The 72,089-nt window shown below is 33.5% G+C and overlaps 2 protein-coding genes and 1 long non-coding RNA gene across 5 annotated transcripts; 1 reads left to right on the top strand and 2 right to left on the bottom strand.

The window, feature by feature from the left end:
* The first annotated feature begins 19,514 nt into the window (after positions 1-19,514).
* On the top strand, positions 19,515-28,270 carry LOC128296387 (uncharacterized). Its single transcript, XR_008287003.1, has 3 exons — positions 19,515-19,602; positions 20,405-20,420; positions 28,060-28,270. It is a non-coding gene; the product is annotated as an uncharacterized LOC128296387 (long non-coding RNA).
* Positions 28,271-39,556: 11,286 nt separating this feature from the next.
* LOC108469782 (ETO1-like protein 1) lies at positions 39,557-44,063 on the bottom strand. The gene is made up of 5 exons (XM_017770818.2): positions 43,003-44,063; positions 41,202-42,911; positions 40,768-41,059; positions 40,181-40,490; positions 39,557-40,087 (listed from the first exon to the last, which is right to left on the bottom strand). Exons 1-5 carry the CDS (start codon positions 43,134-43,136, stop codon positions 39,867-39,869), a joined length of 2,667 nt encoding a protein of 888 aa, XP_017626307.1. The 5' UTR covers positions 43,137-44,063; the 3' UTR covers positions 39,557-39,866.
* Positions 44,064-64,538: 20,475 nt separating this feature from the next.
* On the bottom strand, positions 64,539-70,058 carry LOC108470245 (protein TIFY 4B-like). 3 transcript variants are annotated; one of them, XM_017771531.2, is made up of 9 exons: positions 69,678-70,056; positions 69,420-69,562; positions 69,110-69,279; positions 68,207-68,297; positions 67,957-68,119; positions 67,567-67,632; positions 65,795-65,852; positions 65,487-65,698; positions 64,539-64,934 (listed from the first exon to the last, which is right to left on the bottom strand). In XM_017771531.2, exons 1-9 carry the CDS (start codon positions 69,793-69,795, stop codon positions 64,918-64,920), a joined length of 1,038 nt encoding a protein of 345 aa, XP_017627020.1. In that variant the 5' UTR covers positions 69,796-70,056; the 3' UTR covers positions 64,539-64,917. The 3 variants fall into 3 exon arrangements, with proteins under 3 accessions (XP_017627020.1, XP_052887826.1, XP_052887825.1); XM_053031866.1 differs by having other exon boundaries at positions 65,795-65,849; XM_053031865.1 differs by having other exon boundaries at positions 64,905-65,698; positions 69,678-70,058.
* Positions 70,059-72,089: the final 2,031 nt, after the last annotated feature.

Raw genomic sequence — 72,089 nt, 5'->3', positions numbered from 1 at the left:
AATGTTGGGGATCGATTTGAGTAAGCAACGGATAAGTAAAAATAGCATAAGAAATTGAGAAATTGAACGCACAAATTTAACGTGAAAAAATCCCTCCAAAGAGGATGAAAAATCACGGGCAAAGATAATTAATTTTACTATAATGGAAAAAGAACAAAGAGTACAAAATATGAAGATAAAACTAAACCCCAAAATCCAAAAATAAAGAACCCTCAAAACATAAACACAAAATTCTTCTTCAAATAGGTGTGTATTTTAAGGTTGTAAAAGAGTCTATTTATAGGCTAAATTCGTAAGTCAAATAAATTAATTTAATAAATGTTAAATATATTATACTAATAAATACTAAATATTCTAGAAAGAAAATATATTTTGTTTAACTTAACTTGCAAATAATCTCTTATTTAAATTGATGATGTAGATTGCTAGTCTGATTCTTTAAACGTCAATAAATTATTATCTACTCAATTTTAGATAATGTTTTCAATTTTAAATATTTTAGGGTTTAAACTCAACCTAGCTCTTGTACGGATCTTTTTGTCCACCAATTAATGTTATTTCGCATTCAACTCTATCTTTCTTTTTTGGAGGAATAATGGATTTCAGTTGGGCCCTATTATTCTGTGAAAACTATGGCCTTGCATTCATATGTTGTGTTACAATAATTGCTCTATAAATATTGCTAAATTTAGGGGTGGCTAGTTACCTCTTCAAAATATTAAAATGGGAAGACCACATCTCGCTCTAAATGTTCTTGATGATAACACTATAATCTACTTATCGAGAAGTAAAATTCAGAAGGTTTTAAATTGCAATCTTACATGCAAATTATCATTATGAGTTAAATCATTTTTGATGAGATAGAAGGGGAGGGGTTTTATTAGGGAAAGTTAAGGTGGATCATTATTAGGACTTTTACTTACATTTCCTACACCAAAAACAAAGTTTGACTTGTAACATGTATATTATAGCATTAAAAGATATTTTGTTTAAATTTTAGATACAATACATTTTAGTTAATATCTAATTATGTATGTACAGATAGGATATATTAGAGCTCAAGGGACCTATTTGTAGGTTTAAGAAACCTATTTGCATTTAAACACATTTTTATTTTATTAATTTTGTAAACACTTTGAAATATTTTAATTATTGTTGTATGTCAATTTTATTATTTCTATGAATTATATTTTATTAATATAAAACTTTAGTTTCCTTTAATATGATCATAAATAATTTTTAGATATATGTTTTAATATTTACAATTACTGTAACAACTCATTTTCAATGAAATTGGAACAGTGGTTTCGGGACCACAAATCCGATTCAGAAAGAAAATTTATTTTAATATTATTTCATGCTCCGTATTATGATAGAAATGTTATATGAAAATTCTGATGAGAAAATTTTAACAATTATGTGTTTAATTATGGAAAGGACCAAATTGCATAAAATGCAAAAGTTGAGTTCTAATAGCTAAAAGGATCAATTAACTATGGAATTCAAAATAAGAGGTCCTTATATGGTAATTAGACCATTAAAGAAAAGTTAGTAGATATTTTTGGTGATTCATCCATGGAAAATTAGAAAAAGGCAAGGACTAAATTGAAAACTAAAATAATTAAAAGATGATAAATAAATTAAAAAGAAATACTATCATTTTGTATCATCTTCTTTCCCAAAATGTACAAGGAAACCCTAGGAAAGAGAAAGCAAGCTTTCTTGGCTTAATTGGGTAAGTATTCTTGTCCTATTTTTAGTAATTTTTATATTTTTGAGATCGGAATAGCTTAATTTATCTAATTTGGGGATTAAATTGTAAAGATATCAAAGTATAGAAATTTTTCCATGGATGAATATGCTGAAAATTCAAAATTTATGATAGAAAATGAAAGGTTGTTGATAGATAAACAACTTTTACAAAGAGAATTTTGATGAAATCATTATTTAGGGACTAAATTGAAAAGTGGTAAAGCCCATGGAAAAATTCTGAATTTTCTGAAATACAAGTGCTATAAATGTTATATGAAAATTTCGGTTAGGCTTGGAATAAGGACTAAATTGCATGAGTTTCATTTTTCGAGCCTAAGGACGAAATTAGAATTTATGAAAAGTATGGGGGCAAAATGATAATTTTTCCTAGAGTGTAAATTGAATCCAATTGAATATGAATTGTATTCTATTGATGATTAAATTCATTTATATAAATTCGGAAAGACCAAATACAAAATTGGATCGAGGAAAACAAAAAGTGTCGGATTAGTAGATTTTCTTATACAAACGAATATCAAGGTAAGCTCATGTAACTAAATTGTGTTTATTTTATGTTTGATTTGAATGTGGTATGTGATTATATAAATTGTATAAATGTTATAGATATATGAAATAATCATGTCTGATCCCGTCCGGAAAATATTAAGTTTTGTTTAAATGATGAATTTTAATGGAGTCAAGTTCCATTTGAATGATGAATTTTGATAGATATATGTGATTTCCCGTATTGAATATGGTCATGCATATGTTGTGGATTGAATATAGCTCAACGATCAATCCTGTTATAGCCCTCTCGAGCATCTTGTTATATAGTTCCCGCAAGCATCCTAATTGGTAGTGATTTTGCATGTGTTGCACACTATCACAGCTCTTTGTGAGTGTCTTGTTACATGATTCGATCAGTTGTGATCCAACATATATTGCAAACACAAACGTAGCTCTACATGAGCATCCTGATATAGGCTCTTATGAGCTTCCTGACATGGTTTGCTTGAACTCCCTGTTACCTTATCCGGTGCTTCCTGATAATAACTCTTCGGAGTTACCTGATAAGCTCAATGAGCTCCCTGATTAAAACTCTTATGAGTTTTATGTTTAGCCCGGATAAGTGTCTTGTTACATGGCTCATCTGAGCATCCTGATATATGGCTCGAGAGTGTGCTCCCTGATTAAATGCCCTAATAGGTACCTCTGATTATGAGTTGACGATTTACAGTTTTGTACACCTTGTGTGTACTACCTGAGAATCCATCGATATTTCAATAATTCAATGGATAAAACTCCTAACATGAGAAATTATGAGATTAAAAGAATTATGTCTCGAATGCTTCTAAAAGTTTATAGCATGATGAGCTCATCCATGCTTATTTGATGTACATGTGAATTATGTGACTAACTTGCTTATTTGAGTGTATGTAATTAGGCAAATTTGCTAAATTATTAGGAAGCATGTTATTGTATGCTTAATTTAAATGAATACGATTGGTAAGTTTAATTCTTTTTATACGAACTTACTAAGCATTAAATGCTTACTAGTTTTCTTTTCTCTATTTTATAGTGCTCGGAAGCTCGTAAAGGTTGAAGATCGATCGGAGCATCATCACACTATCTATCAGCTCGTCTTGGTATAAATAGTAAACTAATTTTAGTACAATGGCATGTGTAGGCTAACTTTGTCAATGTTGGTATGTAAATGGTTGTTTGTAATCTAGCCATTGGAATAGCTAGTAATGGATTGATTTGGTATATTTATAAGGTATATCATGGTAATCACATATGTGTTTAGTATGGTTTGATTGAATTATGTTAAATATATATGTCTATAAAAGGTAAGATTGTAAACATGATTGCATATGATGATATATCATGTTAGATATTTGAATTTGCTGGTATATGTTTGCAAGTATTGTCATAGGATTGTTGGAAAATTTGGGTGAGAAATAAAGCTAGGAAATGGCTTTATTTTTTCCACACGGGTAGATACACTGGCGTGTGTCTTGACCATGTGTGACACACAGCCTGACACATGGGTATGTGGATTGGTCGTGTGTCCCCTGCATCTTAAAATTGAGAAACAGAATGCTCAGAATTTGGCACACGGGCAGAGACATGGTTGTGTGTGATACACGGTCTAGAACATGGACGTGTGTCTTGGCTGTGTGAAACTTGCACCTAAATTGTGAAAATTAAATTGACCACCACGGCCTAGCGAGCGAGCATGTGGTATGCCGTGTGGCACAAGTCAGAGAGTTACACGGGTTGGAACACGGTCGTGTGGCTCACATCGAATGCCCACATGGCCTGAGACATGGGCATGTCACTTGGAGGTGTGAGCCACATGGCCTACTTATACGGGCATGTGACCCCTGTACATAAGAAAAATTTTAAAATTTTGCGAAAAAATTTTTAAGTCCCCGATTTAGTCCCGACTTGTTTCTAATGCTTGAATTGGGTCTCAAGGGTCCATCTAACAGACGATATGATTAGTTTCAGATATGAATAGTAAATATCTTGAATTACTTATAATTGTTCTGTAAATCCCAGTAATACTCTATAACCCTGTTTCGGTGATGGATACGGGTTAGGGGTGTTACAATGACAACTATAATTTGTGGAAGTTTGAGGGGAAAAAAAACTAAACCAAGCCTACAGTGATGAATACTAGACTGTGAGAGTGTTGATCCTTTACCGACGGACAAGAGTTGTCAGTAAATCACTGCAAAACGATGGGAATAGCATACATCTTATCAGTGTTTTTAGTGATGGGCCAGTCCATCAACATATTCCCAAAGAGGTTTATAGATAGTTTTCTTTTGCTAGTAAAAGGCTATACAGACAAATATTTTTGTGACAAAAAAAAGTTAGTCGAAATATATCTTTTGTCTATTGGTATAGGGTTTGGTGTACAATACCGACGACTTTTCTAGTTTCACTTATGGTTTTCTTACCATCTGTAAAAGAAAATTTTTTGTAGTGACTATAGAATTTGTTTTAACATAGTTAAATATAAAGTAACATAGTACACTTCTTCAATTCTAACTTTATTTACTTTTTCAATATGCACTAGCATTGATTTAGGAAGAGAAAGTTATAAAAGGTCTTGTAACTACTTTGGAGGGTTCTGCACCCAATCCATTGGACAAGCTTTATATAAAGACAATTTAGCAATCCAATTACAAGTCTTATTACCACCCCTAGAAGTGGAATTGAAAGTGACATTAGAAGAGAGAAAAAGTGAAAAAAAAATCAATGATTACAGTTGTTTCCCATGGAACATCATATTTCCTTACAAAGTATTGTTGTAACACCCCTCGCCCAGTCCGATCGCCAGACCTGAGCTATATGATTCTACAATAGTATAACTTGCACTTAGATACTTCACTAACATCTTACACATACACACCATACAAACATAGTTCGCATAAGGTCAAAGATCACACCATGCATAGCTCACACAATGATACAATTAGCACAAAGACACGATTTGCATACTGACACAATTTGCACCATGTCAACTCGCAAAATGAACAACTCAGAAATTGATTCTTCGTAGAGTTGGCTCGCACTTAAGGTGAACAAATAAAATGTGAGTAAATCTTGCAAATAGACACAATGTGAATAGCCTCGCGTAGAAACATCTCGCGAACAATCCAATTGTGATTCGTTTTGCAAACAAAAAATTGCTGACAGTTCACTCTAACAAACAAGCTGTGAATTGTCTCGCGAATAGTCTGACTGTGGACAGTCATGTGAACAGAAAAACTGTAAACTGTCTCGTGAATAGTCCAACTGCAGAAAAATTCAATATCTAAATTGAACCCTAGCACATTCAGACATTTATCAAACATATCAACAACTATAATGCGCCAAAATAGTTATAAACACATTCATAATCGACAACTCATATTACTTCTACATCCAAATGCTAGTTACACCTATTTACCATCTCATTTACATATATGTATAAACTTTCCATTTCAACATATTAACTCCATCTTCACCATTCATATGCTTCAAGCACAGTTTGACAATTTACTACCATATATTCTTTGAAAGCATCATGTAACACCCCCTAACCCCAAACCGTCACCAGAATAGGGTTACGAGGTATTACAGGACTTATACACTAGCATTTATACAAAATGGAGTCGTAAATTTGCATTCCAAATCGAAACTTCTCAAATTTCACTATAAAGTCCCTAATATGGGTCTACGGGGCCTAATACATGCTTTAGAAGTAATTTGGAATTAAACTGACAACTTTGGAAATTTTACCTTGAAGATAGGGGCACACGCCCGTGTGGCCTGGACATAGCCGTGTGGCCAGCCCATGGGGTTCCCATGGCCGTGGGGCCAGGCTGTGGGCAGATCTGACTTGTACACACGACCGTGAGGATAGCACGTGTGACATAAAAAGAGAGCCACACGGCCTGAGCACATGCCCATGTGACTTGGCCGTGTGAAAACATGATTTTTGACCATTTTTAAGCTATTTTCACATGCTAAACACATCCAATTCACGCCCAAACATTTACTAATAGTTCTTAAATCAAATATCATTATTTATGCCATTCAAACTTAGCAAATATTCATTCATTCACTTCAATACCTCTTAAAGATTATGTACCACAATTCATATCGAAATTATACTACATATCATGCTAGTCAAACTCATGTAAATATGCATATTTCATACCATGTTTCAACATCTTTCATGCTCATTCTTACCATTTACAAAATAAAATCTTAACAGCCTAGGTACATGCCATTTTACCAAAAGAAAGGTACTTCACCACTTTAAGTCCTGGATTAGCTTGGATGCTGAGTCCTTAACTTTCTTTCGTACCTAATCCTACGCACGGAAAACAAACCGTACGCTGAGTATACACTCAGTGGTATTTCTATAAACTAATACTTAAAACAATAATAAGCTATGTATATACATTGTAACTTAAACTTTTTACTTTCATAATCTTAATAGCTTCCCCCTTACATTCATTTTACATTTTTTCCCTATAGTTAAGCAATTCATATATATTTATATTTCATGTCTTTCGATCACTTAAACATTCGTAAATCAATCACAGTCACTTAATCGATATCAGACAGTCTTCAGTACTTTCATTTACCCCTATTAACATAACTCGGACCTAAATGGATACGCAGGTTCAGCCCACACACCGGGGATAATATATAGTGTTTCATCGATCGAAACCGAAATACACCGTAGGGTAATAGTAACAGTCATAGCCAGGTACGAAGTACCTCTTCAGAATGAATCCAGAACAATCACAGTAGTCAACACATATAGTGTCTCATCGACACACAATCGGAATATCCCTGAACACTTCCAATCCTATGGCATGCCAATTGTATCCGACTAGCCCGACACTATTAATAGGGTATTCAAATCGTTTCATTTCAATACAGAAGTAGTAACAGTTTCCATCATATCATTCATTATACATTCTAACTGTTAAAAATAACAATTACACTGTATTAAATCATTAAGCATAGTTTATAGAAATACAAACCGAAATTCTCGAGTTTACTCAATATCCTCGTTCACTTTTTCCTTTCCCTTTTTTTGATGACGTTTCCGGTGCTACGTTGGCTACATAAAATTTAACATTTAAAATTATCAATATATGTTATTTAATAACACACTCTTTAATTTCCATGTAACTTTTGCTATATTTCCAATTAGGTCCTACCACCATAATCATTCTTTTTCTTCAAATAACCTTATAAATTTCATTTTATACCTACTTTTAACAAGTTTCAACTCTTAATATTCAATATAAAACATCAATTCTACAATTTAGACAATTTAGTCCCTACTATAACAAAACTTATATCTCTTTTTATTATTTAATCCTTCTCCCACTTCTAACTTGAATTTCTATCATTTTATCTCATAATTCTTCAATTTATACAACTTAATCAATATATAAAGATTCACTATCTTCCTAAATTTCAACATAACTCAAATAGTATTTCTACCTAGGATTCCACAGACACCAAAATTACAAGAAAATGGATTAAATTGACACAAGAAAATGGATTAAATTGACTTACCAATCAAGATTGAAATCTTAAAACCCTAATTTTCCCTTTTCTTTTTCTTTCCCTTTTTCCTTCTTTCTTTCCCTGCTAATCGTGCCTTCTTTCTTTCTTTCTTTCTTTCTTTCTTTCTTTCTTTCTTTCTTTCTTTCTTTTTATGTTTTATTTATTTTATTTTCTTTATTTAATCAATATGTTATAATTATATAATATAATATATTTACTTTATATTACTATTTACTTATATAATAAGTAAATATATATATATACATACATTTGTACCAATTAAAATAATACACATGTATTTATACTTACCACACACTTGTCATATAGGTTTATTTGCTAATTTAGTCCTTTGACTTTTCTATAGTTAATAATTAAACCTTCACACTTTATTCAATTTAGTTCATATACTTAATCAACTCTAATTAAGCTAAATTTACTTAATTAAAATCTAATTAACCTCTCACTTAACTTCGTAAATATTTCTAATAAATATTTACGAATCTAATTTTTAGAATCGAAGACCCAAAAACTCACTTTTCCAATGACCTTAAAATTTGGGTCGTTACATTTCTCCCCTCTTAATAAATTTCGTCCTCGAAATTTACCTGAAAAGAGATGGAGGTACTGTGATCTCATTGTATCTTCCATTTCCCATGTTGCTTCTTCAATATTATGACTTCTCCATAATATTTTTACTAAAGGAACTTGTTTATTACGTAATTCCTTTACTTCACATGTCAGTATCTTAACCGGTTCTTCTTCGTATGACAAATCAGGTCGGATCTCTATATCTTCAATTGAAATCACATGAAAAGGATCAGATATGTATCTTCTTAACATAGAAACATGGAAAACATCATGAATCTTCTGTAATTTAGGAGGTAGAGCTAAGCAATATGCTACCGGTCCAATTCTTTCTAGAACCTCATACGGTCTAATATATCGTGGACTCAACTTACCGTTTCGACCAAATCTCAAAATTTTCTTCCAATGAGAGACTTTAAGAAATACTTTACCTCCAACTGAGTACTCAATGTTTAGTCGTTTCAAATCTGCGTACAATTTCTGCCTACCAAAAGCTGTTTTCAATCTTTCTTGAATATTTTTAACAATGATTTCCGTTTCTTGAATCAATTCTGGACCGACCACTTTTCTTTCATTCAATTCCGTCCAACATATTGGTGATCGACATCTCTGACCATATAGAGCTTCATACGGTGCCATTTGAATACTTGATTGGAAACTATTGTTATATACAAACTCAGCTAACGGTAAATAATGTTCCTAACCCGATTCAAAATCAACGATACAAGCTCGGAGCATGTCTTCTAAAATCTGAATGACTCGTTCTGAATGTCCATCAGTCTGTGGGTAAAAAGCTGTACTAAAATGAAGTCGAGTATCGAGAGACTCATGCAACTGTTTCTAGAACCTTGATGTAAACCGTGGATCCCAGTCAGAAATTATTGATACAGGAATACCATGTAGTCTTACAATTTCCCAGATATAAGTTTCTACCGACTTTTGAAGTGACCAATCCGTTCTTACTGCTATAAAATGAGCTGACTTTGTGAGCCGATCAATAATCACCCAAATAACATTTTTCTTACCAGTTGACATCGGTAACCCGGTTAAAACGTTCTTCGTGATGCAGTCCCATTTCCATTCAGGAATATTAATAGGCTGAAGTGATCCAGTCAGAACATGATGTTTAGCTTTAACTCGCTGACATGTTAAACATTTAGCCACATATTCCACTATATCTCTTTTCATACTTGGCCACCAATACAGTTCCCGTAAATCACGGTACATCTCCGTTCTTCCAAGATGTAATGCAAAAGAACTGTCATGTGCTTCTCGAAGTATTAACTCTTTCAACTCTAAAGAAAGTCAATTCTGATATCTCAAAAAACCATGCTCATCAATGCTAAAATTTTCTATCATATCATTCTGCACCATCTCTTTCTTCTTCATTAGCTTTTCATCTTCTAACTATGCTGTTCTAATTTGATCAAACATTACTGGATTTACTTTCAATTCAGCCAAAAGACTTCCGTCATCAACAATACTGAGTTGTGCAAACATTGCTCTCAATTTAGTTGCAACATTTCTACTCAATGCGTCCGCTACCACATTAGCTTTACCGGGATGATAGTCAATAACACAATCATAATCTTTTAGAAGTTCTAGCCACCGACGCTGTCTCAAATTCAATTCTTTTTGTGACAAAAGAACACTTTTCGCCGTATAAGTAATATCTCCAAATTTTCAAGGCAAATATCACTGCTGCTAATTTTAGATCATGTGTCGGATAATTGCGCTCATGCAGTTTCAATTACCGTAAAGCATAAGCAATTACCTTTCCGTTTTGCATCAGTACACACCTGAGACCATTTAAAGAAGCATCACTGTACACGAAAAAATCTTTTTCCGACTCTGGCAAAGTCAATACTGGTGCCTCTGTCAACATTTGCTTCAACATTTCAAAACTTTTCTAACACTGCTCACTCCAAACAAACGGAACATTCTTTTGCAATAATTTTGTCATCGGTAAAGCTATTTTTGAAAATCCATTCACAAACCTTCAATAATATCCGGCCAACCCAAGGAAACTACGTGCCTCTGACACATTTCTATGAACTTTCCACTGAAGTAAGGCTTCAATCTTCTTTTGATCTATTCTAATCCCATCTACTGATACTACATGACCAAGAAATACAACCTCTGTTAACCAAAACTCGCACTTACTCAATTTTCCATATAATTACTTCTCTCGCAATGTTTGCAAAATAATTCGAATATGCTGTTCATGTTCAGTTTCAGCTTTTGAATATACTAGAATATCATCAATAAAAAACACTACAAATTGATCAAGTATGGCTAAAAAATCCGGTTCATAAGATCCATAAAAGCAGCTGGAGCATTTGTTAACCCAAATGGCATCACTAGAAATTCATAATGCCCATACCGTTTACAGAATGCTGCCTTCGGTACATTGCTCTCATTTACCTTCAACTGATAATATCCCAACTTCAAATCAATTTTTGAAAATACAGAAGCTCCTTTTAGTTGATCAAATAAATCATCAATGCGAGGTAACGGGTATTTATTCTTGATAGTTAGTCGATAATCAATACACAACCGCATCGAACCATCTTTCTTTTTAACAAATAACACTGGAGCTCCCCACGGTGATGTACTAGGTCGTATAAACCCCCGATCCAATAAGTCTTGTAGTTGTACCTTCAGCTCCTTCAACTCAGTAGGTGACATTCGATATGGAAGTATTGAAACTGGATCTGTACCCGGGTATACTTTAATTACAAATTCAACTTCCCGATCAGAAGGTAATCCAGGTAATTCTTTAGGAAACACATCAGCAAATTCACATACAGTTCAGATTTTACTACATTGAATCTCAATTGAATCGGAATTAATAACATATGCTAAAAAGCAGCATATCCTTGATAAAGAAGCTTACTAGCTTTAATTACTGAAATAACACGAACAATCCCACTAGTTCGAATACCATTTACTTCAATCTGATCACCACTTTCATTCTGAATAGTGAATTTCTTTTTATAACAATCCAAAATTACTCCATGTTCTGATAACCAATCCATGCCCAGTATAATATCAAAATCGCCAAATGGCATAATCAACGGATCAACAGAAAATATGTTATCCTGAATCATTAATGGACATCTTCGACATATCTGATTCACTTATATAGTTTGCCCCAATGGACTAGACACTTCTATATTTGCTTTAGACAATTTAGGTTTTAAATTTCCCATCTCAACTAGTTTTGTATTAACATAGGAATGTGACGATCCTGGATCTATTAAAACAAAAACAGGTTCTGAATGTAATAAGAATATACCTGTCACTACATCATGAGCATCCCCCTTATCTTGAGTTCTTACAACGTATGCTCGGGCCGGAGCTCTTACTTCGGATTACTGTGTAGCATTTTCACTAACCTTTCTAATTCCACCTCTAGCAACTGAACCACTTTGGCCTGAACCTCGGCCTCTGGAAATAGATTCAGATCTTTGTGATACTGTTGGTGCTTCCTTACCAATTTTCGGACAGTCCTTTACAAAATGATCAATGGATCCACAACGGAAACAACCCCCAGTTAACTTTCTACATTCTTCCCTATGTCTGTTTCCACAATATTCACATTCGAAAATTTCAAAGTTTTGAGCTGGGCTTCTGATATTGCCAATAGATACAGTAGTTTGTCTCTTTCGACTTTTGTCTCCTCTTTCTGATCTTGAACTGAATCTTCTACTACCACGAGATTCCCTCGATCGTTTGAATTGCGGACTTGAACTAGCAGTTCCAGGACGTTTTCCAGCTGAACGGATAGTTTCAGACTTTTTACTCTTCCCCAGTACCTGCTCAATCATTTTAGCTCTTTCTACTAAATCTGCAAACTCTGTAATCCGTAGAGGCATCAATTGCAGTTGCAATTCATCTCGCAGTCCTCTTAGAAATAGCTTGCATTTGTCAGCTTCAGTCGGTACAAATTCAATTGTATATCTGATCAGTCTCAGAAATTCTCGTTCATAATCCACTACAGACATATCTCTCTATTTCAGCATCAAAAACTCATGTTTCCGGTCTTCCATATATGTCTCTCCCAAATACTTCTTTTGAAATTCCTGTTGAAAGAATTCCCAGTTTACCTGTTCTTCTGAAATATTCTGAATCACTGATTCCCACCATATGTAAGCCTCTTCTTGTAACAGAGAAACAACACATACTAAACTTTTCTGTGGTGTGCAGTCTAATTGCTTCAAAATTCTCTTGGTAGTCTCTAACCAATTTTCAGCTATTGTTGAATCAGTTCCCTTTGATCCCAGAAATTCTGTAGCTCCATACTTTTGCAGTTCCTTAATAGGAGCTCGTCGCGTAGCAGGGGTAGAAATAGTAGCAGGCATACTTCCTACCGCTCTTTGAAGAGCTTCGGCAATCATTCTAAATATTTTTATATTATCCCTTCCAGTATTCGGTGGTTGGTTACCTATCGAGTTTACACTTGAGGTTGAAGATTTGGATTCATTTACATCACGTGATAAATCTCTACTGTACATTTCTTGATCGGTACCCTCGATACTTTTATCAGACATCTTTTACTCACTATAAAACAGAGTTAATTTATCAGTATATATAAATCAGCATCCAATCCCGACTCAAAGTTAACATAAAAATGTCATGTACCTCTAGACTCAATTCCAAGCTCGATTTAGTCCTAGAATCTACTAAACCTAAGTAGCTCTGATTCCACTAAATGTAACACCCCTTAACCCCAAACCGTCACCGAAATAGGGTTACGAGGCATTACTGGACTTATAAACTAGCATTTATACAAAATCATGTCATAAATTTGCATTCCAAATCGAAAATTCTCAAATTTCACTATAAAGTCCCTAATATAGGTCTACGGGGCCCAATACATGCTTTAGAAGTAATTTAGGATTAAATCGGTAACTTTAGAAATTTTACCTTGAAGATAGGGGCACACGCCCGTATGGCCTGGTACATGGCTGTGTGGTCAGCCCGTAGGGTTCCCATGGCCGTGGGTAGATTTGACTTGCAAACACAACCATGGAGATAGTCTGTGTGACATAAATAGCAAGCCACACGGCCTAAGCACACGCCCATGTGACTTGGCCGTGTGAAAACATGATTTTTGACCATTTTTAAGCTATTTTCACATGTTAAACACATCTAATTCACGCCCAAACATTTACTAATAGTTCTTAAATCAAATATCATCCTTTGTGCCATTCAAACTTAGCAAATATTCATTCATTCACTTCAATACCTCTTAAAGATTATGTACCACAATTCATATCGAAATTATACTACAATATCATGCTAGTCAAACTCATGTAAATATGCATATTTCATACCATGTTTCAACATCTTTCATGCTCATTTTTACCATTTACAAAATAAAATCTTAGCAGCCTAGATACATGCCATTTTACCAAAAGAAAAGTACTTCACCACTTTAAGTTCGGGATTGGCTTGGATACTGAGTCCTTAACTTTCTTTCATACCTAATCCTATGTACGAAAAACAAACCGTACGCTGAGTATACACTCAGTGATATTTCTATAAACTAATACTTAAAACAATAATAAGCATTAATACATTGCAACTTAAACTTTTTACTTTCATAATCTTAATAGCTTCATCCCTTACATTCATTTTACATTTCTTCCCTGTAGTAAAGCAATTCATATATATTTATATTTCATGTCTTTCGATAACTTAAACATTCGTAAATCAATCACAGTCACTTAATTGATATCAGACAGTCTTCAGTACTTTCATTTACCCCTATTAACATAACTCGGACCTAAACGGATACGCGGATCCAACCTACACACCGGGGATAATATACAGTGTTTCATCGGCCGAAACCAGAATACACTGTAGGGTAACAGTAACAGTAACAGTCAAAGTACCTCTTCGAAATGAATCTGGAACAGTCACAGTAGTCGACACATATAGTGTCTTATCGACACACAATCGAAATATCCCTGAACACTTCCAATCCTATGGCATGCCAATTGTATCCGACTAGCCCGACACTGTTAATAGGGTATTGAAATCGTTTCATTTCAATACAGAAGTAGTAACAGTTTCCATCATATCATTCATTATATATTTTAACTGTTAAAAATAACAATTACATTGTATTAAATCATTAAGCATAGTTTATAGAAATACAAACCGAAATTCTCGAGTTTACTCGATATCCTCGTTCACTTTCTCCCGGTGCTATGTTGGTTACATAAAATTTAACATTTAAAATTATCAATATATGTTATTTAATAACACACTCTTTAATTTCCATGTAACTTTTACTATATTTCCAATTAGGTCCTACCACCATAACCATTCTTTTCTTCAAATAACCTTATAAATTTCATTTTATACCTACTTTTAACAAGTTTCAACTCTTAATATTCAATATAAAACATCAATTCTACAATTTAGACAATTTAGTCCCTACTATAACAAAACTTATATCTCTTTTATTATTTAATCCTTCTCCCACTTCTAACTTGAATTTCTATCATTTTATCTCGTAATTCTTCAATTTATACAACTTAATCAATATATAAAGATTCACTATTTATACAACTTAATCAATATATAAAGATTCACTATCTTCCTAAATTTCAACATAACTCAAATAGTATTTCTTCCTAGGATTTCATAGACACCAAAATTACAAGAAAATAGATTAAATTGACTTACCAATCAAGCTTGAAATCTTAAAACCCTATTTTTCCCTTTTCTTTTTTTCCTTTTCCCTTCTTTCTTTCCCCGCTAATCGTGCCTTCTTTCTTTCTTTTTTTTATGTTTTATTTCTTTTATTTTCTTTATTTAATCAATATTTTATAATTATATAATATAATATATTTTACTTTATATTACTAGTTACTTATATAATAAGTAAATACATATATATACATACATTTGTACCAATTAAAATAATACACATGTATTTATACTTACCACACACTTGTCATATAGGCTTATTTGCTAATTTAGTCATTTGACTTTTCTATAGTTAATAATTAAACCTTCACACTTTATTCAATTTAGTCCATATACTTAATTAACCCTAATTAAGCTAAATTTACTTAATTAAAATCTAATTAACCTCTCACTTAACTTCGTAAATATTTCTAATAAATATTTACGAATCTAATTTTCAGAACCGAAGACCCAAAAACTCACTTTTCCAATGACCTTAAAATTTGGGTCGTTACACATCATGCTCAAACAACCAAAGTTATAACAATCTCGGATCAAACTTCAGAGCATAAAAAAATTACATATATACCAAACAAGCCCTATTTTCATGCCACATAACTGCATTTAGAATGTTTAAAAGACTTTCGAATAAAAGTTAGATAGTGCGTGTTCCTAGTTGATCCGATCAACGCATTCCGCAAAAAAGAACTACAGAAGCAGAAAACAAGACGGATTAAACATTACAAATGCTTAGTAAGTTCATAGGTGTAAAATAATAAAACTCACCTCAGTTTACATTTTACATAACAACATAGCTAACTATGCACTTTCCTATTACCACAATTCACAATAGTAGGGTGAGTTCATCACATATGAGTCATATAGCATTTCAATTTATACAATTCAATTCTATTCAATACAATTTGTAACATCGTATACCAGTCTGGTCTCCTGACTAGAGTTATAAGGTATTACAGCTATTGAACATCAATATCATTAACCTTTCAACATAAGAAATAAACCATTCTGTAATACCATATAAATTCATTATTTATTAATATTTGATAAATGCTAAACTTTAATTGAGCCTATAAAGTTATTAAAATAACCCGGGAACAAAGCAGGACTAATATGAAACTTTTATAAAAAGATAGGTAAAAAGTGTAAACAGGGGGTCACACGTCTGTATGGCTAGGTCGTGTGACAAGGCTAAGATCGTTTGGTCCTAAGACATGGCCGTGTTGCCTAATCGTGTGACAGACTAATGTTGTGTAATCTTGGGACACATGGTCGTGTTGTCAGGCCATGTAACAAACTGATGCCATATGAACGAATCTGCACCAAAATCAAATAGACCATATGGTCGGGTCATGCAACTGTGTGAGACACAGGACCATGTGGCAGACCGTATCATAGGCTATGTGTGCCCAAAAATGCCTTCTAAAACAAGAAATTTAAACCTAAATCACTTATAGCACAAGCTAAGCAATACACCAACCATTTAACCTATTTAATTGCATTAAAAACCTGCCAAAACACACTATATATCATAAAACCTAAGTGCCTAACCAATATGTCATCATTTGCACCACAATTTAAACATAAAACATTAACCATCCAAGCCTAAAAAAAACTAACATTTCATGCTTATATATTACCAAATTGAGATTATTTACCAATTACATAATCACAATTCAAGTTCACCAAATAACCACATCTGTAAACATCAATCTTTCAAGCAAGGTTAACATTATAGGCACTAGTCAAGCTTATCAACAAAAGTCAGAATCCAAACAACAATCATTATAACTTTCCAAGTTTATACAGTTTGTTCACATACCAAATGGTGCCAAACCTAACCAAAATACATATAAACATTCATTACCAAAACCATATTTACATGCCACTTATAACTAGGCCAAAATAAGTAAATAACTACAAAGCAAGTTGACGGATAGTGTGATCTCCGAAGACAATTCAATCTACAGCTCAAATCTGACAATCTATAAGAAGAAAATGAAACATGGTAAGCTTACTTAAAGCTTAGCAAGTTCATATAATTAAACTTTACATAATTGACATTTAAAGAATAATAATTGAAACTAACATTCAATTTATCAATCCTTCCAAGTTTCAATTCTCCTTACAATGCCAAATGGTTAGCCTTGGATGCATAACATTTTCATGTTCTCAAAATAATACAATTCACAATCCAAATCACTATTAGCAATCACATAACCTTTCATGCTCTTAAATCCCATTTCTAATCATTTCATTAACTGTTTTTCCCAAAGAACTATAGTAAATTAACTTTGGATACGTGGGGAAATAATGCTCATACAAGCTGACGAGAAGTTAAACAAATGCTAGTTTCCAATCATCGGCATGGTATCCACCATCGGTACATAGTATCGGAAATATATCACTAGCACAAAATACCCAGAATTTGTAACACTGGTACATAGCACATGGAAACTGAAATCACCGGTACCTAGTGCCTGGAACACCCTAATTACAGTGCATTTGTATCCTAACTATTCACTGAGTTCACACAAGCCTTAACTTGTATTCCATCATTATTTCATACTTATAACTCTATACCATGATCAACTTGATCACATACATTCCATAGAATACATAATTCAACTCAACCATGTGCATTTGCATTATAATTCAATTCAGTCCCTTATTTCCACTTTCAAGTGTTATGTAATGGCCTAAATTCAAGGTTATCGGAATAATGGTTTCGTAACCATAGATCCAATTTAAAGAGAAATTTATTTCAATATTTTTGCTTGAAAATTGATATGATAGGAAAATCGTATGAAAATATTGATAGGAAAATTTTATCGATTTAGTGATTAGTTAGAAAAAGAAATTATTGAAGAAATTGGGTAAAATAAGGTATCGGGACCTCTATCTCGTAAAACCGAGTCAAAAATAATTTTATAAATATTTATGAAATGTTATTAATGTGGTATTAAAATTTCGTTAGGAAATTTTAATGTTTGGGTAGTCAATTAAATGAAAAGGACTAAATTGTAATAGGTGTAAAAATTGCTAAAATGATTAAATAGCTTAAAAGTCTAATGAGAAAGGATTTAAAAGGCACTTAGACCCAAAATTTATTTGGGCTGGACGGCAAGGGTATGAAATCAGCAGAAAAATTGATAAATTAAGAGTAAAATTGGAATATTGCAAAATTAACAAAATAAAACTAGGACTAAATAGGAAATATCTAGATTTCTCTTCATTTCTCTTCAATTCCAGCAGCTAAAAATGCCATAGGAGGGTTCTCTAAGCTGGTAGTTCATAATTTTTACACCAAGTGAGTTAATCATTGCCTTTTTCTTGTAATTTTTGTGTTTCTAAGACTTTTACAACTAGGTCCTACTATTAAATTTATTAGTTTTTGATTTCATGGATGAAATTGAAAGTCACCATGGTTGAGTTCTGTAAGTTTATGATGAAATAGAATGAAATTAAAGCTTTAATTTGTTTATGAGATGATTTTATAAGGTAATTTCAATAGAAACTGATTTTTAGGACCTAATTGTGAAAATGCTTGGAATTAAAGTCTATTGCTGAAATTCTGATTCCTAAAGGTTGTAAATTAGTTTAAGGTGATAGAATAAAATGTTAATTGAGAAAAATCAGCTCAATTGAGAAGCTAATTGAGTAGGGACGAAATTATCATTTATTAAAAGCTTAGGGGAAAAATGGTAATAAACAGCTTGCACAAAAACAATTTGGACAGCAGCAGTAGACTCACTTTGAAAAATCACCATAAATTGTAGAAATCGAATTAGAAGATTAAAAAAATATGGAATTAAATCGTATTGAGTCTAGTTTCTCATAGAAGAAATAGTGTAAGCAATGGATTTGTAAATTTTGAGATATAATGAATTTTGTGAGACAAGGTCAGAATGAATTTGGGTTCCCCTATTCTGACTTTGAAAAATCATAAAAACTTGAAGAAAAACAATTATGGGCTTAAATTTATATGTCTATAATCCTTAATGAGTCTATTTTTAAGAGAAACAAATGAGAACATTATTTGAATTCTGTATGAAGAGATAATTAATTTTTAGTGAAGAAGGGTCAGAACTGTCGACAGCAGAACAGGGGTGACTTTGAAGAATAAAATGTACTGATTGGCTAAACCAAAAATTCTTAAAATTTTATGGTAAAAATATATATGAGTCTAGTTTCAGGAAAAATTAACGGATCTTAATTTGGATTTCCGTAGCTCAAGTTATAAATAATTTAGTGACTATGACTCAAGTAGATAGCTTTGAATGAACTATAAATAATAGTTGAATTATAAAGAATGTTGCATATGAACATGAAATGTATTAAATTGATAATTAAATTTATTTATTTAGATCCAGAAGATTCAAATACGAAGCTAGATCGAGGAAAGGAAAAAGTTCGGGATTAGTAGATTTTTACTGTTTACAAACAAGTATCAAGGTAAGTTCGTGTAACTTGAATTATATTCTTAAATGCTTGAGATTGTATGTTATTGATGTGAATATGATTTTCCTTTCATTGTATGAAAATTAATGAAACATTGATATATTTGATAAAATGGGAAGAAATCCCGGTTGAATGAAAGGAAAATTCGATGGATCTCTGAAAAGGAATTGACGGTAAAAGGATCTAGCCAGACGGGTGATCCTATCCCGATATAGCCCTCCAAGAATATGTGTAAAATGGATTTAGCCCGGACAGTAATCCGAATTACGGTCTCAATTTAGCCTGGATCGGTAATTCAGATCCAAGCTCATTAGAGTAATTGTCGCTTGCAGGATTTAGCTCGGACTGGTAATCCCGACAATACTCTATGAGTTTATATTGCGATTTAGCTCGATCGGTAATCCCGCCGCAAGGTTGAGGTTCATGAGTGTGCTCTCTGAAATGGAAATGTGCGCACATAAATATAAATTGACGGACCCGGAATTGTACACTAAAAGTGTACCTCTGAAAATCCATCGAAATTTTGATAAATTCAACGGGATAAATATGGAAAAATAGCAAGGAAATGGAAATCATGGTATTGACGACTCATCAATCATGGTATATATTATTGGTACATGGAAATTATTGTACTAACTTGAATGTTGAGTTTGTGCTTATTAGGGTAATAATGCATTGAATGGATATATGGATGTTTATTGTATTGTATTGAAAATATTAGGTAAGTATAATTCTTGTTACATGAGCTTACTAAGCACAAAGTGCTTACCCCGTTTCCTTTTTCCCTGCTTTGTAGTGTTAAGAGCTCTGAGGTCGATTTGGTGGAGACACATCACAATCGTCAACCTCGTGATTTCGGTATATAAAGAAACTTTATTTTGGAAATCAATGGCATGTATAAGCTAACAAAGTAAATGTTAACGTGAAATGAATGTAAAGTTAGTCATTAGTATGGTTAACAAACCTGGTTATAGATATGTGATAACGTTATCTTATATAAATGCATGAATCTATCATGAAAATATGTTGAATTGATTTGGTTGATGTGGATTGGTCTCGATTTAATATTACAGGGAAGGTTAGATATTTATAAAAGAGCTATATTGAATATAAAAAAAAATTTAATTTGTAAACTCTGGTAATGCCTCGTACCCTATTCCGGCAATGAATACGGGTAGGGGTATTACCTTTATTGGTATCAGAGCTACGGTTTAGCCGATTCTAGGACCGATGTAGCAAATACGAAATTAGGTATACATGCCATTTAAATTATTATTGATAGTGTGATATCTCCTGACAATTTAAAATGTGTTTTTCTTATAGTAATGTCATCCGACAGAGCTTAATCTGAGGAAACTGGGAGTCATGCTCTGGCTTCAGTACAAAGAGAAGAAACTAGAAGTAGAAGGCCCGAGACAGAGGGTCGAGGGGAGGAGGCAAAAACAGCCTTCTTTCAAATGATGAATGAATGGTTTAATCAATATTTAAGAACTAACCCTGTAGTGCAGCAAGTTCAAGCTCCCCCTCCTGCTCCTTCACCGGTTCCCGAGATCCCACAGGGTGCAGGTATTGAATCTGTCAGAAAAGGAAAAGCTCCAGTAGATAAAATTCAAAAATATGGGGCCGAAGAATTTCGAGCAGCAGTTGATGATGATTCTGAACGGGCTGAATTCTGGTTAGAAAACACTACTCGGGTTCTGGAAGAATTATCTTGTACACCAGAAGAATGTCTAAAATGTGTCGTCCCACTGCTAAAAGATACAGCTTACCATTGGTGGAATACTAAAGCTTCAGTTGTTCCGAAAGAAGAAATTACATGGGAATTCTTTTAGACCGAGTTCAGAAAAAAATATATCAGCCAGAGGTTCCTAGACCAGAAAAGAAAAGAATTTCTTGAGTTGAAACAGGGTAACAGATCAGTATCTGAATATGAAAGAGAATTTGTTCGATTGAGTAAATATGCTCGAGAATGGGTACAGTCAGAAGCTGAAATGTGCAAACGATTCGAAGAAGAGTTAAATGAAGACATTAAACTACTGATCGGAATTCTTGAAATTCGAGAGTTTGCTACATTGGCAGAGAGAGCTTATAAAGCAGAAGAATTGAGCAAAGAAAAGAAACAGACTGAGAGGGAAGCTCGAATTTTTAGTAAAAGACCGATGGGAAAATCCCAGTTTTTTGTTTCAAAGAAATTGAAGAAGTATCAGGATCGTTCTACTTCAGCCATTGGGTATTCGGGCAGAGAGCGAGGTTCTCAACGCACTAATCTAAGACCTTCTACTCCATCAGTGACCAGTGTTGGTAATGTTGGCACTCCTAAGCCGAGATGCCAGTACTGTAATAAAGCTCATTTTGGTGAATGTCGATTAAAGAGCGGGGCTTGTTACCGATGTGGTTATTTTGACCATTTCCTCAGAGATTGTCCAGAAAGAGGTGAAAAAGAAGTTGAACAGATATCGAAGCCGAGTAATCCAGTTTCGAGAGGTAGACCACCTCGACCATCTGGTAATGTCAATGGTAGCCGAGGAGCTACGAAAGATATTGCAGGCAGGTCTGAAGCACGAGCACCTGCTAAGACATATGCCATTCGTGCCAGAGAAGATGCCTCAAAGACCGATATTATTATCGGTACATTTTCTTTACTTGATAATCGATATTATCGCATTAATTGATCCCGGTTCTACGATTCATATATATGTGTTAAACTTGCAATTGTTAAAATTTACCGTTGAACCCATCAATTTGTGGTTAAAGTCTCGAACCCCCTGGGCCAGTCTGTGTTAGTGGATAAAATTTGTAAAAATTGTCCACTGATGGTAAAAGGTTATTGTTTCCCAGCTGATTTGATGTTACTGTCATTTGATGAATTTGCCGTGATATTGGGCATGGATTGGTTAACCCAGCATGATGCGATAGTAAATTGTAGACAAAAATATATTGTGCTAAAATGTCAGAATGGTGAGTTGCTCCGGGTTAAATCTGATCAGACAGAGGGGTTATCTGATGTGATTTCAGTAATGGCAGCACAAAGGTATGTCAAAAAAAGGTATGATGCTTACTTGGCTTATGTACTCGACACCAAGGTATCTGAGCCAAAGATACAGGCAGTTCCAGTGGTATGTGAATTTTCTGATGTGTTTCCAGAGGAATTACCAGGATTGCCACCAGAAAGAGAAGTAGAATTTTCTATAGATTTGATTCCGGGAACTACTCCGATCTCCATAGCTCCATATCATATGGCTCCTATAGAATTAAAAGAGTTAAAGACACAGTTGCAAGAGCTTGTTGACAGGGGTTTTGTCCGACCGAGTCATTCACCTTGGGGTGCTCCGGTTCTGTTTGTGAAAAAGAAATATGGGTCTTTGAGATTGTGTATCGACTACCAGTATCTTAATAAAGTAATCATAAAGAATAAGTACCCGTTACCCCGAATTGATGATTTATTTGATCAGCTGAAATGTGCTACTGTGTTTTCAAAGATTGATCTTCGATCAGGTTATTATCAGTTACGGGTAAAGGAGTCAGACGTGCCAAAAACAACGGGCATTATGAGTTTCTAGTTATGTCGTTTGGGCTAACTAATGCACCTCAGTATTCATGGATTTGATGAACCGGATATTCAGACCGTACGTAGACAGATTTGTAGTAGTATTCATTGATGATATTTTGGTTTATTCTCGGGATGAAGAAGAACATGCAGAACATTTGAGAATTGTGTTGCAAATTCTACGAGAGAAGCGATTGTATGCTAAATTCAAGAATGTGAATTTTGGCTTCGAGAAGTGGGTTTTCTTGGACACATTATATCTGACGAAGGCATCAGGGTAGATCCAAGTAAAATCTCAGCTATTGTCAATTGGAGTCCACCGAAGAATGTATCTGAAGTTAGAAGTTTCTTGGGTTTAGCTAGTTATTATCGGAGATTTGTACAGGGATTCTCTATGATAGCTTCTCCAATGACTCGATTATTGCGTAAAGATGTAAAGTTCGAGTGGATGATGAATGTCAACAAAGTTTCAACCGATTGAAAGACCTATTAACGAAAGCACCTGTATTAGTGCAACTGAACCGTAAGGAATTTGTTATTTACAAGTGATGCCTCATTAAATGGTTTAGGTTGTGTTTTGATGCAATAAGGTAAAGTAATAGCCTATGCTTCAAGACAACTTAAACCACATGAAAGAAATTACCCAAGACATGATCTTGAATTAATCGCTATTGTATTTATTACCAAGATATGGCGGCATTACTTGTACGGTGAGAAATGTCATATTTATATTGATCATAAAAGCTTGAAATATTTGATGACACAGAAAGATTTGAATTTGAGACAGCGCAGGTGGCTTGAACTGATAAAGGACTATGATTTGATTATTGATTACCATCCGGGTAAGGCTAATGTTGTAGCTGATGCTTTGAGCCGGAAATCTTTGTTTGCTTTACGAGCTATGAATACCCGGTTATCATTGAATGATGATGGTTTAATCCTAGCAGAATTAAGAGCTAAACTGACATTTTTACAGCAAATATGTGAAGCTCAGAAGAATGATGAGAAGTTACAAGTTAAACGGGCACAGTGTGAGTCAGGTAATGATTCTGAATTTCAGATTGGTTCTGATGGTTGTTTATTATTCGAGGTAGGGTATGTGTTCCTCGAATTGAGCTCATACGTAAGATTCTACGCGAGGCTCACAAGAAGATTATGTCTCGTACATCCGGGAGTAATAAAATGTATAATGATCTGAAAAAGATGTACCGGTGGTCGGAATGAAACATGATATCTCTAAGTTTGTATCAAGGTGTTTAATATGTCGCAAGTTAAAGTGAACATCGGTACCTTCGTGGTTACTTCACCAATTACTATAATTTGGAATGGAAATGGGAAAGAATCACTATGGATTTTGTATCGGGTTACCTTTGTCTCCGAGGAAAAAGATACTATTTGGGTGATTGTAGACCGATTGACAAAGTCAGCTCACTTTATTCCGGTACGTATGGATTATTCTTTAGATAAACTAGCTGAACTGTACATATCTGAGATTGTCAGGTTACATGGAGTGCCTGTCTCCATTATATCAAATAGAGATTCTCGATTTACGTCTCGTTTCTGGGACAAATTGCAAGAAGCCTTGGGTACCCAGTTGTATTTCAGCACTGCATTTCATCCTCAGATAGATGGTCAATCTGAGCATGTAATTCAAGTATTGGAAGATATGCTCCGATGTTGTATACTAGAGTTTGAAGGTAATTGGGAGAGGTATCTACCTTTGATTGAATTTGCTTACAATAACAGTTATTAGTCCAGTATTAAAATGGCTCCTTATGAAGCTTTGTATGGTAGAAAATGCAGAACACCGTTATATTGGACAGAGCTTAGTGAAAAGAAGATATATGGGATTGATTTGATCCAGGAAACAGAAGAAAAAGTAAAGGTTATTCAAGATAGTCTAAAAGCAGCTTCTGATCGTCAAAAATCATATGCCGACCTTAAACGAAAAGAGATTGAATTTCAAGTCGGTGACAAGGTATTCCTGAAAGTGTCTCCTTGGAAGAAAGTCCTCCGATTTGGTCGAAAGGGTAAACTGAGTCCAAGATTTATCGGGCCATATGAAATCATAGAAAGAATTGGACCGGTCGCTTATCGATTGGCATTATCACCGGAACTTGATAGAATCCATAATGTTTTTCATGTATCTATGTTACGACGATATGGATCAGATCCTTCACATGTTATTTCTCTGATAGAAGTAGAGATTAAACCGGATATGACTTACAGTGAAGAACCGGCCAAGATATTGGCACGGGAGACAAAAGAGCTTAGAAATAAAAAGATAAATTTGGTGAAAGTATTGTGGCAAAAGCACGAGATTGAGGAAGCAACATGGGAACCGGAGGAGGCAATGAGGAAACAATACCCAAACCTCTTTACTGGTAAGATTTTCAAGGACGAAAATTCTTAAAAGGGGGGGAGTTGTAATGGCCTAAATTCAAGGTTATCGGAACAATGGTTTCGTAACCATAGATCCGATTTAAAGAGAAATTTATTTCAATATTTTTGCTTGAAAATTGATATGATAGGAAAATCTATGAAAATATTGATAGGAAAATTTTATCGATTTAGTGATTAGTTAAAAAAAGAAATTATTGAAGAAATTGGGTAAAATAAGGTATCGGGACCTCTATCTCGTAAAAACGAGTCGAAAATAATTTTATAAATATTTATGAAATGTTATTAATGTGGTATTAAAATTTCGTTAGGAAATTTTAATGTTTGGGTAGTCAATTAAATGAAAAGGACTAAATTGTAATAGGTGTAAAAATTGCTAGAATGATTAAATAGCTTAAAAGTCTAATGAGAAAGGATTTAAAAGGCACTTAGACCCAAAAGTTATTTGGGCTGGACGGAAAGGGTATGAAATCAGCAGAAAAATTGATAAATTAAGAGTAAAATTGGAATATTGTAAAATTAACTAAATAAAACTAGGACTAAATAGGAAATATCTAGATTTCTCTTCATTTCTCTTCAATTCCAGCAGCTAAAAATGCCATAGGAGGGTTCTCTAAGCTGGTATTTCATAATTTTTGCACCAAGTGAGTTAATCCTTGCCTTTTTCTTGTAATTTTTGTGTTTCTAAGACTTTTACAACTAGGTCCTACTATTAAATTTATTAGTTTTTGATTTCATGGATGAAATTGAAAGTCACCATGGTTGAGTGCTGTAAGTTTATGATGAAATAGAATGAAATTAAAGCTTTAATTTGTTTATGAGATGATTTTATAAGGTAATTTCAATAGAAACTGATTTTTAGGACCTAATTGTGAAAATGCTTGGAATTAAAGTCTATTGCTGAAATTCTGATTCCTAAAGGTTGTAAATTAGTTTAAGGTGATAGGATAAAATGTTAATTGAGAAAAATCAGCTCAATTGAGAGGCTAATTGAGTAGGGACGAAATTATCATTTATTAAAAGCTTAGGGGAAAAATGGTAATAAACAGCTTGCACAAAAACAGTTTGGACAGCAGCAGTAGACTCACTTTGAAAAATCACCATAAATTGTAGAAATCGAATTAGAAGATTAAAAAAATATGGAATTAAATCTTATTGAGTCTAGTTTCTCATAGAAGAAATAGTGTAAGCAATGGATTTGTAAATTTTGAGATATAATGAATTTTGTGAGACAAGGTCAGAATGAATTGGGTTCCCTATTCGACTTTGAAAAATCATAAAACATTGAAGAAAAACAATTATGGGCTTAAATTTATATGTCTATAATCCTTAATGAGTCTATTTTAAGAGAAACAAATGAGAACATTATTTGAATTCTGTATGAAGATATAATTAATTTTATAGTAAAAATATATATGAGTCTAGTTTTAGGGAAAATTAACGGATCTTAATTTGGAGTTCAGAGCTCAAGTTATAAATAATTTAGTGACTATGACTCAAGTAGACAGCTTTGAATGAACTATAAATAATAGTTGAATTATAAAGAATGTTGCATATGAACATGAAATGTATTAAATTGATAATTAAATTTATTTATTTAGATCCGTAAGATTCAAATACAAAGCTAGATCGAGGAAAGGAAAAGTTCGGGATTAGTAGATTTTTACTGCTTTACAAACAAGTATCAAGGTAAGTTCGTGTAACTTGAATTATATTCTTAAATGCTTGAGATTTTATGTTATTGATGTGAATATGATTTTCCTTTCATTGTATGAAAATTAATGAAACATTGATATATTTGATAAAATAGGAAGAAATCCGGTTGAATGAAAGGAAAATTGATGGATCTCTAAAAGGAATTGACGGTAAAAGGATCTAGCCGGATGGGTGATCCTATCCTGATATAGCCCTCCGAAGAATATGTGTAAAATGGATTTAGCCGGACGGTAATCCGAATTAGGTCTCAATTTAGCTTTGGACTGTAATTCAGATCCAAGCTCATTAGAGTAATTGTCGTTGCGAGGATTTAGCTCGACCGGTAATCCCGACAATACTCTATGAGTTTATATTGCGAGATTTAGCTCGACCGGTAATCCCGCCGCAAGGTTGAGGTTCATGAGTGTGCTCTCTCGAAATGGAAATGTCGCACATGAATATGAATTGACGGACCCGGAATTGTACACTAAAAGCGTACCTCTAAAAATCCATCGAAATTCTGATAAATTCAACGGGATAAATATGGAAAAATAGCAAGGAAATGGAAATCATGGTATTGACGACTCATCAATCATGGTATATATTATTGGTACATGGAAATTGTTGTACTAACTTGAATGTTGAGTTTGTGCATATTAGGGTAATAATGCATTGAATGGATATATGGATGTTTATTTTATTGTATTGAAAATATTAGGTAAGTATAATTCTTGTTACATGAGCTTACTAAGCACAAAGTGCTTACCCCGTTTCCTTTTTCCATGTTTTGTAGTTTTAAGAGCTCGGAGGTCGGATTTGGTCGGAGACACATCACACTGTCAACCTCAGGATTTCGGTATATAAAGAAACTTTATTTTGGAAATCAATGGCATGTATAAGCTAACAAAGTAAATGTTAACGTGAAATGAATGTAAAGTTAGTCATTAGTATGGTTAACAAACCTGGTTATAAATATGTGATGACGTTATCTTATATAAATGCATGAATCTATCATGAAAATATGTTGAATTGATTTGGTTGATATGGATTGGTCTCGATTTAATATTATAGGGAAGGTTAGATATTTATTAAAGAGCTATATTGAATATAAAAAAAAATTTAATTCGTAAACTCCGGTAATGCCTCGTACCCTATTCCGGCAATGAATACGGGTAAGGGTATTACATGTTACTTCAAGTAACCATGTTAATTATACAATCACACAAATACACATATGAAATTTAAATTTAAAACCATCAATAAACATAATAACCCTAACATAAACTTAACTAAATAAAATAGCTACTAAAACCACACTGAGGAATAGTCGACGATTTTTCTTCCTGCGGTTATCGGCTGGTTGATCCATTTCTTGATCTAAATATAATGATTGAACTCCATTAACCAATTAAAATACTTTAAAATATTTAAATTCATGTATTTGAACCTTTATCAACATTTTACATTTTTACCATGAACTTTTACCTTTTATTCAATTTAGTCCTTAAAATTCACCATGTGGAATGGCCCAGCCCATGTGGCTCCTAAAACTTGTTCCAATTTTCTGTTTTTTTGCTCATTTTTCACTTCTTTTGCTCCTAAATGCTCTTTTAAGTATAGAAATATGAATTTGAAGGATTATGAGTATAAAATTCACCATTTTAAATAGAATAAACATCCAAAAACATATTAAGAATAAGGCTAACACATGTTACTTTTTGCATTTATCAATGAGCTACACATTAAGGACAATGTGTCAACTAAAGTGTGGGGGGTAACATAGAAAACTTGTTTATTTGTTTCTACATTTTTCTTTGATTTTTCTTGTCTTTGTGTGCTTGAGCTTGTAGAAATACAAGTGATTAGTTAAGAGCATGTACATAGGTTACTTGTGTTTACAAATAAATTTGGCATGATGGTAGGTGATTTTAAATTTTGTATTATTAGACTACTAAGTTTTACATGGTACACTGTAAATAGGTATTAAGCAATCAATTGTACCAAATAATATGGAAAATACAAGGAAACGAGCATACTAGTTTGAATGATAAATGGTTGAATTTGAGTTTGTTTGGTTTATTAAATTTGTCCATATTGAGATATTCAGGGATGACCTAAGACATTGTTTAAAACACATCCAGAGCCAAAAAGCTTACCTATTTATATTTCACCTTTAGTACCAATTTTAGAGTCTGTTGACACTTCTTAATAAACCTTTTTACAAGCCCCAAATTTGAAAACGTTAATTTGTATTTGCCCTTATTTCTTTGGTCCTGCACTACATGACTATAGACTTCTGGCCATACGTATTGAGGGTTAAGTAGATACATTATGATGAATTTTGTAAAAATAAAGTGAAATAGGAAAGATTGGTGTGATATATGAACTATAAGTTAGCCTAATGTGTGAAACAAAAAGAAAAAATCCAAAAAGAAAATTAGTACGAGTAAAAAAGGTTCTAAACCAGCAAAAAAACATTTATGAGTGAGATGTATTAAAAAAGAGAAAAGTCACAAAGTCACATAAGAAAGAAAAACTCGTAAGGCTAGCCATAGTTACTATGTCATGCTATAACTTCCTATATATGAAGAGACAAGGAAGGTAAGAGAATGAGAAATAAGACGGTGAGCGGGTAAGGGTTACTAAGGGGGAATAATAGGGATTAATGAGATGTGCCAAACTATTTTCACATTTGTAACCCTCTTAATGCTTTCTATCTTTGAACTCTATACATATCCTAAGCCTCAGAACGTTATAAACGAAAAGTCCTATGTGACCTAAATATCCTTGTACACGAATGGACATCATACTAAACATATGCATAAACGACTATTTGTATTCTGCTCGGATAATCAAAGTACTTGTATAATTTATTAATGGATCCTTGCAAGTGAGACCTTTAATACTTGTATATTTTGTAACATATTGAACTTAGATGTTTGTGATCAAAAGTGGTAAGTCAATTACTCATCATGTTAAAGTTGTTAGTAAGCATAAAATGCCTAAGTCATATGCTCCGAAGTCAATACTTGTATGATATTTTCTCAAGGGTCGTCACTTTTATTTCTTATTTTTGTTTATGTTACTTGAGGACAAGCAATGACTTAAGTGTGGGGGAGTTTGATCTGTCGCAATTCGGTGTACGAAATGAAACTAGTTTTCGCATTTACGGAGCTTGAATACAAGCATTTTCGTTATGGTTTAGTTAAGTTTTCTTAGTTTTATTATATTCAATAAAATGTGCAAATTGAATCTTTTATTGACCTTAGGGGTTGAATAGCCTAAGAATGAACTAACACACTTTGTGAGTGTGTAGAAGACCTTTAAAAGGCATATTAAATTGAACTGGTCGCTACGTCGCAACACAGGATGATTGATGTCACAGCATAGGAAGCAGAATGGAGAAACCTCAAGACTACCTTCAATGTTGCAACACATTTTGAGGGTGTCGCGACATACCCTTGAAGATATTCCAAAAGAAGTACACTGTGTAACAGCCCGTTTTAGCTAAATCAGAACAGTGGTTTTGGGACCACAAATCCAAGGTCAAAAAATTATTTTAGTATTATTTTTGGTGTTTATAGCATGTGACTATATATGTGTGAAAATTTCGTAAGCTAATTTTATCATTTAATAGCTCAATTTGAGAAAAAGGACTAAATTGCGTAAAATGCAAAAGTTGCATTCTACTTGTTTAAAGTGCTTAATTCCTATGGTTGATTAAATGTGAAGTCCTTATGTTGTGAATAGACCATTTATAGTGGGAATGGTCATAAATGGGCATATATTATGATGATTTTAAATGGTTTAATAAAGGTTAAAATGGAAAAATGTTAAGTAATGTTATAATAAATAAAACAAAGTTAATTTAGGATTATTATTCATCTTTCTCACCAAAAATCAAAAGAAGAAGACCATTTAAAGCATTTTAGGGTTCGGCCATTTGTATTCTTGATAGAGGTATGTTTTGAGCTCGATTTTTAATGATTTTTATGTTTTTGTAATCGTTTCTTTGAGTACTAGCTAGCCCATGCCCTAATTTTTTAGTTTTTTGGTGATTTTATAAAATTCTATTGATGAATCCATGAGATTTTGAATGTTTTATGATGAAAAATGAATATTTGTTGATAGTTATACAAGTTTTATTAAGTGATTTTGAGTAAGAATGTCTATTAGGGATTAATTTGTGAAAAGTGTAAATTGAGGGGTTGAAATGTGAAATAAATTAAATTTTTGGGCTGCTAGGGGCCTATGTGAAATTCATCTATGGTGAAATTAGATTAAATTGTGTGAATTTTGTGTTTTTATGAAATAGGGACTAAATTGAATAAATATGAAATTTTAGGGGTTAAAGTTTAAAAATACCCAAATATGTGTTTTTGGATTGAATTGAATGATTTGATGAATAAAGGAGTTAATTTTGAATGTATATAGATCAAGAACGAAAGAAATCGGATTTAGATGGGGAAAATCGAAAGTTGTCGAATAGTTGATCAAGTCCGTTTATTCTGAATACAAGATTATCGAAGCTAGCTTGGACATTGGGGATCATCAGGAACCGTCATCACATTATCGACTACTTGTTGGTACTTTTGGATGCTTTGTAAATATGGTATATGGCATGTATAGGCTAGTGATGTAATGATATGTTTTGAGTTATGCTATTAGCCATGAGATTTGGCTTGTAAATGTTGGTGTGTATTTGGCCATTTGAGTTGCCTAGATTTATGAATTTGGTAAGTGATATGTGATGTATATAATGTCTTATGTTTTGGTAAGTTTAGTATGGATTCATGTGTTTGCTAGATGGTTAATTGATTTGGTTAATTATCAATGATGTCTCATTGTTGAGAAATGACATGTTGTGAATTGGTTTTAAGATAATGAATTGATATGTTTTGAGACATGAAATGGTTAATAAAATGGTGAGAAAATCCATATAGAATTTAAGGTTATGGCATATTGTTTTGGAATGATTTTGGTTATGGATTTGAGTAGTGAAATGGATGGAATTTAAATGGCATGAAATGTGCATGAAATAGTCATTTTTGGTTGCCTATTGTATGTAAAAATGATGCCAAATGAATGCTTTTAGGTACATGAATGATAGGTGGGAAAAATGGCTTAAATCAAACCTATTTTTGTGCCACATGGTTGAGCACACGGGTGTGTGACTTGACCGTGTGACCCCTGAAACTTAGTTAAAACAAATCAGTAAGTTACACGGCTTAGATACACGAGTGTGTCTACTGGCCGTGTGTGGCACACGGGCTGGCACATGGGCGTGTGGCTGGCCATATGATCCAAGTCAGTATACCCTCTAGTTTTTCCACGGCCATGGCACAAGGGCGTGTCTCCAGCCGTGTGGTGCAAGTCAATATGTATGTCCTATTTTCACACGGCCTGTGACACTGGCATGTCTAGTGGCCGTGTGAGGCACACGGCCTGTTCACACGGGCGTGTGATCTCTTTATGTATGAAAATTTTATAAGTTTCCTAAAGTTTTCAAATGTTATTGGTTTAGTCCCAAACCTCTTTCAAGCATGTTTTAAGGCCTCATAGAGCCTTATAAGGGATAATGTGATTATGATTGATTGATATTTATGTGATAATGAATTCAAGTATGAGAAATATATTTTGTATGCTATAATTGATCGATAATGCCTCGTAGCCCTATTCTGGCAATGGATACAGGTTAGAGGTGTTACACACTGACTGCTATGTCGAGACACATGTCCTGTTGTGTCGCGGCATCAACTCTGGGACAAAAATCAAATATAAAATAGAGACGTTTTGGTCTACACAATCAAACTTAAAGCTCGAGAACGTCAGCTAACCTATGGTTGAGGACGATGGCCACCTGAAAGCTATAAATAGGGTCCTTTGGTACATGTTATAGAGATCATTCCTTTAGCCTAAATTCTCTTTATAAAATTTAGTTTAGTTTTCTTTCATTCTTAGTTTTATATTTCTTTCATTTGCTCTTGTTGATTTTAAGATATCTGAATTATGGAAGCATTCAAACTTTAAGGATTTGCAATTAATTTCAATACAATCAGGCTATTTTATTTACTTTATTTTGTCGATTTAATTAGCATGCTTTCTCTTTATATTGATTTCATATTGTCTATGAAAGCTATGAGGAACTAATCCCTTTATGGGGGGTTAGCGAGTAGAGGTATGATCTGTTAACTATTTTGTAGGGTTACTCAATGGATTAGTTGTTTGGGAAAGGAAGAACGTGAAATAAAACCCACACCTAACAACCTCGAAAAGTCATCAAGGTGGAAATTAACCCAAAATTAGTATTTCTATCCGTGAACACCTTCACCCCAAGCCAATCTAGACTATAAGGTCGAAAGATAACTAGTTCTTGCTAACTCATTGTGTTAGTGGAAGATCGGAAGATCCTGCTAGGGTAGCGACTAGTTGATTGATGAGGAATACGAAACAATAGTTGATGGGGATTACCAAAGAAAGCTAATCACCCATATTCGAGATTTGATTCATTCTACTTTTCTATCTCTTGAGCTTTTATTTCTTTTATGTTAATATCTTTTATTTTATTTTATTATTATAAAAACCCTTAAACCACCCTTTTTTATGTTTTCGTAGTATAACTGATTTAAAGTACTAGTTAGATCTTTTTAGTGTTTAGATTAGAATTGACCTAGCACTCGCCTCCCTTGGGTACGATCCTCAGAGTACTCACCTACTCCGTTGTAAAAACTATATTACAACTCGACCCGTATACTTGCAGATACGACCTCATATTTCTATATCTTATTGCAGTATTCAGTATGCACACTCTAGACGTTAGTACGTCCGGAGGCAGTCAACATGGTATATAATGATGATTTTGAATGTTGTTCATGGCATGTAGAATGTTTGTCATGGCATGTAATTGAAGTTAAAAGACATGTATTGATAGATTTGGCATGGGTGAAGTTTGTAATTGAATGTATGAAATTTCATGGTTTGGTTTTGAGTAGACTATGGTCATGATAGATTTAGGTCTAGTTGAAATTGGTTTGGTGACTTGTTGGTATGAAATGGCATGAATTTCCATTAATGATGATGGTATGCTATGGCTTGAATCAATTAGGTAGATATGCATATCTTGAATTGATATCAAATGGTTCATTTTTTTTTCTTAAAATAAAGGCCACTTCTTGACGACCAACCTCCCATGTCATAATGTCGGCCGATAGTAAGTGACATCGCAACATCGAACGACATGAGGTTGTCACATGACTTACTATTTTAGCGATGTCACAACGTGGAAGTGATGATGTCGCAACGTCGATCCTGAACTTTTAAAACTTTGCAATTTGATCTTGTTTCTCAGTTGGGCTAATAAAAGAGCTCTCGTAAGCTCGTATAATACTCAAAAATGTTTGTTTAACATAAATTAGACATGATTGATGCTTAATCACATGTATAAATGATTAATTATTGTGCATTTGACTATAGTTGCTCCAGCAACAAATGTAGCATTCCGTAACTCGGATCTAGTGATCAGATTGGGCGAGGGGTGTTACACAACATACATATTTTAGTATCACAACAAGACCCCTATTTTAGTCATTTTTACACTTTGGTTGCTCATTAGTTATTGGTGATTCATGAGAGCTTTCGCAAGCTTACTTAGAACCCATATTTGAATTAATAATGTTTTTTAGAAGTTTTAAAACTCGTTTATTTCATTGAGTGCATGATTAAACTTAATTTGTTCATATGATTCTTCTTTTGGATGTTGTAATGAGATTGTAGTTGCTTCAGCAACGAATATAACATCTCGCCTCTCAAATCCGATGATCGAGTTGGGAATGGGATGTTATACCATTTGATTGAGAACTTAGGTGACAAATATGAGCTCCAAGACTTTTACCAATGATTCAAATTTGAATTCCTATAAAACCTATAAATTTTCAAGAGTTCAACCCATCTACGACTACAACCAACATGTGAATTTGATTACAGGATTACAACTAAACTGAAATATTCAACAATTGACTCCATAGCAAAAAACAATCCCCCATCTTTAGCCGCAGTACTTACATAAAAATAGTTATCAAATTGGAGACTTCTTCTAATTGCCTTCACATCCAAGCACTATAGTAATGGTGAGTATCTAATCTCACCTATGAAATTTCAGAGGCACTATTGTAATTATATACCATATTGTAATTGAACAACATGCCATGGCATAGGCATTATTGTAATTGAAGTACCCACAGTACTTACATAAAAATAGTTATCAAATTAGACATCTTCTTTTTGTCTCACGCTACAGTATCTAATCCCACTGCCACAGCTATTTTTACACTAACTACAGCTAAACGCGTCATTCATCCAAACTCACCCTAATAGTTTTGGATAGAAAAACTATTTTGAAATATTTTTCTGACGAAAACAAAAAGATTACAAATTATTTGCGGGTTCTCAAGCCCATAACAATTTCAAACCATAAGTAACGTTAATCATGGTAGGGTTGAGAATTTCTCTTAGCCTCCGATTTATCGTCATTAGAAAATTATGATTCCAAGACAATTCTTCTTTCCTTAGTCATGGACTCGTTAACATCAAATAAAATAACACATTTAGCACCGCTCGAACCCAAGGTCTTTAATTCAACTTAAACTCTTTACACCTCATTTTTTGAGCTAGTCTCTTCTATTTTCAGCCATTAGACAACCGTAATGGAATCCCTTCCATCTTACTCTTCACGCTACATTCAACCACCTCAAAACGAAATACTTTTATGGGACATATCAAGAGAAATTATTATGTTAATTGTTAAATCCCTCGCCAGTACATCCGTTCCCCACCCCCTGTGAACTTAGCCCAATTTGGCCCAATGAATTAGAAATACTAACATCATAATGGGTGCATGCACACGAATTATGCAAAACACTCCCCACCACCTTATCCTTGAAACAAGGATTGAGGTTGCACGGAACTCTCTTGAAGCCTAAATGCATGGGAACTACCACCATAAAACTCATTTCATTAGAAGCAAAAACCTTGTACCAACAAATTGCCAAACTGCCTCCCAATTTAACTTTTTTGTAACCTCGCCTTCCTAACTTTTTGACGAAAAACGAACATCTTGATACCTAGAAGATCTTATTCAACTTTCAAAGCTGCTAAGAATGGTTGAACATAATCCAATCTAACATGCTACTCTTTTGTGATTGTCATGTAATCTTTTAGCCATGGCCAATCTTACCACAGCCAAAATAATAATAATAATTTTGGAAAGAATTCATACCAAAATAGTTAGTATTATACTAGAAATGGTGCATACTAGTACTGATCTATTTTTGTGTACCGTTTCATATTTATTGGTATTTAAAAAATACTTAATATATGTATATAAAAATATTTATAAATTTCAAATGAATTATATTAAATAAATTTCAAATGTAAAGTGTTCATGCACCAATTGATGCATAATATTCTGATAAAAATTTTTATTATTTATTATCATAATGATGAAATGTTTGAAACATCATATTTTTCCTAATATTATTCATGCATTAATCCATACATATTGTTTTAATTAATACGATTGTAATTGGACGAAACAAGTCGATAAAAATTGAAATTTTAACCGGTGAGAAAAAATTTAATTAAAATCAATGTGAAATCCACGATGCACTCAAAAGGAATCCAAAATTTACGGACCGACTTGGTAGTAACAAAAAATACCTCTTGACATCCACCTCAACTTTTATTTTGAAATAGTCATCAAGATGACCAAATGTGAAGCCTATCATCTAACCCAAATCATTTCTATCACAGTGGAGATTGACAATCTTGAATCCCTAACCAAAACGAAGAGTTACTCAACTTTATCTCCTCTCTGCTCATTAATTGTAATAGATGCTCCAACAATACCAACTAATGGTGACAGAACCCCACCATACCCAGATTAAAATAAGTCACTTGAAAAAGGTTTTAACCAATACCAGTAATAGAGAACTTGAGAAGCACCATTTCCTCCTCTAGGAGGGAAACCTCCTTCTCCGTCATCTCAATGCCTTAAACCAGTTCATGAAAAACAAAAAAGAGAAGAAAGAAGACCAATTCCTCACCGCCTTACTACTGATCAAACCACCCAAACACCACTCTTGGATCAACTTGAAGCACTCTTGAGAGAAATGTTCTAATATGAAAATCAATTATTCATTTTGTCACACGGTGAATATAATGTATTTTATTTTATTTTTTAAAAAAAATAGTGTGTTGATGGATGATGGTCATAGGTACTTTTAGAGAAGTAGATTAGGTTTACTTAGAAAAAATGATCTTTTATAAAACATATTTTTTTTTCTTTTAATTTAATGAATCTTGTATTATCGTACTTTTATTTACTATTAAAGTGCATAAACTATATTGAACAAAAAGTACATGAACTATATTGAAATATTTGATAACCTCTAGGGACCGTTTTTGAATTATCCCTACAATAAATAATTAATAAATGCAATTACCTTTTATTTTTAAAAGAAAAGGAAAAACTTCTAGACTCTGTTGGCTAATGGAAACTTCTACATATTTGTTCGTTCAGCTGTCATAGACACAAAAAGTAATATCTTTTAATCATATTAATGAACAAAATAAATTTATGAGAATGAAAGAAAATTACGTCATATTTTCAATGTATTATTTTATGCATTTCTTTTCCATGTATTTATATTAGAATATGAATTTTTTTATCTAAGTTATTCTTTAAATTTAGCACTTATTCGAATTTACATAACAATTGTTCTCATGGAGCACTAATTCTTTTGTTTTAGTAAGTTACTAAATTTGACAATGATTTTATATTGAAGTATCAACTTTTTTTGTCTAAATTAATCTAAAAAGTTTATATCCCATTGTGGGAACAATTAACAAGTTTAGAGACTAACTTGGACTAAAAAGTTCAAAACCTAATATGAGAACAATTACATAATTCAAGTCTTGATATGTAAACAATTATCAAATTTTGACTCCAAATAATGCATCCACCTAATAGAAATTATCTAAATTTTATGCTCATGTTTCAGATTTATCTTTATATTTTAATTTGGCATAATTTGGTTCTCTACTTTTAAATAGTATTGATTAGTTCATATAATTAACATACTTAACTATTCGATTAAAATGATGACATGAATTACTTTTCCAATATATATATATATATATATATATATTGCTTGAAGTTGGAATTCGTATTTTTAAGGAAAAATTTGATCTCAACATTTTAACCGAATAATTAAATGTCTCAACTATTTTGACTAACTAATAGTATTATGTAGAGAAACTAAATTATATCAAATTAAAATTTAATTACTAAACTTAAAATTAAACATGATAGAGGACGATAATCATAATTTAATTTAAAATAATCTATTGCTAACACAATCATTTTTCATTCGAAGTTTGAGTTTTTTTTTTTTTTTAGAATTGAGTATAGTTTAATTATAGTGGAAGTGAAGTGAGGATGGCAAACTAGTTTATTTCAAATGAAAGTAATCTTTTCTAACATGGATTATGAATTTGATGTAGAAGCTGCAAACCGTTTCAGATGGGTTACGGAAATAAATGTAATTTTAATTGAAATCTTTTTAGTGTTTTTCTTTTATAAATTTCTAATATATAAGATCAGCATGTAGTATACTTTAAATACCATTTGAATTTTTTATTGAAAAATATCATTAAATTTTTGCTTTATTTTATATATAAAACATAATAATAAATTTAGTCCTTAATTTTATAACTTCATTCAATTTGGCATTTTCTTTTTATTTGAAGCAAATTGACACCCTTAAGATATGACATTATTTTGCTTTATCTATCCTACGAAATAATTTAAATTTTACAAAATTAAAATATTATAAATAAAAATTATAATTCCAAAATGATGAAAAGAGCTCTTCAAAATAAAAAAACATTCAAAAAAACTTTAAAGCCAATAAAAATTCTACTTTTTTTTAAATATATAAATGAAAAGATTTTTTTAAAAAATAAAATTATAGTTTCAAGAAGGCGAAGGTTTTGATGATTAATAATAAATGCATCATTTTTTTGGGTGTCAATGACATCGTCTTCCATGCGCATTGCTTCAAGTTTAGCAACATGTTAAGGTCCAGATTCGGTTGGAGAAAACGGGCCACCAATGATTTGGCCATCACTCTCAGGCTAAGGTCGTTGCCGTCGATGCCCATAGGAGGAGTAGTGCCGGCAAGGGGGTAAAGGCAATCAGTGGCAGTATGTCGTTAGAGCCAAAGCCACCCCAAACCAAAATTTGGAATATTTTCATTATACCCTTAAAAAAGAAGGATGATATACCCTTAATAAATGAATTTGTATATCCACAATATAAAGTTACATTATAGCAGAAAGGGCCAACCAGGCATTGTAAAATTTCATAACCAAAAACTCTCAAAAACAGGATAAATTACAGAAGGAACAATGATACCCACACTTGGCTATGTATACTTTTTCAAAATCTCTTCCTCCCCAACCCCAACCCTTTTATGTTATCATTTCTTTCTTCCTTTTTTCGCCATTTTACATTTAAACCTAAGAAAAGAAAAGAAACCAAAAAAGGAAGAAGAGAGATTTAAGGTTCATGGCTGTTTACACGGCTGTGTAGTTCTAACATTTCTTGATGATTCGGGTCTATGGAAAGGGCAGCTCGACAATCTCGGAGGGCAGCCAAGACATCACCGACATGCTCATGGAAGGCTGCCCGTAGGTGAAGAAGGTGAAGATCTGCTTTGAATGCAATAGCTCTCGATAGTTCAGCAATGGCTTCCTTCTCCTTGGAGCTGTCCATTAACACTGTTTGACACAAGCAACATATTCTTTAGTATCAGCTACAATAGAACTTTCTATTGGCAGTATTATTTGGCAAAAGGAATAACATTTTCTGACCCGCAGCTCGGTATCGGTAAGGATACACACGGAGTGGATCTAATTGAGTGACCATCTCAAGGTCTGCCTTGGTGAGGTCACGGTCACAGTACTCGGACCTCTTTTCGTAGGCAGATGCATTGTTTTTAGCCTTTTCAATCAGTTTAGTCATTTCCACATATGCTGCAGCCTTGTCGTTTCTGAGAAAATGTACTCGTGCAAGGCCTTGATGGGCTCTGGTGTGTCGTATTTTAAGGGCATTAATGTAGCAATCGGCTGCTAAGTCCAATTTTCCACAATCAACGTACACACTTCCAAGATTGTTCAGAGCCTGAAAAAGAAAAAGGAAAAAAAGGCCCAAACCAAGATAATACATACATGCCGAAAACCGAAATGTCCTGCCTCCTATGCACGTTTTCTAACAATAAAACTGAAATCATTGAAAGACATGATTTTTGCTAGTGATACAACTACTTGATGGAGACAAAGAATATATCTTTTTGCTTTACTGAAAAATATTTACGAGAATACGATTGTACGCCCTAGAAGAAACTGTTGTGACAAAAAGGATTTTTCTAATGAAAAAGATAGGGCAAAAGAAACCTTACTTGACCTTTCCGAAGATTATCCGAGGGGCATTTCAAGGCATTTTCAAGCAATGAGATAACTGTTGAAGAACATGAAAAATCCATGCTAGAGTCGGCCAATGCATAAGCTTTAAGGAAGAAGGCTTCAAATGATCTCTTGGTTCTAATAGACTCTTCCGCTTTTCGAAGCCCTTCCTCACAGTGACCGGTATCATATAGGATCCATCCCTCATAAACTAGGCGTTCATGTTCATTAGACGCATGTTGACAAGCTAATTCTAGACTTCGCATAGCCGCATCAGGACAATTTAACCTGATCAACTCAAGGCACAAAATCATTGCAAGTCATATAAGCATAAGTCTGGCATTCATAAGTACTTATTAGAGGCATTAACATGTTTCTTTTTCAAAAAAGTTAATGCTCGGTTTCGTAAAGTTCGGAAGATTGAGGATACCTGAGGAGAAGTAATGATTGTCGGAAGTATAAAACCCCTTTCGCCTCACCGGATTCAAGCATTTGGTAGATTACAGAGAGAGATCCTATATCATCTACAGAAGACCACCTATCATATAGCTGCATCCAACAATCTGCTGTTGTCCAGTTGTCAACATGCTCATGCACAAGTGTACGGAGCTGGGATGCTGCCACTCGTCCCTCGAACATTCTGTAATCTGGGGAAAGTGTTAGAATTACCTGAACATCGCGCAAGGCTGCTTTGTAATCCTCATTAGCCAAATAAAGACAAAATCGGAGTTCCAAGCATTCTAGAGCAAGTTTAAACCCAAGAACTCGGTTGATCTCACCAAGAGCAGCTTGAACATTCTGTTTCATCATTAGGGAAGCAGCCCGATACATGTAGGGGTAGGTAAGAGTTGGGTCCAGTTCGGTTGCTTTCTCGAGGTCTTCCCACCTATCACCCTTACAATATAATGACCTCTCCTGATACATCCATCCTAGTGGATTAACAGAAGAAATCACCGAGCTAAGCTTCTCATAGGACCAAAGTTTATGACCCTTAATGTAACCCAATCTAGCCAAACCTGCTATAGAGTAAACATGACCTAAACCTACAGCTCTCTCAAAAAGACTTTCAGCTTCATCATACTCTTTCCTTAGAAGCCTTACACATCCCAACTGATGAAAAGCTAACAGTCTCTGCCTGTCGGTTTCAGCAGATTCAATCAATTGTTCTAGGAAACAAACAGTGTTACCAGATCGAGGATCGAGGTTCATGGCTACTTCACTTAATAAACAGTAAAGAGAAAAACAGGCCTGTCCAGCCATGATCAACCTCTGCTGTCTATCGGCATGGCTAAATATTTCCACTACTCTTTCATCATTCAAACAATCAGGCAGTTCGTGTAGAAAAACTTGCAAACATGATGCAGCAAGTACAGGAGAATTCTCTTCAATGGCATATTCCATAAGCTCCACAGCATCATCTTTGGTGCAAACTGAAGATGCGAGTTTCCTATCACAAGCGTCTTTGAGTCTCTCACAACAAAACTTGTTTGCAAAAACTAATATTTCTAACAAAAGATCAGGTGGGACATCACTCAGGCAGCCCGTCACACTGAACACACTGATGGTCCTCAACCCCAATGGGGAGATATTATTTTCAGATAAATCTATGTCCTCGCAAAGCGATTCATTGAAGTAACCATTAAGCATAGCATGAAAGGGGGCTGAAAGAGAAGCTATTTTCTGCCTACGGCAAACTATTTTCTCATCTCCTATCCAAAAGTTCACATTTTTCAGGCTCTTTTCCCCGTCCGTCACAACGGTCTCCTGCGAAGCCCCATCCACCTCAACCGGAAACTGAGAAGCAACATCCATCGGTCCAAACTCTTGTGCACATTTATTGCAAGTTGCAAGCAAGTCAACAATAAGTTCTTCCCCTTGCTTCTCATACTTCAACCATGCCACAAACACAAGCCTCTCATGGACCGTCCCAGCCTTCTGCCAAGCAGACCGGAGGCTTCCCCGCATCAATTTGGTTTCCCCAAGCCCTCTAAAGATCTGAAATTGTAATAAATACAGATTCGACCTCTCTTGCAAAGAACACGATTCGAGTTCTTCATGAATTTGAGCTAAGACTTCTACATAATCAACAGGTTTAAAGAATGGCACTATGGGTGGCTCAGGAACCTTGATAAATGATTCTCTACAACAATTATACCAACAAAACAATCTCAATAAAAAAAATGAAAACCATAGAAGAATCCCAGAAATGAACCAAAAAAAAAAAAACTTACATGGATGAAGAGGCGGTGGTACATGAAGATGATAGTTTGGAAAATTTCCCTCTTTCAACTTGGAGCCAAGACTGAGGATTAATGGCATTGAGCTGTGTTTCTTTACATGAATCAGATGGAAGGAAAGCCCTCATTGGGCATAACAGATTAAACAAGTCCCAGATCTCCACAATAGCCAAATTGGGTCTTTTCTCAAAAACTCAAAAAGTAAAAATAAACCAACAAAAAATCCTTCAAAGAAAGGGAGAAACAAAGAAGTAAAAAGAGGAAAAACAGTCACACTAATCCTATTTAGTAAATGAAAAAAGAAATGCACTTCCTACCTCACCAAGCAACAAAGTTTCTATTGTAAACATTTAATACAAGCAAACAAAATTCCAGAAACAAACAATCATTCACTATATTTTCAATATGGGTATCTTATAACAAGCTGGGACAACCAAGAATTTACACAAAAAAAAGGGGGCTTCACAGTAAAAAAAAAAAAAGTTCCTGGTTGATTCTATTCCACAAAAGAAAAAAAATGAAGATCAACTAAGTTTTGGTGTTAAAACAATTAAGTAAATGGTCTTTGTTAAAAAGAAAATAGTTTAAAAAAAAAAACTAAATTAGAAACTACCAATTAGCCACCAACATCTAACAGTTAACCAAAGATCTTTACCCCAAAGGCTACCAAAACCCAAATTATAGCCTTTAACAATAAAGCCAAAAAATTTTTTTTAAAAAACAACAATAAAGCCAAAATACCTTAACAAACACACTCTTATGATAGAGACAGAGAGAGAATTGGATTTTGGGGGTTTGGAAAATTTGAAGAAAAAGCAGAGCTGAGACTTTTTAGAAGGCAATGGGATGGGAGATCAAAGTTTGAACGAAGTGTGGGAATCCAAAAGGGAAAATATTTTCTGAGTTTTCCACCTTCCTATGCTTTTTGTAACGTTTCTTTTGTTTGGTAGAAGGGAAAGTTTTTCCTTTTACTTTTTTCTCACACTTTTCCTTGCGTTGGAGACCAGAAAGATTGCAGGCATCTACTGTTTGTTGGAAGTACCCCCAAAGAATAACTAAAATAAACACCAATCCATATATTAATTACATATACATACGTGTCATAGGTCTAATTTTACTTTCAGTCCCCATACTCTTTGCAATTTTAAATTTTAGTCAATCTATGTTTATAATTTAGTTTTATACCTGTCTATAGGTAAATATGCATTTGGTATCTGAATTTGGCTTCAAGGTTCAAATTGGTATCTAAATTTTCTTTTTCTGTTCAAATTAGTACCTGAACTTGGCTCCATAGTTCAAATTGATTCAAATAAGTCATTTACCATAAGTACTAATTTGGATGATAAAGCCAAGTTTAGGTACCAATTTGAACCAAGAAACTAAGTTCAGGTGCCAAATTGGACTAAAATGAGTTTTAGGTACCAAATTTAACCTTAAAGCCAAGTTCAAGTACCTAATTAGACAAAAAAAAACCCTTAAGTATTAATTTGAACCCTGAAGCAAATTTCAGGTACCAAAATGTGTTTTATTCCCTTGTTTAATTTAACCACTAAATTTCAATAGACAATATTGTGAATGCACTCCCCTTAATTTTAAATATGTATAATTTGGAGGGTTAGTTTTTTTTATTTTTAAATTATCATGTGTTTTTTATTTGCGGAGTAGTTTATTAAATATTTTCTCAAATTTTAATCATTTGAAATTATTTTAATGTGAATAATTGAATAGATTTATATTTGATGCATTGTCTGTGTATAAGTATATATTATTAGTGAATTATATACTACCTATTAAAAATATATATTTATATTAAACCTTTAATTGAGTTAATGTCACGAGTCAATCAAAGCATCAACTTAGTTAAAAATTATTAAAATGACATTTTGCATACAAAATAAGTTATATAATCATGAGTGCACCTAACTAAGGGTTGGATAGTTTGCTTGGCCCAGTAAGCTCAGCCTGATTCAAGTTAAGCTTGGACAATGATTTTTTCACTTCGGCCCGACATGAGCCTACCCAATTTCAATTTAAATAATAAAAAATATTTTTTAAATTAAAATTAAATTACAAAAATATATAAAATAGTAACTAAAATATATTTTTCATATTATATTAATTTTTAAATAGTAAAATGAATTTTTTGGCAACCCGGCCCGAAATCAAGTTTGGGCTTGACAATATTTTAGAATCAGGCATTGACTTAATCCGGCTCATGGTTACCTCTAATCATGAGGATATTTTTGTCTTTTATATTTTTTTATATAAACTCAATAAATTTTTAATCTTAGTGATATTTCAACCTATGATGTATAATGAATTTTATATATTTAATTTTACCATTTTAACTAAATATTCGTTTGATTTTTATATAAACTTTTGACATTATTAATTATATAATTTTTTTCACTGATATTATGAGTGCACTATAATCTAATATATATATATATATATAGAATAATTATATTTATTTTAATATTTTACAATTACCCATTAATTTATTAATTACGTGTCTAAATATGTTTCATGGACAGTAGATGAATTTGTATACTTCATTGCTTCCTCCTAGTTTAAAATAATTTTATTAACTACTATATACATTGAATTTTAATTTTAAATCATATTAAGTAAATACATTAAAGACTAGGCCAACAAGTTTATATACAGTTTTATATAAGATCGTCACACGGACAATTGTTAATAGGTTACATCTATTGATGGTTAAGTTTACTAAACAGAACCAGACTAGTTTCACGATGGGTAGGAACATTTCAGATAACATCGTTATTGCTCAGGAGGCAGAATATTCTATGCGAAATTTCAGAGGCAGAAAATGTGGGATGGTGTTAAAAATTGATCTTAAAAAGGCTTATGATTGAGTTAGATGAGATTTCTTAGAAGAACACTTTCAAAAGCAAGTTTACCAACTATGTTAAACACTGTTATCTTAAATTGTAGATCATTATCATCATTTCAGGTGCTCTAGAATGGCGCAGTTACATATGAATTTAAACCATTACAGGGTATTCGACAAGGAGATCCTCTTTCGCTATATATGTTTGTGGTTTGTATGGAGAAACTGGAACACTTAATTAAGGAAGCTATCATTCAGGGGAGGTTGAAGCCTTTGTTGTTATCTAGGAAGGCCCGATGTTATCGCATTTGTTCTTTGCATACAATTTAATGCTCTTTTGTGAGGCTAATTCGAGGCAAGAAGAAATTGTTAATGATATTCAGAATACATTTTGTTATTATTTGGGTCAAAAGGTGAATAGGAATAAGTCTCAGGTTTTCTTCTCACCTAATGTACCGGATGATTTAGCTACGGTTATATGTAGGAAGGTGGTGTTTGTTCGAGTTAAGGATCTTGGAATGTATCTTAGTATGCCTCTCATTCATAAGAAAGTTAGTGTAAGTACTTTTGAATTTGTGGTTAATAAAGTCCATAACAGACTAAATGGGTGGGAAACGAATAGTTTATCTTTGACCGGCAAAATAACATTAGCAAAACCAATCCTTTTAGCTAAACTCAATTATTTCATGGCTACAATACGTATACCTATCTCTATGTGTGGTGAAACAGAGAAATTAGTTCGCAATTTTATTTGGGAAACCACTATTGAAGCTAGAAAACTGGTGTTTTTAAGTTGGGATGATTATTGTCGACCTGTAGGTGTTGCTAGTCTTGGTGTGCGAAACTTAGTTGATCAAAACAAGAATTTTTTTTTTTTAAAGTTAGGTTTCCAACTGATGCATTATAGGTACAAATTGTGAGAAATAAATATAATATTTGTAGGGTGTTACCAAATACTATTGCAAAGAGCAAGTGCTCATTTATATAGAAATCTCTAACGAAGATATGGACGAATGTAATTGATAATGTCTATTACGCCATAAGGGATGATCACCTGACAAATTTTTGGAATGATAATTGGGTTTGTTCGATAGGTCCACTCAGAGTGTTTTATAGAGGCTCAGAATAACCAGATGACACTTTACGTGTTTGTGATATAGTGGATGAGAATGGTAGCTGGGATTGGGCTAGATTAAGTAGCGTTCTTCTGGATCATATTGTGTTACAGATAGTAGTTGTGTTGCCTCCTGTGATTGATGAAGGACCAAATCAGCTATCATGGAGATGATCGACAAAGGATAGTTTTTCATCGGTAGAGACTTATAGAGGTATTCACCAACTTGGCTCAGTCGATAATTCTTGTGTTTTGAATTTGATTTGGAAAACTAAGGTGCTTCAAAGGGTTAAAGTGTTCATTTGGATCATGTAGAAGAATAGATTACTGACTAATGGAAAGAAAGTAAGGAGACATATGGTGAATGAAAGCCATTATCCGAGATGTAGTAATGTATATAAATCGAGGGTCCATACTATTCGGAATTGCACTTTTTCTAGGACTGTTTGGTGGTCAATTATGCTAACTCATACTCGAGTAAGATTTTTTTCTCTGTCACTAGATGAATGGATCATATGGAACCTATAGAATATTGGAGATTATGATAATCAAGAGATAGAATGACAAATTTTCTTTCCTATAATGTTCTGGTTGCTATGGAAAATTCAAAATATGTCTTTTCTAGTAGTCACTGTTGTGCTTAAGAAATCTTGGATATGGGTGTCAGTTGGATGAGGAGTTACGTAAGGATGCTTGCACCTGTGTTACATGTTAATCCTATGGTTATTGTTATGTAGTGGTCAGCTCCGAATAAAGGTTGGACTAAGCTTAATACAGATGAGTCAGTGTCGCTAAATGGACCTTATGCTGCCATTAGGGAGTGATTAGACATGTTGATGTTAATTAGTTATGGGAATTCTCAATGTTGCTAGGCAAAGACACAATTTTTAAGATCGAAACAATAACTATTCTAGAGGATTTACGCTTAGCATGGGAGAAAAGGATTCGACAATTAGAGATAGAGTGTGATAATGCTTTTTGTAACACCCCTACCTCGTATCCGTCATCGGAACAAGGTTTTAGAGCATTATAAAAACCTTCAGAACATTTTACAAATAATTCATGTAATTCACTATCCAATTATTGATATAATTTAAAACGTCCCTTAATTGGACCCTCAAGGCCCAATACGAGTATTAGAATCGAGTCGAGACTTAATCGGAGGCTCTAAGAATTTTTCACAAAGTTACAAAAATTTTCCAAGGTGTAGGGCTCACATGCCTGTGTGGTCCAAGGGATACACCCGTGTGACCTTAGGACACGCCCGTGCTAAAGGCCATCTTCAACCTCATGTAACTTTCTGACTTATGCATACTGCCATACCACACGCCCGTGTGTTAGGCCGTGTGGTTAATAAATTCAATTCGAAATTAAATGCAGGTTTCACACGGCCAAGACACATGCTCGTGTTCTAGGCCGTGTAGCACACGCGGCTGAGACACACACCCTTGTCTCTGCCAGTGTGCTCAATTCTGAGCATTCTGTTTCTCAAAATTAAGGTGCAAAAGACACATGGCCTAACCGCATGCCCATGTTTCCAGGCTGTGTGTCACACATGTCCGTATGTCTGCCCATGTGGACAAAACAAAGCTATTTCTAGCTTCATTTCTCACCCAAAATCACACCCATGACCTGCACTTGAAACACACATCCAATACCAATCATATCAAGCATTCAAAATAATCAATTCCATCATTCAACATGGCATATCATTGCAAGCACAAGTGTTTATAAACTTACATTAGTTTAACTTAGGCAATAACAACATTTGATCACATATACTTAACATAACATATGTGTATATATATATCATAATAACCTACTTAGTAATACCAAAATGAACCATTACTAGCCATTCCAATGGCTAGGATACAAAACATCATTTTCAAGCTACTATTGGCCAAGTTATCCTATACATGCCATTATATCAAAGTGATTCTCCTATATATACCCAAGATAGCTAGTTGATAATGTGATGATGCTCCAATGATCTTCCAACTTTCACAAGCTTCTGAGCACTATAAAACAGGAAAAAAAAATAAACGGAGTAAGCATTACATGCTTAGTAAGTTCGTGTAACGAAAACTAAACTTACCAATCCTATTTATTAAATCTAGGCATACAATGTCATATTACCATTCATTTGGCTAAGTTGCCTAAACACATACATTCAATCAAACATGTTAGTCACCAAAATTTTCATATCAATCAAGTAACATAAATGAGCTTACCATGCAATACTCTTTCAAGACATTACCATTCCATGTCAAAATTCTCATGCCATGTCAAGAGTTATATGTCATTTGAATCATTAAATTTCGATAGATGCTCAAGTAGTACACTTGAAGTGTACGAGTCAATAATCTGTAAACTTTTTTATTCAAGGGTACCTATTAGGGCACTTAACCAATAAACACTCACTCAAGCCAGGCTAAATCCTTTATATAACGTATGCTCAGATGAGCTCGATTAGGATTACCAGTCCAGGCTAAACCCTAATCATAACGTATGCTCGAAAAGTATTATATCAAGATTACCCATCTGGGCCAAATCCTTTCTATAACAAGGTTAATGGGATTACTCGTCCGAGCTAAATCTCGTCCGCAACAAATGCAGGACCTTATTCGTTTAGGGAAAGCGCATATAGTTATCAGAATTCAATATTCAATCGGGACTTAACCCTTTTTCACCATATCAAGCATGTATTTATTTTCTCATTATAGCATTCAAGTAATGTACATTAATATAAATCACATTCCATAGAAAAACAACATTCAATTAAACATATTTACATGCCCAATTAAGTTACACGAACTTACCTCGACACTTGTTCACGTATAAAATCTACTAATCTGAAACATTTTCTTTTCCTTGATCTAGCATCGAATTTGTGTTATCCGGATCTATATAAATAACTTTAATTATCAATTTCACATATTTCATATTTATTTGGACTCAATTTACGTCTTAGAAAAAATTACCATTTTGCCCCTAACTTTTTCATAAATTTCAATTTCGTCTCTAGGCCCGGAAAATGAAACTTGTGCAATTTACTCCCTATTCCAAGCCTAACCAAAATCCCATTACAAATTTTCCAGCACATGTATTCATAAAATTTTATAATTTTTCATGAAATTTCAGAAGTTTACATTTTAGTCCTTAAATCATGTTTTCATCAAAATTTCTTTGTAAAAGTTGTTTATCTATTAACAACCTTTCATTTTCTACCCTAAATTTCTAATTTTCAGCATTCATCCATGACCCATTTTTCATACCTTGATAAATTTTCAAATTAATCCCTCAAATAGATAGATTAGATTATCACGGTTTCAAAAATATCAAAATTACTAAAAACGGGACAAGAAAACTTACGCAATTAGGCCTTGAAAGTTTGTTCTCTCTCTCCTAGGGTTTTCATGTATTTTTAGGTTGAAGATGATAAGAAAATAAAATGATATTTTCTTTTCATCTTTTAATTAATTAAGTATTTTGTAATTTCTAATTTAGTCATTACCCTTTTTCTATATTTCCATGAATGAGTCATCAAAAAAATCTACATACTTTTTTAATGGTCTAATTACCATAAAAGGACTTCTATATTTGAATTCCATAGCTATTCAATTCTTATAGCTACTAGAATTTAACTTTCGCATTTTATGCGATTTAGTCCTTCTCGTAATTAAACACTTAATCGACAAAATTCTCGTATCAAATTTTTCACACAACATGTCTATCATAATACGGACCATATAATAAAATAAAATAAAAACTATTTTTGGGTCGATTTATGGTCCCAAAACCATTGTTTCGATTTCACTAAAAAATAGGTTGTTACAACTCTCTCCCCTTAAGGATTTTCGTCCTCGAAAATCTTACCAGTAAAAAAGTTTAGATATTACTTCCTCATAACATCCTCCAGTTCCTAGGTAGCTTCTTCAATACCATGTCGTTGCCAAAGAACTTTTACTAAAGCTACTTTTTTATTTCTTAACTCTTTTGTTTCCCGAGCTAAGATTTTGATTGATTCTTCACTATATGTCATATTAGGTTGAATCTCTACCTATGTGAGAGAGATAATGTGTAAAGGATCGGATCAATATCGCTGTAGCATGGACACATGAAAAACATTGTGAATCTGATCAAGTACTGGTGGTAAAGCTAACCGATAAGCAACTGGTCCAATTCTTTCTGTAATCTCCCATTGCAGAAGTCCCCCCCTTTTTTTTTTTCTTTTTTTTAGTCTTTAGGGAGCTTTCGGATCGATCACAGATTCTCGACCCCGTCGTTTGGCATATGGTCTAATGAACTGTGGACTCAATTTTCCTTTACGAGCAAACCGAAGAATTTTCTTCCAAAGTGAAACCTTCAAGAATACTTTGTCACCGACTTGAAATTTTATTTCTTTTTGTTTCAAATCAACATAGGACTTTTGTCGATCAGAGCCTGCTTTCAAACTATCCTGAATTACTTTCACTTTTTCTTCGGTCTCTTGGACCAAGTCAACTCCGTGTAACTTTTTCTCACTGATTTTTATCCAGTACAATAGAGTTCTACATAGAGTTCTACATTTACGACCATACAAGGCTTTATACGGTGCCATTTTAATGCTAGACTGTTAACTGTTATTATAAGCAAACTCAACCAAAGGAAAATACCTTTTCCAGTTACCTTTAAACTAAAGTATACAACATCGAAGCATATCTTCCAAGATCTGTATTACCTGTTCCGATTGGCCATCTGTTTGGGGATGAAATGCAGTGCTAAAGTGTAACTAAATACCTAGAGCTTCTTGCAATTTGCTCCAAAATCGAGAAGTAAACCGAGGATCTCTATCTGAAATAATAGAGATAGGCACTCCATGCAATCTGACAATCTCAGAAACATATAATTCAGTCAACATATCCAAGGAAAAATCTATACGTATTGGAATAAAACGTGTCGACTTTGTCAACTGATCAACAATTACCCAAATGGCATCTTTCTTCTTTGGGGACAGGTAACCCCAATACGAAGTCCATGATAATTCTTTCCCATTTCCATTCCGGTATCGTAGCTGACTGTAATAGTCTAGAAGGTAACTGATGTTCAGCTTTTACTTGCTGACATATCAAACACTTAGATATGAACTCAGAAATATGTCATTTCAGTCTCGGCTACCGGTACATCTTTTTCAAATCATTATACATTTTATTACTACTAGAATGTATAGACATGTTACCATTATGAGCTTCATTCAAAATCTTTTATACCAATTCTAAACTTTTCGTACACATACTCTGTCTCTGAATAACAAACAACTATTAGTCTCGATCTGAAATTCTAAGTCAGGAGTCAATTCACTTTGTACCCGTTTTACTTGTAACTTATTATCATTTTTCTGAGCTTCAAAGATCAGTTGCAAAAACATTGGTCTAGCTTTCAACTCAATTATGATTAAACCATTATCAGACAATGATAATCGAGTATTCATTGCTCGCGAGGTATACAGAGATTTTCTGCTTAAAGCATCTGCCACTACATTGGCTTTCCAAGAATGGTAGTCAATAACAAGATCATAATCTTTCAGTAGTTCAAGCCATCTGCGCTGTCTCAAATTCAAATCTTTCTGTGACATCAAATATTTTAGACTTTTATGATCAGTGAATATGTGAAATTTTTCCCCAAATAAGTAATGCCACCAGATTTTCAATGCAAACACTATGGCTGTCAATTCAAGGTCATGTGTCGAATAGTTCTTTTCATGTGGCTTTAGCTGTCATGAAGCATAGGCTACTACTTTACCTTCTTGCATCAAAACACAACCCAAACCATTCAATTATGTATCACTGTAAATTACAAATTCCTTACCCGATTCAGGCTAGACTAACACAGGTGCTTCGATCAATAAAACCTTTAATCTGTCAAAACTCTGCTAGCGTTTGTCAGTCCACTCAAACTTTACATCTTTTTGTAGGACGAGTCATCGGGGAAGCTATTATTGAAATTTTTTTAACAAATCTCCAATAGCAACTAGCTAGTCCTAGAAAACTTTGGACTTCAGACACATTCTTCGATAGCTTTCAATTAACAATGGCTGAAATTTTATTCGGGTCTACTCTGACACCTTCAACAGATACTATATGCCCAAGAAAACTAACTTCCTATAGCCAAAATTTGCATTTACTGAATTTGACGTACATTTGTTTCTTTCGTAGAGTTTACAACACTATTCTCAAATGCTCAGCATGTTCATTTTCATCTCGAGAGTAAACCAAAATATCATCTATAAATACCACCACAAACCTGTCCAAATACGGGCTAAAAATTTTGTTTATCAAATCCATAAACACTGCAGGTGTATTTCTCAAGCCGGATGGCATCACAAGAAACTCATAGTATCTATACCTAGTTCTAAAAGTTGTCTTTGAGACATCCGATTCTTTTACCCGGAGTTGATAGTAATCACAATGGAGATCAATATTCGAAAATACAGTGACACATTTTAATTGGTAAAACAAGGTATCAATACGAGGCAATGGATACTTGTTCTTTATTGTAACTTTGTTGAGCTATCTGTAATCAATATACAGCCTCAACAATCCATCTTCTTCTTTACAAATAGAACTGGCACACCCCATGGTAAGAAATTAGGTCGAGCAAAACCTCTATCAATTAACTCCTACAACTGTACTTCCAGCACTAAGGTGCTATAGATATCAATGTCGTTCCTGGAACAAGATTTATAGAGAATTCCACTTCTCTATCCTGTGGTAAACTAGGTAATTCTTCTGTGAATACATTAGGAAATTCACATAATACTAGCACTGGTTAAATCTTTAACTCAAATATTTTAGTATCCAACACATACGCAAGATAAGCATCATACCCCTTTCTAACACATTTTTGTGCTGATATTGCTAAAATAACATTAGCTAATCCATCTAGTTTATCAGATTCAACATAAAGCAATTCACCATTCTGACATTTCAATATAATATATTTCTGTTTACAATTCACCGCTGCATCATATTGGGTTAACCAATCCATTCCCAAGATCACATCAAATTCATCAAATGGCAATAACATCAAGTTAGCTGAAAAGCAATAACCTTATACCATCAACGGACAGTTCTTACAAACTGTATCCACCATAACACACTAGCCAGGGGGTTTGAAACTTTAACCACAAATTTAGCAAATTTAATAGGTAAATTTTTAACAGACACTAGGTTCGTGCATATGCATGAATGTATGGAACTAGGATCAATCAATATAGTAATATTAGTATGAAGTAGGGAAAATCCAATAATGACGTTTTGTGCAGAGGCATCTTCTCTATCACGAATAGCATATATTTTTGCAGGTGCTCGTGCCTCAGATGTAACTGTTGTATCCTTGGTAGTACCTCGACTACCACCAACATTGTCGGGATGGTGGGGTGGTCTGCCCCTCGAGACAGGATTACTCGGCTTTGGAGCTGGTTCTATCTCCTTTTCAACTCTTTCTAGACAATCTCTAAGAAAATGCTCAAGTAAACCACATCCGAAACAAGCTCCACTTCTAGACTGGCATTCCCCATGATGAAATTTGTTATAATGTTTACATTTCAGTTTGGGAGTACCAACACTACCCACACTGGTCATAGACAGAGATGAGGACCTCGGGTTAGAACGTTGAGATCCCTACTCTCTTTCAGAATATCCCGTAAAGGTGGTAACACGATCATAATACTTCTTTAATTTTTTAGAAGCAAATGATTGTGACTTACTCATAGTTCTTTTTTTAGAAACCTAAGCCTCTCTTTCAGCTTGTCTCTTTTCTTTACTCAATTCCTCAGCTTTGTGTGCTCGATCGACTAACACCGTAAATTTCCTTATTTCGAGAATTCTAATCAATAAATTGAGATCCTCATTTAAACCCTCTTCAAAGCGTTTACACATCTCAACCTCGGTCAGAACCCATTCTCTGGCATATTTACTCAACTGAACAAATTCTAGTTCATATTCGGAGACGGTCATGTTTATTTGTTTGAGCTCTAGAAATTCTTTCTTTTTCTGATCCATAAATCTCTTACTTATACTTCTTCCAAAATTCAGCTTGGAAAAATTCCCATGTGACATTCTCCCTCAGTACTACTGAAGTTATGGTATTCCACCAATGATAAGTTGTATCTTTCAGTAGAGATATTGCACATTTCAGACACTCAGCAGGTGTACAGGATAATTCATCAAGAACCCGGATGGTATTTTCTAGCCAAAACTCAGTCCTTTCCGGATCATCATCTGCGTTAGCTTTGAATTCTTCTGCCCCATGCTTATGGATTTTATCTATCGGAGGCTTACCAATTCTAACAGGTTGAGGACCAAGTGGGGGAGGTCGTTGCACAACAGGGTTTGTTCTCAAGTATTGTGTAAACCATTCATTCATCATTTGGAAGAAGGTTTGTTTTGCCTCCTCACTTGGGCCCTCAGACACGTGCCTTTCACTACCAGACGCAGACGCAACTCTTTAAACTAAAGCTGAAGCATTGCTCTCAACTTCCTTGGATTCAACTCTAGCTCGATTGAATGACATTACTATATGAAAACCCATTTAAAAATGATCAGGAGTCATCACACTATCACAATTTATATAATGGCATGTATAGCGTTAAATCTGAGAATCGACTAAGCCGTAGCTCTAATACCACTAAATGTAACACCCTTAACCTGTATCCATTGTTGAACAAGGTTTTGGAGCATTACCAAAACTTTCAGAACATTTTACAAATAATTCATGTAAATCACTATTCATTTATCAAGATTATTCAAAACGTCCCTTAATTGGACCCTCGAAACCCAATACGAGCATTAGAATCGAGTCGTGACTTAATCAGGAGCTCTAAGAATTTTTCGCAAAGTTATAAAAAAATTTCAAGGTGCAGGGCTCACACGCCCGTGTGGTCTGAAGGACACGCCCATACTAGAGGCCGTGTTCGACCCCGCGTAACTCTCTGACTTGTGCACACGGTCATACCACACGCCCGTGTGCTAGGCCGTGTGGTTAATTAATTCAATTCGAAATTAGGTGCAGGTTTCACACTGCCAAGACACACGTCCGTGTTTTAGGCCGTGTAGCACACACAGCTGAGACACACGCCCGTGTCTCTGCTCATGTGCTCAATTTTAATCATTCTGTTTCTCAAAATTAAGGTGCAGGGGACATACGGCCTAACCACATACCCATGTTTTCAGGCTGTATGTCACACAAGATCTAGACACACACCCGTGTGTCTGCCCGTGTAGACAAAATAAAGCTATTTCTAGCTTTATTTCTCACCCAAAATCACACCCATGACCTGCACTTGAAACACACATCCAATACCAATCATATCAAGCATTCAAAATAAGCAATTCTATCATTCAACATGGCATATCATTAGAAGCACAAATGTTTATAAACTTACCTTGGTTTAACTTAGGCAATAATAACATTTGATCACATATACTTAACATAACACTTGTGTATATACATATATCATAATAACCTACTTAGTAATACCAAAATGAACCATTACTAGCCATTTCAATGGCTAGGTTACAAAACATCATTTTCAAGCCACTATTGGCCAAGTTATTCTATACATGCCATTATATCAAAGTGATTCTCTTATATATACCTAAGATAGCTAGTTGATAGTGTGACGATGCTCCAATGATCTTTCAACTTTCACGAGCTTCTGAGCACTATAAAACAAGAAAAAAAAATGGAATAAGCATTACATACTTAGTAAGTTTGTGTAACGGAAACTAAACTTACCAATCCTATTTATTAAATCTAAGCATACAATATCATGTTTCCATCCATTTGGCTAAATTGTCTAAACACATACATTCAATCAAACATGTTAGTCACCAAAGTCTTCATATCAATCAAGTAACATAAATGAGCTCACCATGCAATACTCTTTCAAGACATTATCATTCCATCTCAAAATTCTCGTGCCATGTCAAGAGTTATATGTCATTTGAATCATTGAATTTCGATAGATGCTCAAGTAGTACACTTGAAGTGTACGAGTCAATAATCCGTAAATTTTCTTATTCAAGGGTACCCATTAGGGCGTTTAACTAAGAAACACTCTCTCAAGCCACATATCGTATAACAGGATTACCAGTCCAGGCTAAATCTTTTATATAACGTATGCTCAGATGAGCTCGATTAGGATTACCAGTCCAGGCTAAACCTAATCATAACGTATGCTCGAAAAGTATTATATCAGGATTACCCATCCGGGCCAAATCCTTTCTATAACAAGGTCAATGAGATTACTCGTTCGAGCTAAATCCCGTCCACAAAAAATGCAAGACCTTATTCATTTCGGGAAAGCGCATATATTTATTGGAATTCAATATTCAATCGGGATTTAACCCTTTTTTCACCATATCAAGCATGTATTTATTTTCTCATTATAGCATTCAAGTAATGTACATTAATATAAATCACATTCCATAGAAACACAACATTCAATTAAACATATTTACATGCCCGATTAAGTTACACGAACTTACCTCGGCACTTGTTCGCGTATAAAATCTACTAATCCGAAACCTTTTCTGTTCCTTGATCTAGCATCGAATTTGTGTTATCCGGATCTATATAAATAGCTTTAATCATCAATTTCACATATTTCATATTTATTTGGACTCAATTTACATCCTGGGAAAAATTACCATTTTACCCCTAACTTTTTCATAAATTTCAATTTCATCCCTAGGCCCGGAAAATGAAACTTGTGCAATTTGCTCCCTAGTCCAAGCTTAAAAAAAATCCCATTACAAATTTTTTAGCACATGTATTCATAAAATTTTAGAATTTTTCATCAAATTTCACAAGTTTACATTTTAATCCCTAAATCATGTTTTCATCAAAATCACTTTGTAAAAGTTGTTTATCTATCAACAACCTTTCATTTTCTACCCTAAATTTCTAATTTTCAGCATTCATCCATTACCCATTTTCATACCTTGATAACTTTTCAAATTAATCCCTCAAATAGATAGATTAAACTATCCCGGTTTTAAAAATATCAAAATTACTAAAAATAGGACAAGAAAACTTACCCAATTAGTCTTTGAAAGTTTCTTATCTCTCTCCTAGGTTTTCGATGTGTTTTTAGGTTAAAGATGATGAGAAAATAAAATGATATTTTCTTTTCATCTTTTAATTAATTAAGTATTTTGCAATTTCTAATTTAATCTTTGCCCTTTTCTATATTTTCATGGATGAGTCATCAAAAAAATCTATATACTTCTTTAATGGTCTAATTACCATATAAGGACTTCTAGATTTGAATTCCATAGTTATTCAATCCTTATAGCTACTAGAATTCAACTTTCATATTTTATGCGATTTAGTCCTTCTTGTAATTAAACACTTAATCGACAAAATTTTCGTATCAAATTTTTCACACGACATGTCTATCATAATACAAACCATATAATAAAATAAAAATAAATTTTATTTTTGGGTCGGATTTTTGGTCCCGAAACCACTATTCCGATTTCACTGAAAAATGGGCTGTTACACTCTTTTTGTGGAGACGATTGTAGCTAGTGGAGTAGCTAATGGTAAGATGATGGAATTACGCTTTATTCATCAAATGATAAATCTAAGTTGGAAGGTTTGTATACGCCATATTCTAAGAGCTCATAATGCAGTTGCTAACCATATGGCTAATGTTACAGCTGCAAGATTCACAAAGGTGTAAGTGTTTGAAGAACCACATTGTTCAGTGCGGGATTTAGTTCAGGCAGATTATATTGGTTGTATAAGGAATTAATGCGTTTTCTTATTAGTGTCGCTTAAAGCTATTTTAGTTTTCTAAAAAATATTAAAATTTTAATGTACGGAAAATATAAAAAAAGTAAGTGAATAAACAATTTCTGCTACAAATATATAAAGGTGGGTGTCTATATTCTAACCCCTTCATTTATAAGATAAAACCCCGTCATGCATTATGAAATTAAATATGCAAGTTGCTTAATGTATGTGTTAATAAAGCACTTAAAGTAAGCTTCATTTATATGTGTTGCATTGAATGACAATGGATTATAAATAGAACGCTTGTATGAGTGAAAAGAGATACAAAAAAAATTCTCTATTGATTTGATTTATTGTTTACTTTTTAATGTTTTTATTTGATTATTTTATAATAACTTTATATTATATATTTGTTTTTCACTTTTCAGCTAAATTTTCTAACTTATGCCCATCTAACTGTTTTTATTTAATTGATGAATATATTTAATATTAGATATTATCTTGTATTTAATTTCACTTTGGAGAAAAATGTACTCTTTATTTATAAGATAAAGTAATTTTAGCCCTCAATTTAATTTTTCATCTTTTTAATCTTTAAATATATATTTTTGTTAAATCACTCCAAAATTGATGGAAATATTAACATCTATTAATTTTATGACTACACGTGAAGTGTCATGTGGATGACATGTTAGCATTTAATTAATTTTTTAAAATTTTAATAATATTAAAAATTATAATTTTATAATTTTTAAATAATTTTAATGATTTTAATTTTAAAAATATTTTTAATTTTAAAAATTAATTAAATATTGATCATAAACGTGGCAATCCACGTGTATGCCACATCGGTAAAGTTAACAAACGTTAATTTTTTCATCCATTTTGGGGTGATTTGACAAAAAATGTAAGTTTAATTACTAAAAGAGGCAAAAAAACTAAATGGAGGATTAACATGACTTTGTTAATGAAATTGGAAGACCAAAAAGCCATTATGTCTTGTTTATATTTATAATAAATTTTTTATATAATTTTATCTAGTTTTTACTTTAAACAAATTTTATTTTAATTTTTTTGAAGGATTGTTTTTAATAAATTTTATAACTAAGCTAAACAGGTAATTAATTTATGGGTAATGTAACGACTCAATAGTCAAGGGTGTCAAAAAGTGCATTCCCCAAGACTCTGCTCCCGTACAAACGGACTCGTAAATATTTTTAATAAATATTTACGAAGTTAGTTGTGTAGTTAATTAGGTTTCGGTTAAGTGAATTTATATGAATTAAAATTAATTACGTATAATGACTAAATTGTATAGAGGGAGAAAGTTGAATTATAAATTAAAAAATAATTAAATGGATTAAAGAAGCTGGGTGCTAAACTGGGTGTGTTGGTTGGATCCGTGTATTCGTCCGAGTCCGAGTCGTGTTAATAGGGGTAATTAAATAAAACGGTACTATGATTGATATTAGATGATATTGTATGAGAATTGAAAATGGGATAGTGATTTGAAACATGAAAATGAGTTATATACATAAATGCACTAACTTGTGTTTTGATGATGGTGATTAGGCTTATCTCAAGCTTGAGATTATGATTGATGTATATGCTTATGTCTGGTATTATATAAATGAAACAGTAAATTCATAATTGAAATGTGATATGATGAAAAAGGGATTGATGAGTTGAATAAAGTACTTATGTATGAGAAATTACGTATGTTATGGTTGAACTTACTTATGTTATGAATAAATACATTAACTAGTTAATTGATGTTGTTATTTAAGTTTATGTTTAGTAAATGGAATGGAAAGTAAGTAAAGGAAGTTATTCGTAGTTTTATGAAAATGTTAATGATGGTGTAAAATGTTTTATAAAATCTTATATGTTAGGAATGAACAGATATACGATGTTGATAGACTTACTCATTGAATTAGTGGTTATGTAGTTGATAAATCTTGAGGTATTGATATAGCTTATATTTATCATATAAAGTTTATTATTGAATTGGAATATTATGTTTAAATTTTGTACGAGCTTACTAAGCATTCATTGCTTACGTCGTTGTTTATCACTTACTTTACAGATTATCGGAAGCTCGATCGGGTTGGAAGCTCGTCGGGGATCTATCACACTATCCAGCGATTATATCGGTAGATTTTGATATCTTGGTTAAGGTTATAATGGCATGTGTAGGTGGATTATGTCTAATGTTTAATTGGTGAATTTGGTATATATATGTCATTTTGGTTGATAATTATGGCATGAAATGTTGCCCTGAATTTGAGGTACTTAAGGTACTATTGATATATTGTTGGTTATGGTTAATATGGTCAACTTGATGCATGTTTAGAAATATCCAAAGTTGGTATATTTTGTATCGATCTCAATATGGCCAAGACATGGAATGTTTTGGAAAAGTCTTGAATAGATGTGCATGATTGAAATATGGTATGCCTAATATGATAAGGTTGGTATGTGTCAATTGTGTTATGTATTGGTATGGAAACAAGTCAGTTGGTATATGGTATAAATGTGGTCAAATGTAGTGAGATTATTTTTGATATAGCATGGAAATAGTATTAAGATTAATTAGATATGTATGGTTAAGGTTTGAACAAATATGCTCATGTATATATATATATATATAAGTTGACGCTTGATGATTGAGGTGCCTTTTGACATATTGGTTGTATGAACATTTGGTATTGAGATTAGTCATTCATTGCATAATTGGAGTATGTTTAAAGCCCTTGTATACATGTACAAATTTCTTGTAGGTTTATGCTTGAAAGAGTGAAAGAAATGTCTTGGAAGTGGTTATTTTCTTGTCCACACGGCTTAAGACTCAAGCGTATGTTTCAGTCGTGTGCCTGTAGTTTTTAAAGGGTTACAAGTTAGGCTATTACATGGCCTAGTACATGGCCTGGCACACGGACGTGTGAGGTTACTTCGAAGGTTACACGACCTAGCACACAGGCATGTGACTTGGCTGTGTGACCAAGTTAGAAAGTTACACGGCCTGAGACACGAGCGTATCTCCTGACCGTGTGATTCACATAGCCAGACCAAACGACCATGTGACCCCTGCAGCTTTGAAATTTTTCTATGTTTTTCAAAAATTTTGAGTTTCCGAATTAGTCCTGACTTGTTTCTAACACGTATTTTGGGTCTCGAGGGCTCGAATAAGGGACAATATGCATGAGTTTGATTGATTTTTGACCTGAATATTATACGATATGAAATGTTTGAAATTTCTGTCTGTTGGATTTGTAAACTCCGGTAATTCTTTGTAACCCGGATTCGGCGATGGATACGGGTTAGGAGTGTTTCAAGTAATCTACACCATTAATTACTAAATTATGGGTAAGTTTTCGTTTTGGTCACCTAACTAAAAAAAGTTGAAATTTGGTTATTGAACTATTCAAAAGTTTTTATTTAAATCACTGAACTATTAAAAAAAATAATTAAGTCACTGGGCTATTAAGTTTTTTTTAAAAATGTTTCGCCAGCAAGCTCTAAGCGACAATTCAATGACAGTACCCATCGATGAGTAGAAAATATGCCTTAAATTCAAGTTGATCTAATGTTCAGTGTCAGAGATCAGGGAAAAAAGTTATTTGAATTTTAATTTGTATATTTGTAACATCCAAAGTTGTTTAATAATAATAATAAAAGAACTATAGAAGAGAAAAAAAAATTTCAATTGGTACAAACAGTTACAAACAGAAAAAATCATATAATATCAATTTTAACAATATAATGACTTACCAAATTATAAAATTTTTAACTAAATAATTAAAAACAAAAACTTCCCCATCATTTAGTTTGTAACAATGAAGTTTACCGTTATTTATTGAAGACAGAAATGAGCACATGAGAGTCCGGAAATGATAATAAATTAGATGAATTGAAGAAAAGGAGGAAAGGACGTCGTGTTGATGGAAAACAACGGAATTAGCCAAATAATGACGAATCGTGTGTTTGCTTGCGTTAAATCAAAAGTTGGTATCCTCCATTCTATTGTATTCTGTTTGATAAAAACTTCCATATTTTGTATTTCTTTCATAGGAATATATAGTATTAGATAAATTACAAGATTAATGAATAGTATGTTTTATATATGTAAGCCAATTCAATTTTTGTGTATATATATATATATTTGTTTTCATCTTATAAATTTTGTAATCATAAACTTTAAAAATGTAATGCTAATAATTTTAAACATAAACTATAATGTTTAGGGAACGCCAATGAATGTTTTCCTTCTACTTTTAATTTATTTATATCTATATCTAACTGAATTAATATCGTAAGTTAATCGACATCAACTTAATTGAAAATTGAAAATCTTTCAAAATTATAAAACAAAAGTAATATATTAATAGTGTTATATAGATAACACAACCATAACCTCGTCAATAAACTTATTTACATTTTATTACTTTACCAATAATTATTTTTCAAAAAAACTATTTAAATTATATTGTTTTTATTTTAGTCGACTTGAAATGTTGGAAATTTCAACATGATTAATTCAATTAATTCTTATAACTAATTTTTAAAAATATTATATTATAATTTAAAATTTAAATTAGATAATAAAAATACAATGGTTTTAGTGGGTAAAAGAAAAACATGGAGTTGCAGGATTTTGGTTGAATATTAAATAGAAGACATGAGGAGGTGAGGTGGCGTGGTAGTGGAGAAGTCACATGGTGTGATGAGATGCATTTCACAGCCACTAATGTAATGTCTTTTATTTAACAAAAACCAACATTTCCCTTTGCCCCTTCGAGGCTTGACTTTGGTTAGACCTTTGAATTATTTTCAATACCTGGAAATACGCACGCACATGCTCATGCTCCTCCCCTTCTTTACTATACCAAATAAATAAATAAAGCATGTGGCGGTGCTTTTGGCCTTGGGGGAATCGAAACAAAACTGCCATATAAAATAACCTTTAAGTGTATATTTGTTCCTTTCTTTCCTTCTTTTTAAACACAGTACACCAATAACCATACTAACCCCAAATAAAATTGTTTTTTTCAAAGGTCCATATCAAATTAAATACAATAGGATACTACCACTGTTGGAAATGACGTTCCTCTGATACGTATCTCTGTATCTCACTACTATGGGCTAGGCAAAGACAAGACAATGCAACCATCACAGTGATTATCCAATCCTTCTGCCCACGCTAATTAATTCATAACCTGTACTACTCGGCTTTTCATTCAATTCATTCCTTCCCCCCCACTCCCATCCTCTCAAAATCTTTCTTTAATATATATTTCGTAATCAGAGATTTTATGGTTGTTTATTTCAATTTTCAAAGATACTGATATACATTGTATTGGTATAAAAAGAAACCCCTATTATTATATCAAACTTGGTAGACTCGGGATGCAATTGCAATGTAAAAGCAAGGCCAGACTTCGGTAGCTTTCTTAATCAAAATCATGGTGTGCAATATGAACAGGTTGAAAGGCATATCATGTTAATCACAAAAGCAACAACGGACCCACTTTTATTATTATTATTTTAAGTGAGCGGAAAAGCATGCATAAAGAAAAACACAAGAAGACAGAGGGGATGAATTAACAGAAGCCATAATTCGGTTCATAGTAAGATGCGAGAGTGTGAGGCTGAGGTAGCCTAGGCCACTTGTAGTAGGACATGACATCACTGATTAATTATTAATCACATTCACCATGGCTTGCATCAGTGGGTCGTAGCCTCGTGGCCGGTTTTTTTATTCTTTTTTAAAAAACCATCGCCTTATCTAATCAAGAGATAAACATTACTGAATCATTCCCAATGGAATCTACGCTATTTACAAATTAAAACCACCCACATAACACCAGCACAGCAAAGAGTTATCTTGGGGGGCAATTTAATATGCAAGTGGTTCATATTCCACTAGGATCACTTTCTACTTTTTGTAAACTGGAAAGAAGCGGATTGAATGACGTTTTTCTTTTTGATTGTTAGTTAACCTGAACTAAATTCCTCATTTAGATTAATAATAATGGCCGCAACAAATACAACATGTCTTAACATAAGGCTACGAACTCTTACAAGGAAGACAGCTACTCTGTCGGCACTCCAGCGCCATCCATGTCAACATGGGCTATAATCGCTGAATGCTGGTCCAACATCATACTTCGAATATATCTGCAATATGGCAATCAGATCTCGTTTATTTCGATTTCCATGTGATGATAATTTGTAAAATAAGTAGAAAAAAGTGAAATCGTTATACATTATGGAGTGAAAAGTGATAATTTGTTGGTCTACCAAAACCAGTTCATTAAAGTTATGCCAGTCGATTGTACAAATATGATGCGTTTTAGTACAGGAAATTGAAATATGTTGAGCTATAAAAGAAGTTTATGATATGACAAAAGCCCAAGGATATCTTTCCAGGCAAGACCAGCAGCAAGCAATAGCTCTTCCTTTCCGGTGGCTGGGATCAACCCAAGTTACACATTATGATAGGCGATGTACCTAAATATTACAGGAAACTTGTAGAATGATCATGAAATTTGCGCTGTGGTGGCATTTTCAAATTCAGTTATATGCATTTGGAATGGGACATTCGCATATCATATAGCATGGAGGAGAGCTAATAATCATTCATATCAAAATTTTCCTGGATTTCCAAGGTTCAAACCCCATTATCGCATAAAGACAAGACATGATATGCAAGAGATAAGAAATTGTCACCTTTGCCATCAGGATGAGTAGTGACATTGGCAATCTTGGGAAGATTTTCCATGGAGCTGCACCAAAGCGGTGTGTGAGGTGGTCGAGCTTGAGTAGAAGAATATGATTCACTTTGCTTCGACTGCTCATTTGAGAACTGATCCCCCATTTGATTCAAGTAGATGTCTAAGGTACGAGATGAAGATGTTGCCAATTTTCTCTTGTTCTTAAACCTTCACCTAACAGGGATATGAGAAACAAACAGCAAAGCAAACTAGATTGTGTACTTATTTAATTCTAAAGAGGGAAATATATGTCATGGAAGATACCTGTCTTTCTTTTTCTCAAGATATCTTTGCAACAGTGCGTTTCTGCTAGTGGCACCTTCTGAAAGCAAGTTACAAGAAAATTGATATCATCAGCACATAAAAACACCATCATCTTGTACATTTGGCAAATACCATGGTGGATTGTTTTCTTGTCATTCATTAATTGCTAGATTAATCAATGACCTTAATGACCATAAACCAAAAATGGTTTTATCACGGAGATGAGCTTTCCAGTGTATCAGTTTCAGTAATGTTTTATCTATAAACAGATTTAAAACAAGAATCAACAAAATAATAATAACTCTAACTCGTAATCCAGTTTCACTTGAGGAATAAATAAGTCTTGAGCCGCAAACTATGTTCCCAATTCCTAAATAAATAAAAACCAAAAGTGACAATCTGCTTCTACTGTTCCGCTATATTGTAATAGAAAGCAATATTCAGAGAATGCTAATCTCTGTTACTCAGACTTGGGCATGAATGTTGTCTACAGGTGCGTATCTGAAACGGATATTAAGATTTTTCATATATTTGGAGGATCCTTCCAAGTTAATATCCCCATATCCATACGTCAAACATGAGTGTTGGACATGGGCGCTTCAAGAAAAATGAACCCTTTGAGCAACATAGATGTTAATAAGCCAAAACTGTAACAAACCTGCAGGCCAGGTTGCAGATGGCTTTAGCTAACTAAATCAACAGAAAAACTGAAAATGCATGCCAAATGACATTTTCTTTTTCTTTACCACATCAGCTCTCAGAACACATGTATACCTTGAGATTTTATAAAGGTCCATTCAAAGTTGTCATGGTCCAGAATCAAGGTCAGTTAGTCCATCATGGTAGGACACCGCCTAAGAAAACATACTGTCCTATTTCATATCAAAGAAACAAGAAACAGGATATAATCATGCCGTCAATGGCCCAAAAAGCTGTAGGTCAAATATCAGCAATATCTACCCAAGCAGACAAGCAATGTGTAGACTGTAGACCTAAACTTGGTTGAGGAAGAGAATTTTGGTTTTGGGGGTGGGGGGGGGGGTCTATAACTGCAGTTCTCAAATAGTTAGAAGCAGTGCAGGATTCATGTGATCCAAAAAAAAAAAAACATGTTTGGATGCTGTCAAGTCTGCTCAGGACCAAGTTCATAAGTTCATTAAAACAACAGTTCTCACCATGATCAAAATCAGGAGGAAAGTTTCACATATCTTGTGTGCAACTGCAATTAGTATAACAAAAAAAAGACCGGAAACAGATGCAGTCCTGGTCTTCTAGGTTACAGCCAGCAGAAAGGGCACATGAAACAAGGAAAACACGGATGGGGGGGAGGGACACCTGGAGGCTGCAATATTAACATCATATGGAGATGATAAGAAGTATAGACAACATAGAGATCCCGAGCACTAGAACTAAAGAAAAAGGAGAAGGTTCAATCATAATTCACTAAATCGAGGAATGGCATCACACTTGCACCTGCAGTAGTTCAATTACTTAAAAGATACACAGTTTATTGTCCAATGCAGAGAGCCTGATGCTGAAAAGACAAGTTTTAAACCAAAATTAAAATCTAATCAAGACCAATGTACAGCTACTCAGCATTTATGGACAGAAAATGACAAGGGCAAATCCATTACCTCAAACCATAAATCATAGAGAGGTGCTAAGCACAGATGTAAAGCAGATATAGGAAATTTTTAAGAAGCATGCATCGTCACTCCCTCCCATTAAAGGAAATGGAGAGATTTATGAAATTACTATAAGGAAGCATTTACCAAGGCTGTCTTCATAAGATACATTGCAGTCATCTCGAGGAAATCGACAGTTTTCTGCAACCTTCACTGTAAAGAAAATGAAAGTAGCATGTAAGTAATCAGAAGAGAACTTATCTTGCTACCTAGCCACTACGTCTTATCCATTTTCAGCAGCAACTTGAAATCAACCTAGTAAATTAACATCCATAGTTACCATTGGATTATAATGTGACTCATTATAAACTAAAACACGTTCGGTCATGCAGAAACATAGTTTTGCTTTTATCTCCTTTTTACTGCTCCAAGTCACACAAACTACAAATGGCACTCAGCAGAGACGGAAAGAGACCTGGTATCTCATGCATTTATGAAGCGGAAGTTAAAAACACCTAACTCAACCCAAAAGTGTACCTGCTTGCATTGATGACAATATAACCCCTGGTGAACGTTGGCTTACTTTATCACCTGCAGCCTGTACATGGCATGGAATGGACAATGGCGAGGTCCTTTGATCAACTAGAGTTTCCTGTGGAAATGAGACTGGGCTTGCAGCAAACTGCAAGATTGCTTCCGCCTGCAAAACCAATGTAAATCTATTTGTTTACACAATGAGATACTATTCTGATGTCTGAACTACAAAGAAAATTGGAAGGTATATGACCTTACAACCAGGTATATTATCATAGACATTCACTTTCCCACAATAAAAAATTGTCATCTGTCCTGATGGCTCTTTGGCTACACTCGCAGATCTGGACAGTTGAGAATTCTTCAGTCTAAGAACTTCAGGAAGTAATAACAACCATGGAAAAGCCATTAATTTGTAAGAAGTCAAAAAACAAGTGCTCTAATTAGCATATAAGATGCTAGTCTAGCAATCCAACCAGTGCATACTCTGGCCCGTAACTTAACATTTCTTTTATATCTACAACATCATTCCATTTTAATGGTGAGACCAATCAACTACTCTATTATAACAGTTGTAGTATCAAGATCCCTGTAGAGTTACACTGTTATGACTTACAAACTAAATAAATCAACAGTTGGGGTAACACCACCTCATTTAACATATGTTTAATACCAGCATCCATCCCCCCATGCATCCCATGCCACTTGTGACACAAATATGCACCATCTAGTTATACACAAATTTATGGTTAGAACTTTATTGCATAGCAATGTGAATAACTCATAGGATCGTCCAGATTGTACGTCTAATAGTGTTTGGGGGGGGGGGACTTATGATTGGAAAGCCGTTATTGTTGACCGATAGACTTGATAATAATTGCAAGCAAAAAATCCGGAAAAGTAAGATACCAAGCAGATATCCGTGCACATGTGCAAATTCTCGTTCCATTCACGTTGAAATGATGATTTTATACCGTTGACTCTAGAAACATTCAGTCACGAACAAGCTTGATCAAAATAATATTGGATCTAATTTCCTATAGAAAAGGATACTCAAGACCCTCAGATGGTTTGAACTTAGGTCAAATGCTTTATTCCATGCAAAACTAGGGTTATTAGAACATGGAGACAACAGAGAGTAAATTTAACAAACAACCTTGGAGAAACAGAATCATTAGCAGAGACGGCGGTTTGAACGGAATTTTCGCCGGAAAATTTGAATTCCGAGGGATCTGAACGGATGCGAGGAACGGATTCGTTTACCGGGACCGAGATCCCTTTATGCCGTGTCGTTTCATTCGGTTGAACGGTCGAATCAGAAACGAACTGCAAAATTTCTTATTTAATTCAACTGGTTTGACTAAAAGAGAAAAGTTCCAGAGATATGTGTCCTGCTTTTCATGCCTCGAACACAAAAAAAAAAATTAAAATATATTTATAGGAAATAATAAAAAAATTCCACGCACACGAGGCGGATTTTGCGGGAAGGGAACGTGAAGTTTCTTGGAAGCTTCGACAGCTTCAGAATCCGATGTCGTTTCTAGAAGAGTTTTCAGTGAGATGACCTGCTGAATCGCCTGCGATTTGTTCCACGAAGGTCTCCGCATCCCTACGAGCAAAGAAAAACAAAAGGATTTCAAAATTAAAAACAACACACACTCTCACACACACTTTCCAAAAGAGGCAAACAGAAAGGAAAAAAAAATAGAAGAAGAGAAAGAGACCTTTTTCTTTGAGGTAACGGCGGCAATCTTCGCGAGTGACCTGAGAAATGTCATCCTCGGTGAGCTGGTTGAGAGGCTTGTATAGAGGTGACCGGGAAACCATTTCTCCCGTTGACATGGCGTCAGGTTTCCAGCTAACTAATCAACTGCTGCTTTTGGAGCTCTCTAATTTCTTAGTTTCTTCGCCAAGTCGCAGTGAGGTAGATCGATTGAAGAATAAAGGATTTCCCTTTTTACTCTCGTCAATGATTTTCTGAGATTACTAATTTCGTAATTTAGGAACCGTTCCAGGGGCTTTTTTGTTATGAGAGATTCGGAAAAGGAAGGGCGTGAGTTCGAGAGAGGCTTTAGGCTTAGGTCGCGGGCTTTTTTAATTTTTATATTTTTTATTCAACTTTATGTAAAGTTATTGCCACCCCAGGATGCCACGTAATTGTTCGCTTTTCGTCTATTTACCATATTGACCCACTAATATACTGTATGGTCATAAAAATCTAAAATGCATTTAAACAGTACAATTTGTCTGGTTTCGGTGGGTAAAATAATGAAGGCTATATAGCTCCAATTTTTTAAATCATGGAGGTGGAAAGCAATGTTTTGGGAAGCTGGTTTGTGGTTGAAGATCACAAGTTTTTTAAGGGTTAACGAGGGGTATATGTTAGAAAATTGGACATTACATATATAATAAGGATAATTACATGTTATTTTTTACTATCATGATAGATTAGTTTAAATTAAAAGTGATTTAATTTGGTTAGAATTTTATTAGGCTTTTAATTATTAAATAAAATATGGGTCAAATATGTGTAGATACTCTTCTAATTAAATTCTATTTAATGATGAGCTAATTAGAATTTGATTAGAACTAATATGCTAAGCTTATAAATATTAGGATTATGCTCCTCAAATTATACACAAGATATATTTTCTAAGATCCCACTATTAGGAAAGAGGGAGCAAATATTCTCTGAATTTCTTGTGTGCTAATTTGAAAGATCAAATCCCCAAAATCCAGAAAGTTTTAAGGAATCCATGGATTCAGGTACGCTTCCGCATCTAGTTTTGTTCTTAATTTATTCTTGATAATATGACATGACAGATCCTAGTTTATTAAGTTGTATTTTAGATTTATTTTATAAATCTAACAAGTGACATCAGAGCCTCTTCATATCAAATCATTGGGAATTGATTCAAGTTCTTTATTTGAATAATTGATTCATAAAATTTCATGGGTTTTATATTTGAATATATATGTTGTTTTTTGAAGATTTATATGAAAGTTTTTATTATATTGAATTCATATTAAAAAAATTTTGGGTGATTTTCAATTAATAGATTCAATTATAAATTTTAAAATATTTGTGTAATATTATTTGATACATACGTTTTTAAGCTTTATTTGAAAATATTGTCATTCAATTCTGTATATTTGCAAGGCATGTGATTATTATTATTTTAATCATATATGACATTTAAAAATATATATATAAATGTATATATAGAAATTGATTCATATATTTGTTTTGTTTATATATATAAATATATAATATATGCATGCTTTGATTGGTTTAATGTATGTGGTTTTGGAAAATTATATAAATATATATGTTTATCTTTTAATTTGATTGAAAGATAAAATTAAGGTAAATATTTTGGAACAAATAAATTGATTTTGACTTTTAATTAAGGATGTCTAATATTTTAAATAAATTAGTTGAAACAAAATGTTGCCAAAGTGACCTCTTTTGTGTAGATTAGTTTATTTGAAATATTAAGATGGTTATATGATTTTGTAATTCATGCGTTTATTGATTGACCCAAAGGTAGGTTAATATTTGGCAGAATTACAACGACATCTGTGGTGATAAATGTGTGACAATTATAAGGTATTTTATGTGAGTAATAAGTTAGTCCAAAGATTAATTCATTACTTGACATAGTTTATTGTCAATGTTTGATTGCTACAACAAGAGTACCGCTTACTGTTAATATTACTATCCAAAGACTTGATATTAATGTAGTGTTTGGTATCTTGAGATGGGATTAGTCATTATCTTGAATTTATTGTTTACTTATGAATATTGATTTAAGCTTGTTTTTTGTTCTCTATTCAGCTAATTCATCTTCTGCTGCCACAATATCTGCTAATATAAATTCTATACCCATGCTTAATGGAACTAATTTTAAGGAATGAAAAAGGCACTTATAGTGCTTGGCTGTATAGACATAGACCTTGCAGTAAGAGAAGAACAACCTGCACCTCTCACTGCGGAAAGAACCCCTGATATTAAGAGGGACTTTGAGAGGTGGGATTGTTCAAATCACATGATTCTAATGATCATGAAACGCAACATTCCAGAAGCCTTTAGGGGCACAGAATCTAAAGAGATTACTCAGGCCAAAGGTTTCCTT

Source organism: Gossypium arboreum, chromosome 8 (genome assembly GCF_025698485.1).
Source record: "Gossypium arboreum isolate Shixiya-1 chromosome 8, ASM2569848v2, whole genome shotgun sequence".
In the NCBI taxonomy this organism is placed as follows: domain Eukaryota; kingdom Viridiplantae; phylum Streptophyta; class Magnoliopsida; order Malvales; family Malvaceae; genus Gossypium; species Gossypium arboreum.
This window is presented reverse-complemented; position numbering and strand designations above follow the sequence as displayed.

Excerpts from the sequence above, each read along its gene's own strand:
- LOC108470245 (XM_053031865.1), bottom strand. The coding sequence starts at position 69,795 with ATGTCAACGGGAGAAATGGTTTCCCGGTCACCTCTATACAAGCCTCTC. Across the intron at positions 68,298-69,109 it reads AATGATTCTGTTTCTCCAAG|ATCTGCGAGTGTAGCCAAAG; the intron begins GTTGTTTGTTAA and ends TCAACTGTCCAG. Across the intron at positions 67,633-67,956 it reads ATTGTCATCAATGCAAGCAG|TGAAGGTTGCAGAAAACTGT; the intron begins GTACACTTTTGG and ends TTTTCTTTACAG.
- LOC108469782 (XM_017770818.2), bottom strand. The coding sequence starts at position 43,136 with ATGAGGGCTTTCCTTCCATCTGATTCATGTAAAGAAACACAGCTCAAT. Across the intron at positions 41,060-41,201 it reads CAATCATTACTTCTCCTCAG|GTTAAATTGTCCTGATGCGG; the intron begins GTATCCTCAATC and ends TGAGTTGATCAG. Across the intron at positions 40,088-40,180 it reads TTACCGATACCGAGCTGCGG|TGTTAATGGACAGCTCCAAG; the intron begins GTCAGAAAATGT and ends TGTGTCAAACAG.